This window comes from Phoenix dactylifera, chromosome 9, assembly GCF_009389715.1.
Source record: "Phoenix dactylifera cultivar Barhee BC4 chromosome 9, palm_55x_up_171113_PBpolish2nd_filt_p, whole genome shotgun sequence".
Classification (NCBI taxonomy): domain Eukaryota; kingdom Viridiplantae; phylum Streptophyta; class Magnoliopsida; order Arecales; family Arecaceae; genus Phoenix; species Phoenix dactylifera.
The window spans coordinates 2942227-3008498 of record NC_052400.1 but is presented as its reverse complement, the minus strand read 5'-3'; the positions used below and the strand labels follow the sequence as shown (position 1 = coordinate 3008498).

The 66272-nt window shown below is 41.5% G+C and overlaps 6 protein-coding genes across 9 annotated transcripts in view; 1 reads left to right on the top strand and 5 right to left on the bottom strand.

The window, feature by feature from the left end:
* Window positions 1-5831: 5831 nt before the first annotated feature.
* LOC103714100 (zinc finger CCCH domain-containing protein 40-like) lies at window positions 5832-15085 on the bottom strand. Its single transcript, XM_008801236.4, has 4 exons — window positions 14952-15085; window positions 13082-13351; window positions 7986-8209; window positions 5832-6819 (listed from the first exon to the last, which is right to left on the bottom strand). The coding sequence occupies exons 1-4, from the start codon at window positions 15054-15056 to the stop codon at window positions 5991-5993; spliced, it is 1428 nt and encodes a 475-aa protein (XP_008799458.2). The 5' UTR covers window positions 15057-15085; the 3' UTR covers window positions 5832-5990.
* Window positions 15086-20287: 5202 nt separating this feature from the next.
* LOC103699802 (7-deoxyloganetin glucosyltransferase-like) lies at window positions 20288-33573 on the bottom strand. Of its 3 annotated transcripts, none has more exons than XM_039129840.1 (2): window positions 33048-33573; window positions 20288-21492 (listed from the first exon to the last, which is right to left on the bottom strand). In XM_039129840.1, the coding sequence occupies exons 1-2, from the start codon at window positions 33541-33543 to the stop codon at window positions 20561-20563; spliced, it is 1428 nt and encodes a 475-aa protein (XP_038985768.1). In that variant the 5' UTR covers window positions 33544-33573; the 3' UTR covers window positions 20288-20560. The 3 variants fall into 3 exon arrangements, with proteins under 3 accessions (XP_038985768.1, XP_038985770.1, XP_038985769.1); XM_039129842.1 differs by lacking the exon at window positions 33048-33573 and adding an exon at window positions 21974-22693; XM_039129841.1 differs by lacking the exon at window positions 20288-21492 and adding an exon at window positions 31544-32687 and having other exon boundaries at window positions 33048-33572.
* Window positions 33574-34646: 1073 nt separating this feature from the next.
* Window positions 34647-36554, bottom strand: LOC103714101 (7-deoxyloganetin glucosyltransferase-like). The gene is made up of 2 exons (XM_017844497.3): window positions 35995-36554; window positions 34647-35732 (listed from the first exon to the last, which is right to left on the bottom strand). Exons 1-2 carry the CDS (start codon window positions 36488-36490, stop codon window positions 34801-34803), a joined length of 1428 nt encoding a protein of 475 aa, XP_017699986.2. The 5' UTR covers window positions 36491-36554; the 3' UTR covers window positions 34647-34800.
* A 3516-nt stretch (window positions 36555-40070) lies between these two features.
* Window positions 40071-41818, bottom strand: LOC103714102 (7-deoxyloganetin glucosyltransferase-like). The gene is made up of 2 exons (XM_008801238.4): window positions 41309-41818; window positions 40071-41043 (listed from the first exon to the last, which is right to left on the bottom strand). The coding sequence occupies exons 1-2, from the start codon at window positions 41802-41804 to the stop codon at window positions 40112-40114; spliced, it is 1428 nt and encodes a 475-aa protein (XP_008799460.2). The 5' UTR covers window positions 41805-41818; the 3' UTR covers window positions 40071-40111.
* Window positions 41819-51549: 9731 nt separating this feature from the next.
* On the top strand, window positions 51550-53279 carry LOC103714103 (60S ribosomal protein L7-4-like). The gene is made up of 7 exons (XM_008801239.3): window positions 51550-51640; window positions 51738-51944; window positions 52051-52148; window positions 52297-52354; window positions 52462-52541; window positions 52644-52746; window positions 52867-53279. The coding sequence occupies exons 2-7, from the start codon at window positions 51765-51767 to the stop codon at window positions 53080-53082; spliced, it is 735 nt and encodes a 244-aa protein (XP_008799461.2). The 5' UTR covers window positions 51550-51640; window positions 51738-51764; the 3' UTR covers window positions 53083-53279.
* A 6836-nt stretch (window positions 53280-60115) lies between these two features.
* LOC103714105 (metal tolerance protein C4) overlaps window positions 60116-66272 on the bottom strand; it is a 10237-nt gene continuing 4080 nt past the window's right edge. For both annotated transcript variants that reach the window (XM_008801241.3, XM_039129839.1), the window contains exons 9-13: window positions 65183-65284; window positions 65031-65103; window positions 63932-63999; window positions 60700-60760; window positions 60116-60614 (exon numbers count right to left, since the gene is read on the bottom strand). In XM_008801241.3, the coding sequence (XP_008799463.2) occupies window positions 60490-60614; window positions 60700-60760; window positions 63932-63999; window positions 65031-65103; window positions 65183-65284 (429 nt within the window). In that variant the 3' untranslated portion in view covers window positions 60116-60489. The remainder of the gene's footprint in view (window positions 60615-60699; window positions 60761-63931; window positions 64000-65030; window positions 65104-65182; window positions 65285-66272) is intronic.

Genomic DNA, 66272 nt, shown 5'->3' with positions numbered 1-66272 from the left:
ATGAGAAAAGAGCTATTTCCTAAAAAGTACATGATAGATACCTGCGCATGCTATATTAGCGCAACCCGCTTAGAACCCAGATCGGGCTATATTATATGTGTTGTTGATTTAATCTGAGCCATGGACCGAGGTTCAAGGTTAAGACCACCTTGGCTCCACAGATGTAATCAATTGTCACTAAATGAAGGTTCAAACCGAAAGGTACCTACACCTATTACATAATATAAGATATCCAGCATTTTATTTTGATTTTAAAATTATTAAAAAATAATAATTTTTGTGGGGGATTGATTGAAAAATTAAATGCTAACGCAACCATTCTCAGGCCGCATGCGCAATAGCAAGCGGGCGCCCGCTGCCATTTTTTTTTCTTTCTTCATTTGAATTTTGCGAAATCACAGTGGGCGCATCAATGGAAAGCGTGGACGCGTCCGCAAAAAGATACATTTGCCCCTGCACAATTACCCCTATAAATACCTCTTGATTTTATCTCTTTCGATATACGAGAAAATAGAAAACAATACTGAAAAAATTCTGGAGAAAAGTTCTTCCTTCTCTTAGCCACTTGTGATTTTTATTTTTGCGCTTTTATATTTTATCCTTTTTGCTTTTGTTCTTCGCTGGATCTGCAAGTTCGATTGGGTTCGTTTTGACTTCTTCCGATTAAGGCTGCAAATGGGTCGGGTCGACCCGAGACCCGACCCGACCCGACCCGACCCGTGTAGACCCGACCCGACCCGAATTTTAGGACCCGCGGGTCCGGGTCGGGTCCTAAAATTGGACCCGAATCATTTTCTGAGTCGGGTCTGGGTTTACCGAAGAGACCCGACCCGACCCGAATGGACCCGAAGAGAGAGAGAGAGAGAGAGAGAGAGAGAGAGAGGGGGAAGCAAAAGAGATTTTTTTTTTTTGTGTGTGTGTGTGTGTGTGTGTTTGTGGGTTGGGGGGGGGGGAGTAGGATTCAAGCGTGGAAGGATAGCAACAAGCATAAAATCCAAAGGAACCTCGGCCCGTTAGGATTCTATCTCCATCTATTACACTGTTGATACCTCTGGTGTCTCGGTAGCTGGCTTTTTTTTTTACTTTCTGTTTTCTGGTTTTTGTTTCTTTTAACTTTTGCAGAGAGGAAGTGAGGGAACACTGAACTGAACTGAATATGGGTCGCGCCAGTTTTCTGCAATGGAAGTGGATTTTGGAAGAAGGTCTGGGATTTTTTTTGTCCTCGTGAGAGGGGAGCTGGAAGACACCAAGTTCCGTCCAATCAGTCATATAGATAAAAAATAGTGTGATATGAAATTTGGCTTGTAGACCGACTTAGTTATAAGTCATGGGTCATCTGTTCTGACCGGAGGTCAATTGCAAGTCATGGGTCGCCCAGCATCTCATAATTATGATATGACCAAATTAGATTTGCCCAAATTTTTTTTCTAAAACACAAAAAAATGGATCCGATCGGACCCGAACCCGACCCGACTTGGACCCGAATCCGATCCGGACCCGACTCGGACCCGACCCAACCCGACCCAATTTTCAACCGGGTCGGGTCTGGGTCCAAAATTAGGACCCGAACAAAAAATCGGGTCGGATCGGGGTCACTTAGGACCCGATCCGACCCGACCCATTTGCACCCCTACTTCCGATACGTACCGAAGAAGAAGTTGTAGGGTCGTCGTATCTCAGAGGAGGATTGTCGGAAGACCCGTACATGGGGCAAACACTTCTTTGGGATAGCATCTACGCGCTTCGACCTGCCTTCAATCAGGCTATTTCCTCTAACTTATATTTTTAATTTAATATTAGTAGATATGTAGGATTTGCAATTTTGTGATTTAATTTTATTAAATGAATAGATTTATTTTGTGCTAGAATAGATTTATTTTGTGCTAGAATAGATTTATTTTGATGTCGAATAATATATATATATTATTCTCTATAAAGATTTTCCATTAATTGTAATTTTAGATTCATTTGTTTATTTAGATAATATATTGCTAACACGTATATACGTACGTATGTATGTATATGTATGTATGTATGGATATGTGTGTATATATGTGTGTATGTATGTGTGTGCATATATGTATGTATGTGTATGTATGTATCTATACATATGTATTGGTGTATGTATGTATCTATATGTGCACGCGGATACATACGTACATGCACTCGTGTTTAAATTGAAAGTCAATTGATATAAAGCCAATTAGATATGAGGCCATGTTATTACTAAGTATAATATATATATATATATATATATATATATATATATATATATATATATATATATATATATATATATATTATAGATCAACTGCAGTAACTAAAAAATATGCCAACTTGTATTAATAATTGGAGACTAAATCAAGCATTATGCGAACCTTTAAAAAGAAGAAAAAGAAGAAGAAGAAAAATCCTAATCCTGAGAGAGGTTATTACTTCAAACCTATGATGCACTAGGAGCAATCTCTTGTTATTCCTTACAATGTTAGATGTTGATAGCTTTACATGTGTCTAACATTGAGGCCCACATCAAGGGAAAGCCAATTTGCAGATCCAAGACTTTCATATTCTTTATCATCTGGCTAAGCCAACTCATCTCTTTCCATCTACCATTAATATTTCTCTTCTTGCATAGCATGTGGTGGTACGAAGACTCGTCAATTTGGAGGAGACATGCAACATGCAGAATACAACAGTCAAAGTACACGTGAGATAGAGATTTAGAGATCTGGTTAAAGATTATTGGATTAGACATTATTACATACACATGAATGGGAAACAGAGAAGAAGTTACCAAACAGCTGTATTATGTATGTATGTATGTATGTATATAATATGCGGAGTTAGAATCACTTGCCAGTGGAAGCAAAGTAAGGGTGTATATTTAGGCAACAAATCTAAAATGACAAGAGGTGCTCTCTCTCTCCTCTTTTTTTTTTTTTTCCCCTTCCGTGCTGCTGTTGAAGCGGATGTCTCGTATTAATCGGATATAAATACATCTAAAAAAAATCAAAAAATAACAAGTTTCGATGTGCACCGGATAATCTTCTCTCTTGTAGCTCTCTCCAGAAAGCTACATATAAGGCTATCCAATCTACTGCCTTGTTGGCTTTGCTATACAAATGCTTTACCTACGGATTGAGTGCTCTCACCTTTCAATATTCCTTTTCACACTAATGGGTCCAATCTAAGAACTACCCTAGTCTAACTTCATATAATTCAAGTTGTGTATCAAAAAAAAATATAATTCAAGTTGAATCACCGTCTGACAAAGTCTACAGAGTTGGAAATCTCATGCAATGACTCCGCAGTTATATTGTTGCATGCATATTTGTGCTTGGATCATTATAGTGGATTCCAAAATATGTAGGATAAGTGACCGGGGAGCAACTTGGATGGCTATCCTTGGAGTCCATGGAGAAGTGGGCGAAAAGGACGATGAGAACTAGTCTTGTAATTGTGCCCAGTGGAGTTGTACCAAACCTGTGGAATCCTAGCGAATAACACCTCACGGGGGCGTGGTTGGGAACTTGGTGGGGTGCGGCGTGGCATTTATTTATACCGCTGCCCTGCCTCCAGTGCCGTGGCGAGAAAAAACTTGCATCCCGGTCTAAACAGGATTTGATAAGACTGGGCTGAAAAACTACGGCAAAGGTCGTGTCTAGTAATTCTTTTTTTGAACGGAAACATAAAAATAAATAAAAATTATATTTAATTATTTTATTTTTATATTTTTTATTTTTATTATTTTTTAAAAAAAGAAAAGTTTTGCTTTTAGTTTTTTTAAAAAATATTTTTTCCAACCTTTTTTCCGTCTAATTTTATCCTCAACTCCGTTTGACTAAGCTATTTTTCCGCCGATGCCAAGCTATCTTTTGTCCCCAACCATGCCACCAATTCATCTTTATTTTTTTTTTGCTGCTTTCTTGACTGCTTTTTCGCTCCAAAAACTCTTATATGCTCGTCTACAACGCTTCATCTTTTCTCTTTTTTTCTCATTGTCGGCCACGCACCGGCCTTTACTGCAATAATAATAACAATAATAATAATAATAATAAAATGTAATTAGAGATATTTTCTATTGTCGGGAATTTGGAAAAGAAATTGTTTCAGTTATTTTTTTTAAAACAAAAAGCGACAGCAAAAAAATATGGTTGCTTGGTCATCATACGTATGCACAAATTTAGCTCTCAGAAAATAATCAGAATTTTTTGGAGGGCCAACAGTCCAGTAGATTTTATCAGAAATATAACAAAATCATAAAAGAATAGAAAGAGAGAAAAAAAAAAAAGTAGAAATAAGGGAGAGACAATGAGAAAATGGAGCCAGAAACATCATATTGCCGAGTCTGAGCTTAAAATCATAATTGAGCCCACAATTCACCAGTCCAACTTGGATAGCCAACAAAGCCTGGCCCACACAAGGGCTCTCCGAAAACAACTGTCAAATTTCAGAAAAAGGTCCACGCAAAGTTGTCTTCCAAGCAAAGCTTTACTATTAATTTCCATGCCTTGAAGGGGAAAAGGTCATCTTGATGATTTGTCAGCTAGTTGGCTTCTTAAAATATATACATACAAGCAGAATTTCAGAGCAGAACTATTTCTTCATTGAGATATTGAATTGTGGCTTTGCATTTCCTTTAACATCAATTAATTAATGATTAAAAATTTCAGGGAATTTGCATAAAAAACTGATACAACACAAGGTGTAGCTATAGGCAATATGATGAAATATACCATGCCAAAAGTTGAAGGAGCCACAAACGAAAACTGCAGCACACCATATTGATCTTCGAAGCATAACCTCATCGATTAAATCCCCCCTTCTTCATCCCCAGTGCACCAAAAACTACACTAATTTTTGCATTACTTGGAATTTCACAACTCAAATAATAAAAATTTCTTGCAAAACAACTTCAGTAGGAACATTGAGCCACTACTATTCTAGATCTGCTCATCAACCCTAGAACTATACGTATCTAATATCAATGGGGTATGCCACGTAACTTCATGAGAAAAACATCGATTCTACTTTATAATGTGGCTCCCCTAATGTGGCCATGCGTGAGATGCATCGCACCATCCATGCCGTGTGGCTGTTCACTGTAAGATCCAAAAATTAAGTCCTCCAATGAGATTTAGAGGCGGCACCGTACATCCATTCTGCCTCATCCCTAAAAGAGTCCTTGTGCTGTTGGTCTTTTCTCTCGTACCTGGATTTGAAGGTTTAGATTTGGGACTGAATTCGGTGAGGGGATTAGAGGGAACTAGCTGGCAAAGAGACTAGCTTTTGGAAAAGCTAGGCGCCTGCAATGCCGGTGTGACAAATTAGCATCCTACCAAATTCGTTCATTCCTTTTCATTCCCTTGTTTGTCTATAGTTTTGAGGATATTTGATTTGATTCACTATCTATTTGCTTGTTTCTTGATGATCAATGATTTTTATATCATTGTTCTCTAAAATTTTTTCTCCATTTCTCACTTTCAATTGGAAGAAACTGTGTTCCCAGTGGTATTGAGACCTGCTGTCGACATTCTCTGGACATAGCTGAAGATATCCTTCATGATTTTCATCGTGAATAACCTGGGTGACGGGAAACCAAGGATTTTAACGTATCAGAAACCTGGTATCTTGAAAATCCAACCACTGAAATCCACTGCAATTGGCTCAACCACCTCGGAATTGGACGGCAAGTACACCACGGTTCAGATGTATGCTCTTCAAGCTGACTGCACTTCTTCTACTCAAGCGTCTAATGCAGAGAGTTCCTTCAGTCTGGCTGGCAACAGTATATCTCTGGACAGCAAAGATAAACAGCATGCACCATTATCGATTGTAAACCATCCAAGTTCGATCATCTCATAGAGAATCGGCCAGAATTTAGATTTCATCATCCATATATTAACTGAATAATGCAGCAAGCCTGGTTCTATGGGGTAGCAAAGAGCACATGAATACAAGGAAAAGAAGAAATTTTGCCAAAAACGATCTCAGCTCTGAGAAGACGACCCAGGCGCACCTGAAGGGTACTGCTGCACTGCAGGAGGCGCAGGTGGAGGCGGGGGCGGAGCCATCATTGACTGGTAAGGAGGATACTGCTGCTGATAAGGTGGCGGTGCTGGGGCCATGTACCCATATGGTGCATAAAACTGTGGGTACTGGCCCTGAAGATGGGGCGGCATAACAGGGTAGGCTTGCCCTGAGCTATTTGGTGCCCGCAGCAGTGGCTGCTTGTCTGATCCCCCCTTGCTGTCGCTGGCTTCCTGAGACGGTACTAGAGCACCCATTCTCTGAGGATCCATTGAGGGGTAGAAGGTTCGCTCCGCTGGGGGCGGCGCTGGAATGTTAAAGTAGTGCAGTGGTGGCTGCTGCTGGTCCTGTGTGCCTGGTGGTTGAGGCTGCTGGTTGCTTTGCTGCTGGGATATAACAGCTCTTGGAAGCATCCCTCCGTGTGCCACGAGCCCTTGCCTTGCAGCCTCATCGTCTGGTACCTCCCCCTCTGGTTTGGAGGCCTGAGGCTTTCCCCACATCAGCTTCAGACGCATCCCTTTAATGACGAGTTTGTTGGCTAGGTCCTCTGCAGCCTTTTCTGCTCCTTCTCTTGTTGTGTATGTCACAAAGGCACATGCTCGTTGGAGCACCATCCTGATTGATTCAATCTCGCCATGGGCATAGAAGTGATCCCTCAGATCCTGCTCGGTGACTCGGGCATCAAGGCCCCCAACGTACAGTGTCCTTATGCCCTCATCTTCTGGGGGCGTCAGAGATGGCATCTCACCTGCCTTGCTTAACAGCTTCAGAGCGACTGGGTCATTCACCCTACAAACAAGGGATGCCATTATCATGAGAGAACAGCACTTCAATGAAAAAAAATCACAATAAAGAAAAAAAATTCACAAAGTATTCGCAACCAGACAATTAAGAATGATCAGAATGAAGACATGCACAAGACATGCAGATTGAAATGTATCAAAAATCTAGATTCAGATGCAAATGTTAGGTTTTTGTTGAGTCAGTGTTACCTCAACAATATCTAGCCCATTAGAACACTATCCATAAAACCAACTTGCTTTAAACCAAAAACCTAATAGTGGCAATGAGGGAATGACCAGCTAATTAGAGCTTCATCAATACTTATAGTTCATCAATGTCCCCCATGATCCAGATTTGTGCATGAACAGGTCAGGTACAAAATTGCCACTATTCCTAAGTCAGTTCTTTTATTGGGCTCAGGAGGTCCACTCGAAAATGGATTGCAGAAATTTAAGAACTGCTGGACTTGCACGATTTGGTCAATAAGCAACCGATATTCTGGCCAGATGAAACACTTCATATCATCACAGCAAAAGCAATCATCAGGGTAAAATGACTCTAAAAGCATAGCTAGCATCAATTGCGCTGCACTCAAGCTCATAGCAATTAAATTTGAGCTGTATCATTGGCAGGCATATATTGCTGGCTAGAAATATAATGTGAATGGAACATACAAGCAAGTACAGTATATGATCTCAAACAAAGATAAGGAACTCAGATTACAATATATTAATACAAATAATACATTCAAGGGGCTATTCCAGGGGTCGCGCCCAGTTTGCTCTCTCTTTTTTCCTTTTTTTCTGAGGAGGTGGTTGTAAGAGCCCTCCAATGCAAGAATTTGATTACAAGCAAATGCTCAAGTTTTGCATACCATCTTAAAACAGTATCCACTATTCATAGGATGTGAGTTAGCACAGCAGTTCTATTGAGCAAAATATAAACAATTCAACAGATACTAAAACATGGCAAATAACCTTAATGGTTTGTGCCAGCAGCTTAATGAAGATTCCAAGGCACCCATTGAAAGAATGCAACTAAGATCAAGCTACCAGCACAAGCCAGAAGGCTTATATGCATCCTATTGATTCCATGTATTTTTTTCTCCCTTCTGTGTACTGAAGTAAACCTACATCCCGAACAAAAAGGTGATGATCAGCTGTCATACATACCCATAATACCGATCTTTTATGTTCTGCTGGGATAACTCCCCAGTAACAGGCATCTCATGCCGATATGGACATTCAGCACCGCGTGTGCATTCACCACGCGCATAAAAGCTACAAACATGTGCCCGATTCCTTTTGTAATATGGTGTTGTCCTTTGAAGCTTTAAAATGGTGTCATTTGGACGCGCCTTTCCATATGAAGACTCATAATCAATGCCAGCTCTAGCCTGTAAAGGAGGTGATATGTCAATAGATGTACATTAGCTGCAGAAGAATGGAAAAGGAGAGATAACACTCTGACTGGATGCTTTAAAAACAAGCATATATGTATACTAGATGAGAGTATATTCTAAATATTAAATCTGTATATGGTACCAGTTAATGTGGTCAATTTTTATTTATTGCCTGGATAAGGTCATAGACGCCAGGTCAGTTATAAATTGAACTCAGGATATGTTCCGGCATTCTAGTAAGATCCAGCAGCCACATGGACACACCTCACATCTGCACAAGCTCAGCCCTAAAAACCGTTAGTCTCTCCACATGGAAAATTATATTAGATGTGGGAGGACATGCGGTGGCGTGATTGTTGAGTTGATCCGGGCAACTGGAAAATCTCAGTGTGATCATAAGTAGAGTATATTAAATGAAATCATTGTGCAAGGTATTGTGCCATCAGAATGTATCTCTGCTCCCAAATGGAGGAGCAACACAGACAGAGACTGTTGTCATTAGTGAATCAAATTGAGGTGCTTTTTGTCTTCGTATTCCTTCAAAAAGTAAAGAACTTATTCCTGAACTGCCAGCTATCCCCTAATCTCAAGTTTCCTTTACTTCATAAGCACTTCCCAACTTTTGGCATTGCATATGTGATATGCCTCATTGCAAGGCAGTGCAACAGCTAAAAAGTTTTGAAGTCCTGCCTTAAAATAATTGTTATGCATTGACTAGCATAGATAATGAAGAGGCTAGAAAGGAAAGATGCATCAGGAAGCCACCACAGGCAGGCTAATCATATCAAGAATGGTACAAATAGGTGACCAGAAAGTGGATGAAATTTGATTTTGAAACCATAAAAGTAACCTTAAGTGAGGTGGATAAGAAGAAACTATCTTACAGATAGCATTTCTAAAATATGAACAGTTGTACAAATTAAATCTTTGACTTGTGACCATACTTATTTTCAGTGGCGACTTCATCAATTCTTGGTGCGAACCTCAAGTAAAAAGTATGAATTTCCATGATATGGGTATTTAAGAAAAGGTGGCGTACGTTGGATTATAAGACAAGACAAATGGTGATGGAATATGAGATGAGACCTTAATAGCTCCCATATTTTCAATTGAGAAAGAGGGTCTTTTTCCCTGACAGATCCGAGTAATTAATTGATGCAGGAGCATCAACAATCAAGGCAAGTAATTGAAAAGACTGCAGTAGAACTAAATTCCAGGGTCAGATTCTCCATCCATCTGGCGCTGCCCTTTTTACTCCACCAACAAAAATACATATATCATTTGCCACTAAGTACAAGCATTCATCAAAGAAAGCAAGCTGACTGTCAATAAATCACAAGAAATATCTACTCCCAATTTAGAACCTAAGATTTTCTTGCTTCTCCAACGAAGTGCAAGATGAAAACAACATCAGAATCCACCAGCTAATCTACATGACCACAAGGGGGCCCCTTCCTCAGTTCTTTGGTGCCCAAAAAAAAATAAAAAAAAAACAACTTTGAAAAATGCCACAGCTACCATAGACAATGGTTATCAAGGCAAGCCCAACCAAGAAAATGGATTTTACTATGAGGAAAAAAACAGAGTCAAGGATAATTTGGGATGATGAATAATGTTCTAGTGTTATGGGTTATGTGCCTGTGGCAATTTTTTGGTTAAACATGGATTATAATGTTAGCATCTACTTGAGAGGGTAACAAGGATCAGCAACTTCCACTAGCAGTAGTGCTACAGGCAACTATCATTAATCTTTCATTCATACATGGCATTTTACCTAATTAGTGATCTTTAGGAATGACTGTAAACATAGATTCAGGAGCCGTCAAAATGGAATGGTGCCATCGGTAATGTACCATTCTGATGTAGAATCGATACCAATACTAGTATGTACTAGTATGTACCGGCTCTACCAGTCCATTCTCTATACCGAACATACTGGTTGGTACCAACAGTAGTTTTAATCTTTTTGATGTTTTCAGGTCCGGGACATACTATCGGTTGGTACTGTACTTATACTGTACCATTTTGATGGGAAAAAACATATAAGGTTCAATACTGGTATTTAAAACTTTGATCATAAAGACATAGTGAATTGTCACTAGATATCTTTCTATTAGTCCAAGATAAGACTTTTATGACTTGATTATAGACAAAATCACTAGAGATAAAGGTTTCAATGTGCCGTCTGGAGATTTACACCTATGCATCCCCATCCAAGCAACAACTTTCCTTCTTTAAAGCCTAAGAATATCCTTACCTTCAAAAGAATCATAACAAACTCCTAGGTTTAATATTCATCATGAATGTTCATAGTTTATAATGCACATTGTCCATAAAGATAACCACAGAACACAGGATTATGGTTCATAAAGATAACCACAAAAACCAGGATTTCCTCATATTTTGAATGCAAAATACAGGCGTTGAGGATATACAACACCCCAAATCATTATTCTTCAGTATTTTTCACATGAGTCCAGGATCAGTGAAGTAACCTCGAACAGTTCTCCATACAAGGGAAGCATGGTAGAGCTACCATCATATTACTTATAGCATTTGAAAACGCAAGCATTACTTGGACAAGAGGAATTATGGTTGAATAAGGAAAGCATTCACACTAGGCCAAGGAGTAACTTAATTTCACACCAAATAATATTGTAAGGTGAGAAGTTCTCGATAAAAGGGCCATTATAAATTACGATAAGGCATAACAAAAGGATAGTATGGTAATTGATTCATAGCAACCTTGAGGAATAAGAAAATGATAGATGTTATCATCAACAAGATGCAATACCCGATCCACTTATCAACAATTAGCATGCTTATAAGAAAAAAATCTATGTTAAACTTGGAGAAAAAGCCTATAACATCAGAACACTTATTAAGCTTTCCAGTGCTTTTAGTATCCCAATTAAAATCCCAATGACAAAAGTTGTGGTCAACATAATAACAAGTGTTGAAATAGTTATAAGTCCATCCCATCTCCCCCCACCCCTGCAAATTTTGTTTTTTAAAAAAAGTACAAAGAGCTGGAACATTTATCATGGTCTCATGCTAGTCTTAGGAAATGATTTAAGTGTTCGTACACAAGGTGTGCTGGCAAATGGCTGACATGACACGTGACTGGACATGCTGAAACAAATAAAAAGACTTAAAAAACACTTTAATTAAAATAATAAGAAAAACTAAAAGGTACCATGTCAACCTGTTTCAGGTGCCAGGACTGGCCCTGCAATGGCCAATTTTAAGTGGATACCAAATCAAATTTCACTATTTAGGTGTGGATTCAATTTTTCATAGGAAACTTGAAGGCGTTTGATAGACCTTTCAGAAAACCCTCAAACTTTCAATTCAAGAAAGCTAGGATTGGTTAGACTTACAATCAAGCAGTTCTGCCCCATTCTTACACGAAACTCTCTTTCGTAAAAGCTTTAGAACTTTAAACATAGAACTCTGACAACACCAACAGCAGTCAAATATCCCACATCAAAACCCTTCCCTTCGCTATCTACATTACATTTTCCTTCTATATTTTCCTTTCACCAGCTTTGGATGATCAATAAACATCTAAAATACATTAACACATGCTATGATACTCCAAAAAATTTCAGTGTTCATGCAATACTTATCGATAATCATAGGTTTACAATTTTAGAATTTCCTCGAACTAGGACTACAAGTAATGTGCTCTCAGACAAACCTTTCCTTAGCTAATTTTACACTTCAGATGCCACCTTGATTTTTTTTTTTAAAAAAAAAAAATCCTCAAGTATCATTTCTACCTACTATCCTCATACTTCAGCTCTTCTCAAAGTTACCTCAACATAAAGCATGATAGACAAAAGATTGTTTTTTAATCAGCACATAAAATAACTCTGAAGATGGTGATTGATTTTCAGGATCCTTTAGCACACTCCTGAGTTTTCTTGGCTTTTCTCAACAAATTGTGTATCAACAAAACTTTAGATGTAAATTAGCAGGTTTTGTAATGCTTTGATTCACTTCCATGGGAGGTGTAGATAAGCTTACTTTAAGCCAAACCCGCCAAAAGTATCTTTTCCCAATAATGTGTAGTATTCTAAAAGTTTCATCTTCTTAATCTTTTGGAAGAGAAAAATTTTAGACTCCATAGTCTATCATGTTTTCACGATCAATGAAATTACATATAGCACCATTGATCATAATGTGCTTTTCTGTAAAGAATATGGAGCAATTAATTGAGACTAGTGATGTTTGCATTGATTGAAAAAACTTTCATTATGCAATTATTCCCAAAGCACCAATTTGGAGTCACTAGAACTAAAAGCTGCTTGTCATGGAGCCCGTTAAGCTACAGACAAATTGCTCTATCAACTAATCCCATTAATGAACTAAAAAAAAAAACAATTGATCCCTCTTCTGTTTTAGAGAATATAACCCTTGAATCTAGAAAAGTAATTCTTAGTCTAGCACAGAAGATAGGGAAAAAATCTAAAATTCAATACAATAGTTAAGTCTTTTACAATGTACCTCAAGTACCAAAATTTTCATTTTAGCTTATTAAGTCCTACCTACAGACCTCAATCAATTTTTTTTGAAAAAAAAAGTCTAATTAAACTCTGTTGCATATCTGTGAAAAAACCTACCATGTTCAATACCTACTAGATCCTCTTGCAAGGCACTGATACAAGAAAAACAAATACACACAAAAAAAGCAACACTAAATACCCCAGCAAAACAAAGAGTAAGAAATGACCACAAATTAAAATTGACAAAAAAAGTACCTCTTTAACATTAAAATGCGGCACAAAAACGTGATACTAGTAAAAAATAAAGTTAAAAAGCAAGTTAAAATAGGAAATAAGTACAGGCTGTTCACCAACACACCCTGCGGTCATGCTCTTCTGCAAAGTACTCCCTATTCACGTCGCTCTTCGGGATTGCATCATTGGAATTGATAGACAAGGCAGTGTCCCGAACCTGAACAGGCAACCCATACTCAAGATCCAGGAGGCAGACCTGGCACACGTTTTTCAGCTTACAGCATGTCTGGCAGATCTCTGTCTTTTTGTATCTTGCATCGCGTCCCGGTCTCCACCTGAAGACTGTAAATGGTCGTGTGCAGATCTTACACTCCTTGTCATAATCTGCCCTTGACTGTGCAATCCAAGCAGAGATACCAGGAAAGTCATTGCCCACTTCCATAATGAAATTTTAATTCAGGATATGAAACAAAAGACCATGACACGAGAACATTGCATATGAAACAAAAGCCATTACCCACCCAAGAGTACAACATTCATATAGACCAAACCATGTGCATGCAATTTGCACATGCAGAAAACTACAATTAGAATTATCTCACTCAAGCTCAAACCAGTTTTGAACATTAAAAGAAGTCAAAGCTATGTTCGATTACTTGTCAAAGAATTGTATTCCTATGAAGAAAAATTTTCTAAAGGTTGAAATTTAACTGAAATAAAAGCGCAAACTGCTGAGTTTAATCAGACCAGAGTTTGTAGCCCAAAAAACAAATGCCTTTGCTATTTTAATTAATGAGAATCAACTCTCGACTCTCTTAGTCTTAAGAGAAAATATAAACCTAGGAAGAAATAAAACATTTCATTTGGTGAATGCAGAACTTAATAAGATAACTGCTTCTGTTAATTTGTATGACATTTAGGGCTTGCCTCTCTTTTTCCTGCCAAAAAAAGACAGCACAAGTACTAAACCCCTTTATCACCATTCCAATTGGAAAACTTTCCCAGAAAATTTGAACTTCGTATGAAGAAAGGAAAAAAAAATCAACTATATTTAGACGCTATGTTTGGTGAGACCTACTATTACCTAAATCCCTTTATCACCATTCCAATTGGAAAACTCTCCCAGAAAATTTGAACTTCATATAAAGAAAGAAAGAAAAAAAAAGATCAAATACACTTAGACACTACATTTGTCAAGACATGCAACTCAGATTCGAAAAGCCAATTTAGCCCCATACTACTCTGACTGACAAAATTCTGGAATGTTAAAAGGTAACCAAACTTATGCAGAAACTAGAACATTTTTTTTAAAAAGAAAGTAAAGTTTCGTATGATTAGCGTTTCAGGTAGTTTAACCTTTGCAGGCAAAGACAGTGGTAGAAAGATCTTCTATCGCAATCGGCAATCCTATTAAAAAACTGGAAGAGATTTCAGTCTTATCCAAGAAAAGAAACAAGACGAATTATACTCCATTGTACCCGACCTAGAATCGTAATCCAGGGAGCAAATCGTTCAAAACGTTCACTTTTCCGGTCCTAAGATCATTTCTGGGCGCCAAAAGAAAACCAAACCTAAGCACAAACAACTCTATCGGCATAAAAATCAAGAGAATAAATTTAAGGTTTCTGTTCCTTCGTCCGGAAAGTTCTAGGGTTTCCGCTGGTGTCCTTCTTGAAGAAACACAATCTCGATCACAAATCTAACAGATCAAAGAACTGATCTTTATTTCATAAAAGATATGAACAAAACTCGGTTTATTTCTTAATCCTCCGATGCCTCCTCGATACCTCATTAGAAACTTTCTATTACCTCCCTATAAGAACACCAAACCAAAGATGGAATCAATAAATTGGAAAATAAGACAGGCTGCTGCTCCTTTTGCATCTATGGCTAGGGTTTCTAACTATAAGCTCCTTCGAATCCTCTTTCGAACGAAGGAAGAGAGTTAGGGAGAATAAAGAAAAGAAGAGAAGAAGAGATGGAAGAAGGCGCACCATTCGAACATAGGGGTTGTCGCCAAGGCAGGATTCGCAGATGATGGGGAAGTCGGAGCGCTCCCATCCGTCGGCCTGCGCGTCTCTCAGCAGCCGATGCGCCATTCCCGACGACGAAAGAAAAGGAGAAAGAGGGCAAGCGTTCCACCCGTCGCCGCTTATATAATATCCTATTAGGGCCCCTCGGACGGCCTAACCGGCCTTGGGTCCAACACATGGGCCCTCATGTTCACAGGACTGGCCCATCATAATATGGGCTTCAGGTCCATGTGTTTTTTAGATTTGAATTCTCTCTCTCTCTCTCTCTCTCTCTCTCTCTCTCTCTCTCTCTCTCTCTCTCTCTCTCTCTCTCTCTCTCTCTGGGGTTAGTCTATTTTGCTTGTTTTGTTTCCTGCTTTCTCTCCGCTATAGTCCCAATATAGGAGTGCATGTTTTGCACAACATAGGACTATAAATTTCTGGATATCCGCCATATCATCCATATTGAAGATGGACGACAATTGCTTATTTTGGAGGATCTGAACAATCATTCTCGGTGCCAAACACAAAGAACTCCTGAGATAGTTTGATAGTTGTCCATCTTCAAGATGGATAACGTGGTGGCTATCTAGTTGTATAATTCTCTATGGTGCAAAACATATACTGCAGAGGATTGCGACTCTCAACTATAATAGACATGCTTAAATGTGAATATATATTGCTCTCTTATTGTACATTGATACACGTTATTTATCTATTTAGAAGCTCATTGTTGGACATCCATGCATATGTATAGGTTAAAAGTCACCTGCACAATGTTGGTTTTGAGGGGCCACTTGAAGAAATAGCCTATGAGGTCCAAACAATTGAGGTTGTATATGTGTGATTCATGGCATATGTGGATGGTTCCAATCTACATACACTCACCCGATAATTAATTATTTTAAAGAAAAGCATTTCACAAGAGTATTGAACTAGACGAATGCAGAACCTTTCATTTTTTTGCTATGGAGTTTTACAATAATTATGTATTCGATCGCTTGCATTCTTGTATGGTATCTATCTAGAATATGCATAAAAATGTCCTCCATGCTTGCATATGTTAAACGGACAAAGGCCGGCAGTCGAGAAAAATGATGTTTGGGATGCCGAGCTCCGCCGCTGCTTGCCGTCCGAAGCTCGATATGCCATCCCAAACTGCAAGACTAGCTCGCGAACTCGCCGGCAACAATGCACTCTTAAGCCTGATTATGAGATCATTGATGACAAGAGGCCATCAAAGATAATGTATTTCAGAGTGGACAAAGGTGATGAAGCAGCCCTTGGAATGAAGCATCTTGGCTAGTTGAGGGAGGGTTTTATGTGGTCATGAGCGAGGCAAATGGCATGAGGCCTCTTTGCTTGCCTAGGCTCCATCAGGTAGTAGAAGAGACTCCATGCAATTACCTGAAACTTATAACCGGTTCATGTAGAGTTCCTTTGCTCTTCTCCTCATGTAGCAGGGCAGAGGAGTGTATAACTAAGTATATGGTCTATATTTTGGGCACTTACTGGGAGAAACGTACGCGTTATTAGGTAATAGGTATTGATACACTCACGTGCGAACTGATTTGTGGCTAGGAGGCACGCTCGAGCCGAAGCCTTCTTGGCAGGCTCGGGTCGAAGGTTTTAAACCTACTTGATAAATCGGCCGGGCTCGGACTCAAAGATTTAAGTCCACCATCGACTGATTTTTTTAATTATTATTTATTTATTATATTCATATATTTAATTGATAATTGGCGTTGGACTTCATTGCTTGTCGTGCTCATATTAGAATTCTATTTTTTTCTTATCCTAGTTTTCTATTTCAATTTTAGTTGGAATATTTTGTTTTTAGTGCTAATCTATTTTAGTTAATTAGGTTGAACCTTTGGCATGATAAATTTGGGTTTGTTTATTTAAGTTGAGATCGGATAGTGATGTTTTTATCTTTTCGTGAGAGTGAGAGTGTGTGGTTTTTATTAAGAGAGTGAGAGAGTTTCGTAAAAAAAAATGGTTAGAAGAGAATTTTTTTCAGTAAAGCTTCTTTGTGAGGAGGGAGCCAAAATCATTATTTCATCTTTTATTTTTTAAAATAATTTATTTTTCTCTCTCTAATTTTCTTTTTCTACAATTATTGCTTAATTTAATTCGTATTTGTTTTGATTCTAAGACGACACGTTTGATCTACCCCAAGTAGTATGCCATTCTACAATGTGAACTTAATAGAATCATAGATATGTTATTATTGAAAATATTTAATTATTCATATTTAATGTTTTGTAAAATATTTTTAGTATATTTTAATATTTTGTAAAATTTAAAAAATAGTTATGAAACATAGGTCTAGCCTAAAGCTTGCAGCCTGAGTAAGGGCCAGACTTAGGTTTAGAAGATAGGCTTGAAGTCCAGGCTGAGCCTAAGCATGAATTAATTGTGTTAATCTTTGAACAAAGTTTGACTCGGATCCCATATGGCTTGGCCCATGAATAGGTCTAGTTGCATGCTTCATGTGAGTTTGAAACCATGGAGTAATGTCCAATGGATGCCATGCAATTCAACCCATAAAAGCTAGCATGTCTTTTTTTCTAACTTTTTTTTTTTTTTTTGGACAGGCGCGTGTTGGACGTAGTGATTAAATTGGCCACTTGTCAGATGTTGAAAGCCACCGAGAGCAAATTAGCTGTTAAGGTCAGGGTTTCGTTGAACTGCTTCTATAGTTTTGCAGGCGTGGATATAAAAGTAAGTAGGAGATAAGAAAGAAGAAGACTTCAAATTTTAAAAAGCAAAGATAATAATGGTGTCTTTTCCTCCCCATTTGAGCCACTGATGGGAAAGAGATGAGGCTGCGGTTTCGTGTTCCCTGCTGGATACGTAACTCGACCTTCTTCTTTTTTTTTTCTTTTTTTTTTCTTTTCAACGCAACAGAGTCTCAAACAAAGCATGCAGGTGCGAAGACACGTGCCGACGTGTTTTAGTCCCATATCAATTATTTATTGAGTAGATTTTGGATACTTATATAAAATCAAGAAATTCAAATAATACTTTCTGGCTAGTCATTTTAGGTGAAATACTGAATTGTTACAAATGGCATTAGAGCCGATCCAGCCCACAGCCTATATGAATTAGGGGACATTGCAACACGAATCTATTGGAACTGACCACGGACCGATCGTAGTGTTTATGAATAGATTTGAATGTATTTGAACTCTTAGCCCGACGAGGACGTCAGAACTTGAACGGAGGAAGTATGTGAGGATCCGTACGGGCGTGTGTTTAGTCCCACATCGGTTATTCACTCGGTAGATCTTGGGTACTTATACAGGATCAAGGAACTAGATAATATCTTTCGACTAACCATTTTGGATGAGGTTTTGGATTGTTACAGTAGGAGTACAGCTAACAAGAAATGCTATATTATTCCTTTTTTCCTTCAACGCTTCTACGAATCAATTCCACAAGCAATTGATAGCAAAATATGCAAAGTGTCTTAAGTTAGTGGATTCTTGAGAGATTTGGGTGCAAGATGGCCTGTGACAAGTCAAAGTAATATCATAACAATATAAAATAATGGAAGGATGGAGGACATGGAGGACTAGAAGAATTCTGTTCCCTCCCAGTGACCTTTGGTGTGGATAATTGGGAATAAAGATCATCTTTGGTTCTCATGGAATATGTATTAAAATTGCAAGATGACTCCTCCTAACTTTGCAGCTTGTGAGGGTTTGCAAGTATACAGTGAAGACAGAATATGGATTGATTCACTGTCTAATGGTGATCTCCTGAAACGCTCTTGGCATAATTAAGCCTTCCTATTTTTTGATATTTCCTCTAAAAATTTTAGAGCTTTTGGAAAGAAAGGTTTGTTGCATCTCAGAAAAAAAAAAAGAAAAGAAGAAGAAGAAGAAGAAGAAGAAATAACAGAAGTTTAGGAAAATGAGATCATCAACATTAATCTCCATATGGTACTTTGACTAATCGTGAAAAAGAAGTGGCGACATTACTAAATAAGCCCAAGTTGTTATCATTCCCATTTAGTGTTCATGGAAACATATTGAAATCCTCATCATATCTTTTTGCTTATGTATCGGTTTGTGATTCGCATATTCATAGTAGACTCGGTCAAGTAAGACAAGACACTACTCGAAAAATTTATAGAATATTATTAAAGTTACCATCATCCTCTTATCGCAACTTTTAAAATTCTTTTTGACAACCATGTGGTAGGCACTTCACAACAAAGCTGAAATTTTTTGCTTTGATCCAAAAAAAATCAAATAATTATGCATTATTTAAAATATGTTATAAGTTGTGTCCAAGGATGGTAAATGATCTAAATAGCTTGAGCTTGATTTTGAAAAAGCTCAATTCCAGTTCTAAATAAGGCTGCAAATGGGTCGGGCAGGTTGACCTGTGACCCAACTCGAGCCAACGTATTTTGAAGGACCCGTGGGGTCGGGCTGGGTCTTAAAATTGGACCCGTTCCTTTTTCCAGATCGGGTCTGAGTTTACTGAATTCAAACCCGACCCGATCCATTTGAAATTTGGATAATTTTGAGTTTTCAATCCTACCACTCGATCTAATCCGACCTGAATTCATAGAATTATTTGGGCCCATGGGCTGTAGCTCGCAAGGGTGCAAACATAAGTTCTGAAGCCAAGGATAGGTTGAAATCGGATCTGACTCAGACTCGAACCTGATCAGAATTTTTTGAGTTGGGTCCGGATTATACATAAATTCCACCCAACTACGCCCTCGATGTTTTAGATGCCAAATACAAGTTGGGATCCTCTCCTAAGTGGAACTAGAAAGGCCAAATTCAATAACTATGACTACCCATACGTAGAGAAATGGCAATCATCTCTCCCCATTTCTCTTGCCGACAATTTAAGATGAATGCAAGATGAATGGGTCCATAAAATTGATATAAATTAACTGGCATGGTGCACCGGCATGTGGTTCCGATGGTCGAGAATATACTTCCTCCAATGCGTGGCGCCATGGTCATAAAAATCTGGGCTCCGCATTGAGAAATTATATCCTATAAAATGTGCACCACCTGGTCGCGTACGCGGTCAACCACAGCTACTTATTTTAATTAGCGGTGGAACGCGATGATTGGGCCTATGGGTACCAATGGCTGTAATTGGCCGGGTGCAGGGCATGTGGTGCACGCCGTAGAAGATATCGTTTCTCCTGCACATCATTGATTACGTAACTAATGCACGATGTAGGGCCCAAACAATCATGTCATCCCCCGGTACACAGATTGTCAAGATTATATATTTATTTTTTGGTAGATTCCAATTCCACCACACAATAGGAATTAAGGATCTGAAAGCACCAAATACTAGCCAACCATCATGTAACGTGAGATTTAAACGGCATTGTAATGGTCTTGAGGTCCAGAAACCGAACACTCATGCACTCCGCTTGGCACAAGACAGACAAAAGCAAGCAAAGACATAAAAATCACTCCAATTTCTAAAATCCAAAGCAACATGCCAGGTAAAAATTAATCTTCAACAGCGGCTCCAACGCAGGTACATCGATCCAACTCCAAAGGACATGTAATTAGTCTTGAGACTGCAACCATGCTGATGATTGCTCATTGAAGTCCTGAGAATAAGCTATTAAGTAGTAGGTTCATGTTTGAGTAGGAGGTTCCGCCTTCTTTCACAGCCCTCTCCGCCATCTCCTTCAACTTCCCAGCTTTCTTTCTCATATCCTTTGCCTTGGCCCCATCCATCACCTCCTTAATAACGCCCTCTACCTCGTCCCTTTTGACATCGGCACCAATCTCCAGTCCAATACCCCATTTCTTACAAGCAAAGTAACAGTTGGTCGTCTGCTCCGCAAAGGCAGGATAACATAAAACCGGAACTCCGCCACATATGCTTTCCAATGTCGAATTCCACCCACAGTGTGTTAAAAACGCCCCAACCGAGGGGTGCAAGAGAACTTCCTCTTGCGGGCACCAGCTTGCCACCAAACACCTTTCTTTCGTCTCTCTCAGAAAATCTTGCGGCAAAATGGCCTTGGCGCCGGAGACGAGGTCGGATCGGATGACCCACAGGAAGAAATGATTACTATTTGCAAGCCCCCAAGCGAACTCCAGCAAGCGCTCCATCGACAAGTTTATGATGCTTCCAAAGTTCACATACACCACGGATTTGGGGTCCCTTCGATCCAACCACTCGATGCAACTCGCATCCTCTTTCCACAGATTTGATGGTAGAGACATGGACGAATTATTGGACATCTGTTTGCAAAGCATGGATATCGAACCGACAGTATAAATGGGAGGCAGCATCCGTCCCAAGGCATCTAGAACTTCATGCTCCAAGTCTTCGAAAGTATTGATCATGATTGCAGTGGCCTTGAAGGCATCTTGTGTCTCCCTTATCACGAAGTTAAACAATATATCGTCAGGGTCCGTCGTCCGAAAGAGTGCAGGAAGATCTCTTAGTCGAATGTCCCTCATGCCAGGGATCCAATCCACGGGAGTGTCAAGGAATCCATTGGTGAGATAACTCTCATCTGCACAGTGAAAAAACAAAAAAAACAGCAGGAACATAATATAGTAGTTTATGGAAACGCTTGCATGCAAAAACGCTTATGATGCTGTCCAAGTATGCTAAGGTTGATAAAAAGCCAGGAAAAAAAAATTTGGGCTTGGAAGCCATAGTTATTTGAGCTACAGAGTACATACAGCCAAGAAAAACACTGTTGAAATTAGAATTATCTGTCATCCAGCTTCTCAAGTTCCTTGGCATGATTGCGGAGGACAAATCCACTGTGGTTTATATTAGAGCTAAGAGAGAGGCTTTAGAGCAACTAATTAATGGGGTCAGTAAATACTATAGATTTCAGTTTTCAGATACCTGGTAATTAACTGTTAGGTATAGACTTCTTGTTATTATTAACTTTTTACACAAGCCTCGACCTGGCTTGTTACCACTAATCGTAGGAAATCGATCACCAGGGGAGCGGAGAGCATGCAAGAGAGAGATGATCAGACCTTTCAGTGGCGCCAAGCCCTTGCCAATGAGCTGCGGATAATGGAGGAGGCCCATCAAACCACTAGCACTAGCAGTCCAAAACATGATGTCGGAGATGCCGAGCTCTGCGGCGGCCTTCCGGCCGAAGCACATGAGGCCACCCCAGATGACAAGGCTAACTGGAGGCGCTGATGCAGTACTGTTAAGCCTGATTATGAGATCGCGAAAGGGGACCAACCCGTTCTTGGTGAGGGAATCGCACAGGGTGGGTATGTGCCGGTTGCCGTCGAGATCGGACGGCGGGAGGCCATCAGGGATGGTCTCGAACCGGAAGTCGCCGGAGCCCTTCACGGCATCCGGGCCGCCGGCTTTCATCAGGCGGGCATAGTCGAACTCGGTGTACACAAAGGTGATGAAGAAGCCCTTGGAGTGGAGGATCTTGGCTAGCTTGAGGAAGGGATTTATGTGGCCTTGAGTTGCCATTGGGAGGCAAACTGCATGAGGCCTGGCCGCCATTCTCCCACTCTATGGCTCCCAACTTCCTTCTCTGCAGGCCGTATTATTAACGACTCTGCGTACAGATTATGTAGAGTTATATTATTTTTCGCAGCAAAGAATTAGAAAAGAAAGTTAATAGTCAAAGGTGATGCCAGGTTGTGGAATAAAGCCCCTCCCCCTAAATCCTTGTCAAACATCCTGTATTCCTGTGGTGGCGGGAGGTACAAGATTTTTTTTTTACCAAACTTATGGATAGATAAAATGGACTGATTGTTATTTCTTTTAATTATCATTTTATCCCTATCCATCCTACAAATATTCAAAGAAGTAAGAAGGCAATTTGATCTTTATAACTTTATGACAAAATTTCAAATTACTGCTAAGTCCAACACATGTTAAACATATTTTTCCTTTTATTTATTTTTTGTGCTAGTTTTAACCAGAAAAAACCAAAATACCTTTTGAAATAGAAGAAATTATACCCAACACCATGTGCATCACTTTGGGCGGTGCACCACGCTAATCACTAGTAGAGGAAAAATTGATCCCAATCTCTCTCTCCCTCGAGAGTGTCTTGCCCATGATATGTAGTCGTGAAACTAAACACAAAAGTCACCTCAAGCTGCTTTTTCTCCCTTGTGAATTTTTGTGAGAAAGTGTTGGTGAAGTTATGATGGGATCCTCTAAATAAATTATAAAGGTTTGATTTAGGAGGATTATCAAACTTAATATGAATTACTTTGGCCACTATGAGTATTTAGAAGGATCGCTAGACTTGATGTACATCAATTTGGCCATTATGGATATTCAAATAGATCACTAGACTCAATATGGCTCATTTTGATAACTATAGATATTCAGAAGAATCACCAGACTTGATGTGGATTACTTTAACAACTACGAAGACTATGTAGATTACTTAGGCCACTATGGCTAGGGATAGATAGGGTCCAGGAGCAAGATCTATCATATTAGGAAGCCGAATCATGCACGAGACTTCCGAAGGCCATAACTAAGTCATACGATGCCCAATTGAGATGATTTTTTTTTCATATCAGGTTATTTTTCGAAATCTATAACTTCCTAGGAGGTTGAAATGGACCGAAATTTCTTTGGATCCCAAAATAGATTTGTCAAACCAATTTTTTTTCGCGAAAGACGTTGACCGGATGTTATTTTCCAAACCGACAATTATTAGGTAAAGCAACATAAGTCAAAGTTGATAAAAAGATTTGAGATCTATCTCTTATAGAATTTTACTTTTTTATGATTATTTTTATTAGTCTTAATTACTTTTAGAAATCTACTTCTATTCAAACTTGCAGAAGAATTCAAACTAAATTGTGCAAGAAAGGACCTCACTATTATTATAAATACGCACTATGTATCCCAATTTATGAGGTGTATAAAAATCAATGGAAAAAAAAGACTTAAGCCTACTTTCATGATTCTTCTATTTTCTTCTATTTTTTTGAGAAAGATTTGAGTTCAGCAGGTTGTAAGAATTCTTCCTTCTTTCCGATCAGATTAAGGCTCAATTTTGCACAGGTAGCCTTCCATGATTGGTATAGTGATAGTAATTGGATGATGCCAACATGATACATGAGGCTGGCCCTTCAATTGGCTTGATATCCGGCCAAGCCGGGTCCATGGACCAGCCCAACTCTGAGATGACGCAAACTCATATAAGAAGGGAAGAAATCTATAAAAACCCCTCCCCTATTCCCTCCTCCACATGCCCACACCACCGAACACCAGCACCCTTCCTCTCTTCTTCTCCCTTATGATTTTCGCCGCATTGGATTCATTGTGCAAGCCTTGAAACTTCGCCGGAGCTGAGGCATCATCGCGTCCCACCTCACCGACACCCTCTTTGCTCCGGTTCCTGCCTCCTGTAGCCATCGCCAACTGAGATCTTGCCTTCAATCGTTGGGATTCAACTGGATTCATCTTTCCCTATTTCTATCTTGCTTCCTTTTCTTTCTTTCTTCCGGTCATCGCCGCCCCTGCCATTCACTGTCAGGACCTCCATGTCAATAGGGCGCTGGAATCTCTGCCACCAATGATCAAGCTAAGTATTGAAAGCAGCTCCGAGTTAGGCAGTGAGTCACATGACGCAGGCTAAGGTAAGGTTGCTAAGAATTTCTTTCTTCCTTTCTTTTGGTTCTTGGGCCACCGTTTTTCTTGATTGGAACGAGCGAGCCGTCGAAATCTTAGCGAATAGATGCTCCCCTGTTCGGCTTGAATCCCATGTTTTCTCTCCTGTTTCTTCCATCGTCGACGATCACCGCGTATTGCCGCCCACGAGGTAATGGTCGCCGGCCGGTGAGCCGGTTATGAAAAAGACCACCATTCCCAGTGATGTCGCGGCTGAGAGTCGCCCTTGAGGGTTGCCACCTAGACTGGGCCGCCCTTGGCCGCTGCCACCTAAATGGAAACTCCCCTGCTTTCTTCAATTTTGAGAAGGAGAGAGCTTTCATAGCTTCCTTGTTTCTTGTCTCTTCTCTTTTTCTCTCTGCTCTCTCTACTTTTCTCTCTCTAGTTGATCCAAGGGCTCGTTTGGTTCGCAGGAAAAGGAGGGGGGAAAGTGTGGTCAACGGGAAAGTAATGAAATGCCTCTTGTTTGGTTGGAGTTTTCAAAGGAGAGAGATGGGAAAGTTATATTCCCATGGGAATATGATTCCCACATTTCATGGGAAAGTCTTTCCCATGAGAAACATGGGAAAGTTACTTTCCCATGAGGTGGGAATCACTCCTTTTTTATTTTTTCCCAAAAAGACCCTTCAGCATTAAAGAAGCATTAAAGAGGCATTAAAGACCTAATTTCTATTAAGGGCATAATAGGAATTATACATAACTTTCCTAGGAAAGTTGATGGTCAACCAAACATAAGCACTTTGGAAATTTGTCACTTTCCCATGGTTAACCAAACATGCCAAAAGTACTTTCCTAGGTATCCTCTTCCTAGGAATCTGATTCCCAGGAATCATATTCCTAGGAGGAAAAATACTTCCCGCGAACCAAACGAGCCCCAAGTGATTGGTAGAAGCAATTTGAAAGACCCGGTGATGGACTCCTAGTGGATACAACTAGAAGGTTTAGGTTGCTAATATTCATTATGTGATTTTCTTTTAGTGATTAGGTTTGATTCTGTAAGAGCGAAGTCGGCAGCGCAAGAAGAATTTGAGCAGGGTACATAACACCTTGCTTTGTAGATCGTAGTGTCAGATTATACTTACCATGTTGAGTCTGTCACCAGTAAAGATAAGAATCCTTATATATAATTACCATTATATGTTATTTATGAATTTTTATTGTCGGATTTGAATCGCTGGTTTTGTATCATTGAACTTGGATCAATGAATTTGGTTTACATGAGATAATATTGTTTTATATGATTTTCGATATGAGTCTATTTATGTGTATCATACATGGATATCAGCTATTGAAGATATGATTATATGAACTATGATTCTAGTTATCTTAAAATTATAAGAAATATACTGTTAAATTGAAATTGATATGTCAAAAATAATATATAATAATTAGATGGATAAGAAGTGGTTTGTACTAATTTCGTCATAGGGATAGCCTCCACAAGCTTATGCATGGGATAGCCTCCACGGGTGTGTACGTGGGATAGCTTCCGCAGGCTTACATATGAGAATTTTGTTTGAATCATGGACTGGGGCATGATTTTGGTTAATCTAAAGTCGGAAAATAAATTGTTATCAAACATGAAATTGAGATAATGAGAAATGAATGATATAACATATGAAATTGTTGTTGAATTAAATGATTAAATTGGTTGGGATGTGTGACATGTATTTTTTTTTATAAGATGGATATTGATAATATATGTATATGCTATATTGAATGAGTTTTTTGAATAATATTATGGTATTTATTTCTTCCAATATTATTTATTTCATTATCTTTTTCATTAATTTGTTTTATTTATATTGCTGCGATGGTTGGAGATTCTTACTGTGCTGGAAAGTTCATATCCATCTATTGCATTTTATTTAAAGATACAAGATGCATAGTTTCGGATAGGGTGGGTATGGACTTTAAGTATTAGAGATACTAGCTAGTTAGTTTATTTTCTGATACCAATGAACAGTTGAAATTTTGTAATTGAATAAGTTTAGTTATGCGATCATGGTGGATTATTTGACTATTAACTGTTGATTTAAATTTCTAGAGTTATTGAAAATTATTCATCTTGAGCTTTGTATGATCTTTAAGGTACCGCGCGAGGGTTCATATGGCAATATCATGTGGTCGACCCAGCTAGCAGTTTTAGGGCATAATAATTCATGCATGAAGTGGTGTGTTGTCATGACAATGAATCATTAGGTCCACCACCATCCAATAATTTTGCACTCTTAGTGGTCCTATTGTCTACTAGTCCCTAATATGTAATTGACATATCGTACGTAACTTCACAATTAATACTCAAATAGGAGAGAACCCATTGTACCTAGAAGTAACATCAGGGTGCTTCAATTATTGGTAGTTTTTAGAGGAATAAACTGTTAGACTATAATAGGTGAATGAGAAAATAGGCTGCAAAATGACTCACTTGAAATGGTGTTTCTTAGAAGAGGTGTGTCTCTTCAAAAGAGTTGCATCAAAAAAGATGCATCGATTTATTTGAATGGATGCATTTTTACATTGCATCTTTGTATGGATGCATCTTTTCATTTAAAAGACATGACTATTAGCATGAAAAACATGACTATTCACAAGGATGTGTCTATTCATTTGAATAGAAAAGACATGTCTCTTCACTTGGTTTATGTTCTGAAAAATCACCATGAACTCTATAAATAGAGCCTTCCTCCAACCATTCTAGACATCGAATCTTTCCAATTCATCTAGTTTTCTCATTGTAGAGTTATTAGAGAGCATTAGTGAGTTCATTCAAAGAGAGTACAAAAACTCAGTTTTTAGTTCGCCGAACAAACAAATTGGTGTGCCTTTTGTTTGTAAAGATCATTGTATCCTGGGAGGCAGACGCTCAAGAGATCCAAAGCACCTATGTGGAGGGCGAAATCTATCTTAAGGACATAGTGTCAAACACTAGCCTTGATCTTACATAGTTAAATCTTCATTTGAGATCAGATTTATTTATTCATCTATTTATTATTTAATTTATTTTACAAATTCACAATACACACATCCGACATAAACTAAGCATGAATATTAACAAAATCCCTTTACAACTTTCATAACCAATGTTGTAATATTATAATTATTATTGTTGTAACCTATCAAGTAATGCCTAAGTGGCTGGATACCATGCAACTCAACCCATGGATGCGAACCAAGAGCACCTTCGATCCAGCATCATGATAATTAATAGCCAGTCTAAATATGCAACACTTTTTTCACCCTTTTCTTTGTTGCATGTAGTGCTTGTTGGAAAGTGTTGCTGGAAATTGGACCCGGGGGCCGCCGTGAAGCCGGGGAAGGAGGAGCTCCGCTGCTGCAGGGGGCGGACGGCGGTGCGCCGACTGGCTGCGTCCTCCGCTGCGGGGGGGTGTGCAAGTCCTGCAAAGAAAACCGGTGGCCGGGCTCCCCGGCGCCGGCCCTCCGATGCCTAAGTCAGAGGGGGCAAGTATGTGGAGAAGAGCAGGGGAGAGAGTATGTGGAGAAGACAAAGAGAATCCCGTGTTCAATTGTGTCTGTGCTGTTTTCTTCCTTTTTCCCCCGGTCTAGGAGGGTTCTCTCCAGCTCCGGATTTTTTTCTGCTTTTTGGTCCTCTCTCCCTTTTCCCTCCAGGTTTCCTTTTATAGGAGGATTTTTGTTACCTGGGAGGTGACAGGAGGTTTGTCCTGTTTTGTAATAATTGGGCACGATTTGGCCCATTAATGGCGTAATGGAGAACGGGACCGGATCAGACCGGAATCAGGGAGTTGTCACGGTCGATCGGACCTGTTGGAGTGGTTGAACCGCCGGCTGTGGTGGGCCTGGGGTCCGTGGATGGTAAGTGCATTTATTATCGAATGAACCGGCGGTCAGGGAGAGCCATACGTTCTGATGGTTCAGTGATCCGGAGATCGTCTTGGGCCGTGTTCATTAAATGCCTGAGTGCATGGAGACTTGAGGGAGTCTCATGCATTAATGGCAGGTCGTGCCGAACGCCTGAGGAGATCTTATGCCTTGATGGCTTGGAGATAGTGGCAGGTCGCAAGCCGTAGGAGTTGTCAAGTCCCTTGGACTTTAGGCGGAGGTTGAACATTTGGTTAAGGCATCGGCTCGGCAAGGGTGCCGAGCCGAGCTGATCGCCCAATGGGGCGCCCTGTGGCGGGGCTGCTTTGAGTACTCCTGGTCGGCGCCCTTTAGGCGAGCACCTTCTAGCAGAGCGCCTCGGCGCTGTCTTTGGTCGGCACTTTCTAACCGGGCAGCTTATTTTGGTTGGGCACCTCTTGGCGCGCACTCTGGTCGGCGCCTTCTAGTCGAGCGCCTTCCTGGTCGGCATCCTTTGGCCGAGCAGCTTTCTGGTCGGCGATCTTTGGCCGAGCAGCTCTCCGTTCGGCACTCTTTGGCCGAGCAACTTTCCGGCTGGCGCTCTTCGGCCGAGCAGCTCCCTGGTCGGCACTCTCTGACCGAGCAGCTTTCCGGTCGGCGCTCTTTGGCTGAGCGCCTCCGTGGATGTATGACTTGGAGTTTTTCCCCCAACAGAAAGAGTGATCAAACAAACATATGACACATGTTTTAAGTAAGAAAAAGTTGTGTCATCCCTCCCAGACAACTAATTAAGTTGTTGGGTGTTGAAAGCCACCAAGTACAAATTAGCAGTTCAATTTACGGGTTTCATCACATGGCTTCGGTATATACTTTTGCAGGCACTTGCCTTCTACGTGGAACAAGCATGGATGGAAAAGTAGCGTAAATGAGTATTTAAGAGAAGGAACTCGAGGATATACAAGAAAGGAGAAGACTTCAAATCTTATAAGCAAAGATGAGAAGGATATTTTTGCCTCACCATTCTAGCCACTGATGGGATAGGGGTTAGGCTTCGGTTTGGTGTTTTCTGCGGAATACTTAACCAAAGCTTCTTAAGAAACATTCTTTTATTCCCTTTTTCATTCAACACTTTTTGCGAATCAATTCCCCGAGCTGTTGATAGCAAAGTATGCAAAGTGTCGAGTTAGTGGATTCTTGGGGCATTTGGGTGCAAGATAGTCTGGGACAAGTCAACGTAATCATAACAAAGAAGACCCTCCGTAACCATTGTTGTAGATAATTGGGAATAAAGATCATTTTTGGGTCTCATGGAATACGTATTACAAATTGCAAGGTGATTCCTGCAAATATTGCAGCTTGTGAGGGTTTGCAAGTATATATTAAAGATGTGGTCTAAATCAGAATATGGATTGATTCACTGTCCAATGGTGATCTCTTGGAGCGCATGTGGTATAATTTTTTTTTTTCTTTCTGTTTTTGTTTTCAAAAATCTTAGAAGAAAAATGAAGTAGACTTCGGAACATGTATAATTGAACCCTCCTATTTTTTGATATTTTCTCTAAAATTTTTAGAGCTTTTGGAAGCCGGGTTCGTTGCATTTCAGAAAAAGAAAAAAGAGAAAAAAAGAAGGAATAACAAAACTTTTACGAAAATGACGTCATCAACATTAATGTCCATGTTATACTTCACTAATTGGAGAAAAAAAATGATGAAATTATAGAATAAGCCCAAGTTGCTATGATTCCCATTTAGTGTTTATGGAAGCATATTGAAATCCCCATCATTCCTTTTTGCTTATGTATAGTTTCGTGACTCTCACATTCATAGTAGATACGGTCTAGTAGGAGAAAACACTGCTCGAAAAACCTATGGGATATTATTAAAATTACCATCATCCTCTTATTGCAAATTTTAAAATTTTTTTTAACACCAATATAGGGGAGACTTCACAACAAAACTAAAACTTTTTGCTTTGGCGTAAAAAAAAATCAATTAATTATTTGTGGATTACTAAGACATATCATATGTAGCATCCAAAGATAGTAAATGACCAGAATAACTTGAGCTTGGCTCAGAAAAAACACAATTTAAGCTTGGCTAGAAGCTAATGCACCAAGCTTGAACTAACAATCTATGCTTTGAGTTAATTTTTAGCTAGATGGATGGATGAAGGGATGGATGGACAGACATACAGACAGATAGACAAACGGATGGATAGATAGATAAATAGACAAACAGATAAATAGAGAGATAGACAGGCCGACACAAATACAATCTAATGATCCACCCTATTAAGATCATTTCAAAAAATTTAAATATTTAATCAATTTTAAAAATTACAAAATATTAATATAAAATTAAACCAAGCTTAAATGCAAGTATGAATTTATTTTTAGCTCAATTTAATATTTTCAAGCTAATCAATTGGGCATATGTTCAACTCCATCCGAAATCAAGTTCTAATAGAGCTTGAAATAATAGTAAATAAACCAAGTGTGATCTCAATTTCGCCTGAGCTTGAAATTAATTTTAAATCATGCTTGGTTAGATTTAGGCTCAATCAAGCTCGGTTAAATTACATCCCCGGTTGTATGGATGCCAAATACGTGTTGGGACCCTCTCCGAGATAGAACTAGAAAGGCTTAGCTCAATAATCATAGTTAAAAAAATCATGATTGTCTAGGCTCCACATCATTGATTCCCCATTTAATGTATCACATAGTGCCTATGCAATCATGTCATCCTACTGTAGACAGATAGGTTATGATAATTTAAATATCTGTCGCCTGCCCCACCGCATTATACATGAAATTATATCCTAAATCTTGCGTCGTTTCCATGGATTCCGTAGCATAATGCAGGGCTATGCCGGCGTGCATGGCGTAGGATATAATTTTTCCCTGGCGCCCCATGGCTGCAATCCAAAATATGCACAGAAAAATGCTTTTATACGACAAGGCAGCCTAATTATCTAACCAACTAAGAGTATCAGAAGCCTTTAATATGTGCCACCCGAGCAAGAAAACAAACAGATGAGAATCACTCCTCTATAATCCAAAACAACATGCCAGGTAAAAATTAATCCTCAACATCGGCTCCAACGCAGGTGCATCCAATTCGAAAGGACAAAACCGTCTGGCCTTTATTAGAAAAAAAAAAGTTTACATAATTTTTTTTTTTACTAAGATGGATAATTCATACAATACGTGTATGAATACACTCAATAGAAAACAGAATATCACAGAGCTTCCGAAGCAGCTTCCATCTCCTGCCCAAACATGAATTATTTATGTAATTAGTTTGAGACTGCAACGATGTTGATGAATACTCATTCAAGTCCTGAGAATAAGCTATTGAGTAGTAGGTTCATGTTTGAGTAGGAGGTTCCGCCTTCTTTCACAGCATTCTCTGCCATCTCCTTCAACTTCCCAGCCTTCTTTCTCATATCCTTTCCCTTAGCCCCATCCATCACCTCCTTAATAACACCCTCTACCTCATCCCTTTTGACATCGGCACCAATCTCCAGTCCAATACCCCATTTCTTACAAGCAAAGTAACAGTTTGTCGTCTGCTCCGCAAAGGCAGGATAACATAAAACCGGAACTCCGCCACATATGCTTTCCAATGTTGAATTCCACCCACAGTGTGTTAAAAACGCCCCAACAGAAGGGTGCAAGAGAGCTTCCTCTTGCGGGCACCAGCTTGCCACCAAACACCTTTCTTTCGTCTCTCTCAGAAAATCTTGCGGCAAAATGGCCTTGGCGCCGGAGACGAGGTCGGATCGGATGACCCACAGGAAGAAATGATTACTATTTGCAAGCCCCCAAGCGAACTCCAGCAAGCGCTCCATCGACAAGTTAATGACGCTTCCAAAGTTCACGTACACCACGGATTTGGGGTCCCTTCGATCCAACCACTCGATGCAACTCGCATCCTCTTTCCATAGATTCGATGGTAGAGACATGGATGAATTATTGGACATCTGTTTGCAAAGCATGGATATCGAACCGACAGTGTAAATGGGATGCAGCATCTGTCCCATTGCATCTAGAACTTCATGCTCCAAATCTTCGAAAGTATTGATCATGACTGCAGTGGCCTCGAAGGCTTCTTGTGTCTCCTTAGTCAGGAAGTTAAACAAGATATCGTGAGGGTCGGTCGTTCGAAGGAGTGCAGGAAGATCTCTTAGTCGAATGTCCCTCATGCCAGGGATCCAATCCACGGGAGTGTCAAGGAATCCATTGGTGAGATAACACTCATCTGCACAGTGGGGAAAAAAAAGAAAATAGCAGTAAACATAAAATGGGAGCTACAGAGTACATACAACCAAGAAAAATCAAGAAAAGCACTGTTGAAATTAGAATTATCTGTCATCCAGCGTCTCAAGTTCCTTGGCATGAATATAATCGAGAGGACAAGTCCACTGTGGTTTATATTAGAACCAAGAGAAAGGCTTTAGAGCAACTAATTAACGGGGTCGGTAAATATTATAGATTTCAGTTTTCAGATACTTCTTGTTATTATTAACTTTTTACACAAGCCTCGACCTGGCTTGTTACCATGCACTAATCGTAGAAAATTACTAGGGGGGAGGCGAGAGCAAGAGAGAGATGACCAGACCTTTCAGTGGCGCCAAGCCCTTGTCAATGAGCTGCGGATAATGGAGGAAGCCCATCAAACCACAAGCGCTAGCAGTCCAAAACATGATGTCGGAGATGCCGAGCTCTGCGGCGGCCTTCCGGCCGAAGCTCATGAGGGCACCCCAGATGACAAGGCTAACTGGAGGCGCTGAAGCAGTACTGTTAAGCCTAGTTATGAGATCGCGGAAGGGGACCAACCCGTTCTTGCTGAGGGAATCGCACAGGCTGGGCATGTGCCGGTTGCCGTCGAGATCGGACGGCGGGAGGCCATCAGGGATGGTCTCGAACCGGAAGTCGCCGGAGCCCTTCACGGCATCCAGGCCGCCGGCTTTCAACAGGCGGGCGTAGTCAAACTCGGTGTAGACAAAGGTGATGAAGCAGCCCTTGGAGTGGAGGATCTTGGCTAGCTTGAGGAAGGGATTTATGTGGCCTTGAGTTGCCATTGGGAGGCAAACTGCATGAGGCCTGGCCGCCATTCTCCCACTCCATGGCTTCAACTGCCTTCGAACCATTTAAAGGCGCACCTAGAAGTGACATCAGGGTGCTTCAATTATTGCTAGTGTTTAGAGGAATAAACTAAGCATGAATATTAACAAAATCCCTTAACAACTTTCATAGCCAATGCTGTAATATTATAATAACTATTGCTGTAAACTCTCGAAAAATGCCCAGGTGGCTTGATACCATGCAACTCAACCCATAGGAGCGGACCAAGAGCACCTTGGGTCCAACATCATGCTAATAGCACGTCTAAATATGCAACAGTTTGTTTTTCTCTTTTTTTTGTTGTATGTGCTTGCTAGAAAGAGTAATCAAACAAACATATGATATGTTTTTGTAAGTGGGTCCAGCCCACTTGAGGAGGCCCAATAGCCCATTAAGGCTTGATCTTTGTTCTTTTTTTTTTTTTTAAGGATCGCATGGGAGAGTGAATGATGAAATAGAAAAAGGGACGCGTGAACCTGGGGCTAGCAGCTGAGAAACAAAAGAAAAAGAAAGGGAGCCAAGGAGTGCTGTGACAAAAGGACAGAGGGCAACTTGCAGCAGCAGTGAATGAGATTTGCACGCCGAACGGAGAAGGAGAAAGGAACTCAAAACATGTTTTTTCTTTCTTTACCTTTTTTGGGTGTGGTTTTTCACACAGTGATTTAACAAATTGGGTTTCTATCTAAGAGTTGTATTTGATGCTATAGGAAGTTGTAGTATTCATTGTTAGGAATCTCATTACATTTTTGGGTTCATCACATTGTGGTGGTTTCGATGAGATCATTGTTACTCTTACAAAAATGATATTGCAGTTTTTCTAATTTATTATGAACTCAAGTTTTGGGTATAAACTTGAGAATTGTAAACTTTATATTTATTATAGTGGATTGATTGGATTTGCCCCATAGTTTTTTACCCTCTACACTGGAGGGTTTTCCATGTAAATTTGGTGTGCTTTCTTTTTGCTCTTCAGGTATTTGATATATTGCCTGTATGAATATTGCTTCTAGTTGGCTTTGGTTTTAGCTTAGTTTATTCCATAATATTCCTGTTTTGCCTGTGTGATATATTTATATGAGCCCACTGAAGGTGCTAATGCTAAGACAGATAAAAATTACTCTGATTTCTGAAATCCAAAACAACATGCCGGGTAAAAATTAATCCACAACAGCGGCTCCAACACAGGTACATCCAATTCCAAAGGACATGTAATAAGTTTTGAGACTCCAAACCATGCTGATGATTGCTCATTCAAGTCGTGAGAATAAGCTATGGAGTAGTAGGTTCATGTTTGAGTAGGAGGTTCCGCCTTCTTTGACAGCCCTCTCCGCCATCTCCTTGAACTTCCCAGCCTTCTTTCTCATATCCTTTCCCTTCGCTCCATCCATCACCTCCTTAATAACGCCCTCTACCTCGTCCCTTTTCAAATCGGCACCAATCTCCATTCCAATACCCCATTTCTTACAAGCAAAGTAACAGTTGGTCGGCTGCTCCGCAAAGGCAGGATAACATAAAACCGGCACTCCACCTCGTATGCTTTCTAATATGGAATTCCACCCACAGTGTGTCAAAAACGCCCCAACCGAAGGGTGCAAGAGAACTTCCTCTTGCGGGCACCAGCTTGCCACCAAACACCTTTCCTTCGTCTCTCTCAAAAAATCTTGCGGCAAAATGGCCTTTTCGCCGAAGACGAGGTCGGATCGGATGACCCACAAGAAGAAATGATTACTATTTGCAAGCCCCCAAGCGAACTCCAGCAAGCGCTCCATCGACAAGTTAATGACGCTACCAAAGTTCACGTACACCACGGATTTGGGGTCCCTTCGATCCAACCACTCGATGCAACTCGCATCCTCTTTCCATAGATTCGATTGCAGAGACATGGACGAATTATTGGATATCTGTTTGCAAAGCATGGATAGGGAACCGACGGTGTAAATGGGAGGCAGCATCCGTCCCAATGCATCTAGAACTTCATGCTCCAAGTCGTCCAAAGTATTGATCATGATTGCAGTGGCGTTGAAGGCATCTTGTGTCTCCTTTATCGCGAAGTTAAACAAGATATCGCGAGGGTCTGTCGTTCGAAGGAGTTCAGGAAGATCTCTTAGTCGAATGTCCCTCATGCCAGGGATCCAATCCACGGGAGTGTCAAGGAATCCATTGGTGAGATAACTCTCATCTGCACAGTGAAAAAAAAATAGCAGCAGTAAACATAAAATGGGAGCTATAAAGTACAAACAACCAAGAAAAATCAAGAAAAACACTGTTGAAATTAGAATTATCTGTCATCCAGCTTCTCAAGTTCCTTGGCATGATTGGAGAGGACAAATCCACTGTGGTTTATATTAGAACCAAGAGAGCCTCAACCTAGCTTGTTACCATGCACTAATCGTAGAAAATTACTAGGGGAAGGCGAGAGAAAGCTAGAGAGACAACCAGACCTTTCAGTGGCGCCAAGCCCTTGTCAATGAGCTGCGGATAATGGAGGAAGCCCATCAAACCACTAGCACTAGCAGTCCAAAACATGATGTTGGAGATGCCGAGCTCTGCGGCGGCCTTCCGGCCGAAGGTCATGATGCCATCCCAGATGACAAGGCTAACTGGAGGCGCTGCAGCAGTATTGTTAAGCCTGGCTAAGAGATCGCGAAAGGGGACCAACCCGTTCTTGCTGAGGGAATCGCACAGGCTGGGTATGTGCCGGTTGCCGTCGAGATCGGACGGCGGGAGGAAATCAGGGATGGTCTCGAACCGGAAGTCGCCGGAGCCCTTCACGGCATCCAGGCCGCCGGCTTTCAACAGGCGGGCGTAGTCAAACTCGGTGTAGACAAAGGTGACGAAGAAGCCCTTGGCGTGGAGGATCTTGGCTAGCTTGAGGAAGGGATTTATGTGGCCTTGAGCTGCCATTGGGAGGCAAACTGCATGAGCCCTGGCCGCCATTCTCCCACTCTCTATGGCTCCCAACCGCCTTTTGTGTACTCGACGCTCGCCAACACTTATCTTCAGTCCAAGTTTCAATTGGGACTGAAGATAAGTTTTGGATTGGAGTATCATTCAATTGTCACCATTCAATGTTTATCCTTTTTAGTATAATAAATAATTTTTTTTAAAAATGTATTTATTTATTTTCAAGCAGAAAAAAAAAAAAAGACAAGCCAACTTGCTTTCATTACAACTGCACGTATAAATAATTTTTTGAAATAATTAATTAAAGATTCAAAGATATTGTCGATGCATAGATATGGAATTATTTGACTTTAGAATATTATTTTTTTATTCAAAATCAAGAAATATCCAAAAATATCTATTCAAAATTAAGAAAACAGCTTGGCAGGATAAAAACCTTAGTTACAAGTAAAGTTTTAGATGGTTTACATACATTATCAACAATACATAACTTTAATAATTTCATAATTAAATATTTTCAGAAACTCCTCCAGCCGCTCTCTATCTTGCATGTGTTTCTAATAAAATGAAAATTTTTTGACATGCATTTAGCATGGTTTTACGTTTTCAAAACAAATAATTTTATCAAATTCAACCATTTATCTGTATATTTTACGAGAAGTTCTTAAGACATGGATTGCAGCAGATTTAGATACTAATGTCAGAATTTGTGTTCCACGTGTGAGGAAAGTAAGGATTGCGGTTTCAGACAGGCTCTGAAGTAGAGCTGATCAAAACTCGGGCTGGGCCGGGCTCGGGCCGAGCTCTACAGCAGAAATTAGGCCCGATGGCTATGCCCAGGCCCGGTCCAGCCCGACTGTCAGGCTTAAATTTTTGTCCAGGCCTGATCCTACTTCATAAATCTGGTTCTAGGCCTGTCTAGCCCGGCCCGACCCGATAGGCCCGACCCGACAGGTCCGATTTTTTTTATGTTTGAAATCTGGAAATGGGCCAGAATGGCCCGATCAGGCCCAGCTTGATTTTTTTTGGTCAGGCCGCTTTTCTTGCCCAGGCCCGACCCATGGGCCTTTTTTTAATGCCCAAGCCCGAAAAATTTCGGGCCGGGCTGGGCGGGCCAGAAGGCCCGTGATCAGCTCTACTATGAAGGGATACAAACGTATTATTATTAATTAAAGAAAACTTGTGGAGCATCAACACGTAGATGACTAATTTTGTCCCATCTTGGAAATCTCCCATGACAACTACACACTTGACACATTGCCAAATTCGTTACTCCCTCTAATCGAGCATCACGGCATTCCATGTAGTTTATCAGAAGTTGCCACAATAGCCATTTCAAATAGTAGACCAATCAAATTTATCATCGCAATGATGTGGGAGGCAAACTGCATGGGGCCTGCCCTCCATTCTCCCCCTCTATGGCTCCCAACCGCCTTCGAACCATTTAAAGCCGCATCGAGAAGTAACATCAGGGTGCTTCAATTATTGCTAGTGTTTAGAGGAATAAACTAAGCATGGATATTAACAAAATCCCTTTAACAACTTTTATAACCAATGCTGTAATATTATAATTACTATTGCTGTAAACTCTCGAATAATTTCTAAGTAGCTTTATACCATGCAACTCAACCCATAGGAGCGGACCAAGAGCACCTTGGGTCCAACATCATGCTAATAGCACGTCTAAATTAATATGCAACACTTTGTTTTTCTCTTTTTTTGTTGTATGAGAAAGAGTGATCAAACAAACATATGACATATTTTTGTAAGTGGGTCCAGCCCACTTGAGGAGGCCCAATAGCCCATTAGGGCTTGATCTTTGTTTTTTTTAGGATCGCATGGGAGAGCGCATGATGAGATAGAAAAAGGGATGCGTGAACCTGGGGCTGGCAGCTGAGAAACAAAAGAAAAAAAGAGGGAGCCAAGGGGTGCTGTGACAAAAGGACAGAGGGCAACTTGCAGCAGCAGTGAATGAGATTTGCACACCGAACGGAGAAGGAGAAAGGAACTCAAGACAGTTTTTCTTTCTTTGCCTTTCTTGGGTGTGGTTTTTCACACAGTGATTTAACAAATTGGATTTCTATCTAAGAGTTGTATTGGATGCTATAGGAAGTTGCAGTATTCATTGTTAGGGATCTCATTACATTCTTGGATTTATCACATTGTGATGGTTTGGATGAGATCATTATTACTCTTAGAAAGGTGATATTGCAGTTTTTCCAATTTGTTGTGAACTCAAGTTTTGGGCATAAACTTGAGAATTGTAAACTCTATATTTATTATAATGAATTGATTGTATTTGCCCCGTGGTTTTTTTCCTCTACACTGGAGGGTTTTCCATGTAAATTTGGTGTGCTTTCTTTCTGCTCTTCAGGTATTTAATATATTGCCGGTATGAATATTGCTTCTAGTTAGCTTTGGTTTTGGCTTAGTTTATTCCATAATATTCCTGTTTTGCCTATGTGATATATTTATATGAGCCCATTGAAGGTGCTAATGCTAAGACAGATAAAAATTACACCGATTTTTGAAATCCAAAACATCATGCCTGATAAAAATTAATCCACAACAGCGGCTCCAACGCAGGTACATCCAGAGCCGGCCCGAGCCTTAGGCGATCGAGGCGGTTGCTTAAGGCCTCGGGCCAATGGAAGGCCTCCGGGAGGCGAAGGGAGCAAAGAGATTGAGAGAGAGGGAAGTTTTTACGTCGTGACCAAAAGGAAGCAAAGGCCCCATATAAAACGGGAACAAGAGCTGGCTACGAGTCTTCCCCTTGATGGGAGGGAGGTGGAGAGTTTCCTGGCCTGCAGAGGGACAATTTGGGAAGTTGGGGACAGTAGTTTTGTTTTGGGTAGAGAGAGGAAGGATTTGGTTGGCTTGATACACGCGTGAAGCCACTCTTATCTTTCATCCCTTCTCTTTTTTGGTTTTCATCTTGGTTTTCCTTCCCTCACATTACTCCTGACCCAGCTGGGCCATCAGGAAGAAAGGGGATTGGAAATGGACTTCTTGGAGGGTGGAGATTCTTTTAATTTTCTCCTATCGGTTTCTTCTCCCCTCTTGGGTGGTACAGAGAGAAAAGGAGGGAGGGGGTTCAATGGCTGCTGTGTGATGTTGCAGTTGCTGCTTGGGTACTCACTTGAAGGGGAGATGGTGGGATGGGACTTTTATTAATTAGATAGAGTGAATTTCCCATAATGCCCCTATTTTTCCCTTATAGGAGGCTTCTTTTTTGACAAATTCTTTTCTTTACCTTGGCTATCAAGTGCCATGGGATGACCCTTTCCTATTCTGCTCTTACTCGACGGGGTAAACAGTCTTGTCAAGCATTATCTCAGTTATTTAATCAGTTTCATGGCCCTTCTTTTAGAGTAATTACTTTTCTGTGCTCCCATTCAAGAATTATATTAAATTAAAAAGGTTTTTTTGCCTATTTTTGTTAGATACATGTATCTTGAAATAATGTACTTAATAGCTATCTATTTTCATATCATTTTTTAAGTATTTTATATTTATTAAAAATTTTATTATTAAAAAAAATCTCATTTATTGGATTCGTCTTAGGGCCCCAAATGTATTGGGCCGCCTCTGGTACATCCAATTCCAAAGGACATGTAATAAGTTTTGATGACTGCAAAACATGCTGATGATTGCTCATTCAAGTCCTGAGAATAAGCTATTGAGTAGTAGGTTCATGTTTGAGTAGGAGGTTCCGCCTTCTTTGACAGCCCTCTCCGCCATCTCCTTAAACTTCCCTGCCTTCTTTCTCATATCCCTTCCCTTCGCTCCATCCATCACCTCCTTAATAACGCCCTCTACCTCGTCCCTTTTCAAATCGGCACCAATCTCCATTCCAATACCCCATTTCTTGCAAGCAAAGTAACAGTTGGTCGGCTGCTCCGCAAAGGCAGGATAACATAAAACCGGCACTCCACCTCGTATGCTTTCTAATATGGAATTCCACCCACAGTGTGTCAAAAACGCCCCAACCGAAGGGTGCAAGAGAACTTCCTCTTGCGGGCACCAGCTTGCCACCAAACACCTTTCCTTCGTCTCTCTCAAAAAATCTTGCGGCAAAATGGCCTTGGCGCCGGAGACGAGGTCGGATCGGATGACCCACAAGAAGAAATGATTACTATTTGCAAGCCCCCAAGCGAACTCCAGCAAGCGCTCCACCGACAAGTTAATGACGCTACCAAAGTTCACGTACACCACGGATTTGGGGTCCCTTCGATCCAACCACTCGATGCAACTCGCATCCTCTTTCCATAGATTCGATTGCAGAGACATGGACGAATTATTGGATATCTGTTTGCAAAGCATGGATAGGGAACCGACGGTGTAAATGGGAGGCAGCATCCGTCCCAATGCATCTAGAACTTCATGCTCCAAGTCGTCCAAAGTATTGATCATGATTGCAGTGGCGTTGAAGGCATCTTGTGTCTCCTTTATCGCGAAGTTAAACAAGATATCGTGAGGGTCTGTCGTTCGAAAGAGTTCAGGAAGATCTCTTAGTCGAATGTCCCTCATGCCAGGGATCCAATCCACGGGAGTGTTAAGGAATCCATTGGTGAGATAACTCTCATCTGCACAGTGAAAGAAAAAATAGCAGCAGTAAACATAAAATGGGGCTATAAAGTACAAACAACCAAGAAAAATCAAGAAAAACACCCTTGAAATTAGAATATTTATCTGCCATCCAGCTTTTCGAGTTCCTTGGCATGATTGCAGAGGACAAATCGACTGTGGTTTGTATTAGGACCAAGAGAGCCTCAACCTAGCTTGTTACCATGCACTAATCGTAGAAAATTACTAGGGGGAAGCGAGAGCAAGCTAGAGAGACAACCAGACCTTTCAGTGGCGCCAAGCCCTTGTCAATGAGCTGCGGATAATGGAGGAAGCCCATCAAACCACAAGCGCTAGCAGTCCAAAACATGATGTCGGAGATGCCGAGCTCTGCGGCGGCCTTCCGGCCGAAGCTCATGATGCCATCCCAGATGACAAGGCTAACTGGAGGCGCTGCAGCACTACTGTTAAGCCTGGTTATGAGATCGCGAAAAGGGATCAGCCCTTTCTTGCTGAGGGAATCGCACAGGGTGGGTATGTGCCGGTTGCCGTCGAGATCGGACGGCGGGAGGCCATCAGGGATGGTCTCGAACCGGAAGTCGCCGGAGCCCTTCACGGCATCCGGGCCGCCGGCTTTCAACAGGCGGGCGTAGTCAAACTCGGTGTAGACAAAGGTGACGAAGAAGCCCTTGGCGTGGAGGATCTTGGCTAGCTTGAGGAAGGGATTTATGTGGCCTTGAGCTGCCATTGGGAGGCAAACTGCATGAGCCCTGGCCGCCATTCTCCCACTCTATGGCTCCCAACTGCCTTCTCTGCAGGCCGTATTATTAACGACTCTGTGTACAGATTTTGTAGGGTTAAGAAAACAACTTGGCAGGATAAAAACCTTAGTAACAAGTAAAGCTTTAGATGGTTTATATACATTATCAACAATACATAACTTTAATAATTTCGTAATTAAATATTTTAAGAAACTCCTCCAGCCGCTCTCTATTTTGCATGTGTTTCTAATAAAATGAAAATTTTTTGACATGCATTAAGCATGGTTTTACGTTTTCGAAACAAATAATTTTATCAAATTTAACCATTTATCTGTATATTTTACGAGAAGTTCTTAAGACATGGATTGTAGCAGATTTAGACACTAATGTCAGAGTTTGCGTTCTACGTGTGAGGAAAGTAAGGATTGCGGTCTCAAACAGGCTCTGAAGTGATACAAACGTATTATTATTAATTAAAGAAAACTTGTGGAGCATCAACATGTAGATGACTAATTTTGTCCCATCCTGGAAATCTCCCATTGACAAGCACACACTTGACACACTGACCAAATTCGTTACTACCTCTAATCTAGATTGCTTTAGCATCACGGCATTCCATGTAGTTTCTCAGAAGTTGCCACAATAGCCATTTCAAATTGAAGAGTTTCACATTTGAAACATCTGGCACAAGTGAACAATAATTAGCACGGTGAAGTGTTGGTTACAATAATAGGAAAACAGAGAGGAAGATGAAGATAGAATGAAGGTGAAGATTGCAGAGATTTTTATTCACTGTATTGAGTTGTGATACAGGGTATTTATAGAGGAGAATTGAAGCTTCCAGAATGCAGTTAATAAGCTGTTAGAACACAGCTGCATTAGTTACAAGAAACTGATTCTGGTAGTCAGTTTTAGGGAAGAATGACGTGGCATTCTAACACCCCCCATCAAGCTGAAGGAGGTGTCTGAAGCTTCAGCTTGGAGCAAAGATGACGATGTCTTGGAATGGAGGCCGGTTTGGTGAACAGGTCTGCTGGTTGATCCTGAGTGGCTATATGAGCTAAGTGAATTTTGTCGGAACGGACCTTTTTTCCAGACGAAGTGGTAATCCACTTCGATGTGCTTGGTCCGGGCATGAAAGACTGGATTGTTGGCCAGAGCAATGGCGGATATGTTGTCACAATGTAGAACCGTGGGTGCTAAAGGCAAAACCTGAAATTTGGAGAGAAGTCTTCGAAGCTAGATGAGTTCGGATGCTATGATTGTGAGGTATTGAAGAGAACCGGCTAAGCTCCGATACAGTTCTGGTTTGGAAAACATACCAGATGCATGCTTTGGGACCTCACGCTTGGTGGGTAATGGTGAGGAAACCGGTTTGCAGCCATGTAGTCCAGCCCTCTGAAGAAGTTTGAGAGCATAGTGTTGTTGGCTGAGTGAAACACCATTGCCGGAGAAAGTGGCCTGAAGCCCAAGAAATTGAGAGATATTGCCTAGATCTTTTATATGAAATCTACTCTGTAGCTGTGAGAAAAGAAGGGACATAGCTTGCGAATTGTTCCCGGTGAGTAGTATATCATCCACATGGATGAAAATGTAGAGAACAACTCCATCTTTCTAAAAAATGAACAAAGAGGGATCTGCTGTACTTGACTTGAAACCATGATCCACTAAGAAACTTGAGAAGGTTGCAAACCACTCTCTGGGGGCTTGCTTCAACCCATAAATGGCCTTTTTGAGATGGCAAACATGATTGGGATAGGGAGGATTGATGAACCCCCGTGGTTGTTCCATGAACACAGAGTCCTCCAAACGAACATGGAGAAATGCGTTGGAGACATCAAGCTGTCGAATGCTCCATTTTGAGGTAAGGGCAAGAGCAAGGATAATCTGAATAGTGGGGAATTTAGCTACAGGGCTGAGTGTTTCAGTACAATCTATGCCATATTCTTGCTTGAATCCTTATGCCACAAACCTGGCCTTGTACCGAGCTAGAGAGCCATCAGAGTGATGTTTAAGTCGGTATATCCATCTGCAGCCAAGGACGTGCTGAGAAGGAGGACGAGGGACCAGTTCCGAGGTGTTTTGGACCATCAGGGCGTCAAATTCATGAGACATAGCCCTTCTCCAATTGGAATCTTTAACGGCCGAGGTGTAGCAGGAAGGCTCGGCTGGATCCTCAGTAGTGTGATGCAGAGAAAAAATGCGCTTAGGCCGTAGAGAGCCAGTCTGTAATCTGGTGATCATGTGGTGATGGGGAACAGACGAAGTAGACAAAACGGGTGAAGAAAGAGAGAGCGGGAGTGAAAATTGAGGTGTGAGAGTAGCCGTAGCAGAGGAATGAGCGGATGCATGAGGATCTGTATTGAAATGCAAAGGTAGTGAGGAGGTAGATGATGAAGACGGGAGCATAGATGGTGATGACACATGGTAGTTAGGATCCATTCGGAACCAACAATATTGTGCCGTGTGCCCCCTTTTGTAGCAAATTTGACATTCAACAGGTGATCGTTGATCCCTGCTCCAGGCAGATGGAGTCCAACTCCCTAATCGAGAGAAACCTCTGCCTCTGTTGATATAGGGAAAGCATCCTCGGCCTCTTCCTCTGGTGGCCAGCAGGGCAAAAGCTGAATCACCTGCGGTAGCCTGCTTGTCCTTAACAGCAAGAATAACTTCTTCACTGCATAACAGAGCATAGAGCTCATCTAGAGTAATGGAGGATGAGCGTGTCCGAATAGATGTAGCAAATGAGTCATATGCAGGTGGAAGCCAGTTGAGAATATAAAGGATGATGTCTTCAACATTCGGAATCGAGCCAGCTACAGTCAGAGCATCTACTTTCTCACGAACACCATGGAGATATTGTTGCATGGAAAGTTCATTTTTCCTAATATTATGAAGTTCATTTTTGAGCTGAAGTACATGGGATTTGGTGGTAGAATTCAGACGAACCTCCAAAGTAGACCAGATTTGGTCACAATGATCAAGGTTGATCACAAACGGTAAAACAGTGGAAGTGATGGTACAGTTTAGTGCTGTGGCTAGGAACTGGTCAGTGAAGGACCAAGCTTCAAATTCAATGGATGTGGATTGGGAAGAAGGTTTTGCAGTTCCATCAAGGAAACCAAAAAAGCCACTAGCCTTGAAAATCCTGGTAATCTGAGATTTCCAGGTTAGATAGTTATCCGAAGTGAGATGATTAGATACTAGGGATTGTATTCGTGCGACCAAAAATTTTAGATTGGGAGATACAGCTAAAGTGGAAGAGCTCCTGGCAGCTTCGTCGGACCTGTTGACAGAACCAGGAGATGCCATTGTTTGGCTTCTGAGGGAGGGCAGAACTACTTCGAGGTTGAAGCAATCAGACATAAACTCATACAAAGCTGTAAACCATAGTTCTTATCTCAGCTAAGCAGCATTTGGATCGTGCATGAGATGAAGCGCTAGATCCCTGCTCTGATACCATGAAGAGTTTCACATCTGAAACATCTGGCACAAGTGAACAGTAATCAGCACGGTGAAGTGTTAGTTACAATAATAGGAAAACAGAGAGGAAGATGAAGATAGAATGAAAGTGAAGATTGTAGAGATTTTTATTCACCGTATTGAGTTGTGATACAGGGTATTTATAGAGAGGAATTGAAGCTTCCAGAATGCAGTTAATAAGCTGTTAGAACACAGCTGCATTAGTTGCAAGAAACTGATTCTGGTAGTCAGTTTTAGGGAAGAATGACGCGGCATTCTAACACAAATGGTAGACCAATCAAATTTATTATAGCAACGATTTTTTTTTTTCATACCTTATGTTTCAAAAAAACACTCATATAATTATATAATTTTATTATAAATATTTTAGTTTACAAAAATTATATAGCTAAAATAGTTTTTCCAAAAAGTATTTTTCCAAATAAGCTCTATTTTAGAGCTTTCCAAAATAGACATTATTAGTTTTCTAGCAAAATAAAAACAACTTTTATTTTTTTTTACTAAATACTATTATAAATATCTAAAATATTTTTGAAGGGTTAGAAGTACTTTCCGTCGCGAGCGGGCCCGTGCCCACTCGGCCCCTGTCGCGAGCGGGTCCGCGCTCCCTGGAGCGATCGGGTCCGCGCCCTCCGTCGCGAGCGGGCCCATGCCCACCGCGGCCCCTGTCGCGAGCGGATCTGCGCCCTCCGTCGCGAGCGGGCCCGTGCCCCCCGCGCGCCCTGTCGCGAGCGGGCCCGATGGAGGGGCTGCGGCCTGTGATTGGGGCGCGGGAGCCTCAGCTGTGCAGGGCCCGCCGGCCCATCCTGCAGTGGGGCCGCAGGCCCTGATGCTTCCGGGCCAGGGGGCAGGCCCGCGGGCCCGTGCACCCCAGGCCCAGGCTGGTGGGGGGTCTCAGGACATGACGTGCAGTCCGTGCGCCCAACGAGTCTCTGGCCCAGGGGACAGGCATGAGCCGGATCCTCTGGCCCAGGAGGAGCCGACCTGGGATGGAGGCCCTATGACAGGCCCTTTTCGGTATAGCCCACCCTGTCAGGAGTTGGCGGCTGGTTTGGGGTTCCCTCAGGTCGGAGGTCAGGATCCCCCCACAGTGGGTATGCCGAGTGGGTCTCGGCTATGGGATGCTCATGGGGGTTCCGGGAGCGGGCCGGAGGGGGTTTTTCGCTTTGGCCCTCCTGTCCTGACTGCAGGTGTGTTGGAGGATGCTACCCCAGGTAGGTGTTTGGTGGGGGGCCACCCCTCCCCACACTTGGAGGGGAGCATGGCCGCTGCACTGACATCAGGAGTGGGGATGGACCACTCTACCGCTGCCCAGCGGGTCAGGGCAGTTGTTATGGGGCTCGGAGCCGTACCTGGTGGAGTGGAGGAGGAGCGCGGCCACCTGGGCGCCGAGCCTGAGGATGACCACGCGACTCTAGGAGAGGATGAGTCTGAGGCCGACTATGTGGACTGTGATCCATGATGATTCTTTCTTGGAATTGTAGGGGGGCGGCCAAGCCGTCCTTCATGTCTTCGTTTAAACGATTGGTGCAGATCCACTGTCCGGATATCTGTTTCCTTTGTGAGACCCGATTATCTGGTGAGGGGCTTAGCCGATTGAGGCGGCGTATGGAGAGGGATTGGGAGACCTATGCAGTTGACTCCCAGGGGTTGTCGGGAGGGATTTTGGTTCTGTGGAGGCGGGGTGTGGCGACGATCGATGTCTTCCACAACTGCTCTCAACAAGTAATCATGGTCATGTCTAGACCCGACGCTGCTCCATGGGTACTCTGCGGTGTATACGCGAGCACGGACCACCGGGTTAGGAGAGTCCTTTGGCAGGAGATCACCAGTCTGATCGCCCAGGGCATCCCGACGGTAGTGATTGGTGACTTCAACTGTATTCTGAGTGAGGATGAGAAGCGAGGGGGCGCTGCTTTTACGGATCGAGTGGACAGGAGGGAGTTCCATGACTTTGTGTCGCGGAACAGCCTGGTAGACTTAGGCTTTGCCGGTCCACGTTTTACCTGGTGTAATAATCAGCTGGGCGGTGCTAGGGTTTGGGAACGATTGGACAGGGCTTTTGCATCCCCTGATTGGATCATCCGATTTCCCTCTGGTCGGGTCAGCCACCTGCCTCGTATCGCCTCGGACCATTGCCCCTTGCTACTCTCCACCTCATCGGGTCTTACGCATCACAGCCCCTTCCGCTTTGAGAAGATTTGGCTGTCATACCCCCAGTCTTGGGATATTGTCCGCGATGCATGGCGGGTCCCGGTGCATGGCGATGCCATGCAACGGGTCTCACGAAAACTTGAGTTGACTAAAAGGCGTCTTCGCCGGTGGAACCGTGAGGTTGTGGGTAATATTTTTCGGCGATTGGAGGGCGTAGAGGCCTCGATCGTTGAGTTGCAAAGGAAGGAAGACCTAGGGGGTATGCTCCCAGAGGATGATCTGGCGGATCTCCGGGGACTGCTTGCGACTCACCACTCGTTGTTACGTCAGCATGAGATTTTCTGGCGTCAGAAATCCCGGGTGCAGTGGGTAAGCGAGGGGGATCGTAATACTAGGTTCTTCCATCGGACTACGGTTATACGGAGACGGAGGAGCATGATTCACACACTGCGAGATGGGTCCGGACATCGAGTGGAGAGCAAGCCTGCCGTCCGTCAGGTCTTACTCGACTTTTTCCGTACTAGATGGACGGAGGATGAGGAGACCAGTGATGGGGACCGCCCTCTCAGGGTGGATGTGGGTATTCGTGACACTGAGCGTGTATCCTTGATCCGGCCGGTGTCGGCTCTGGAGGTACAGGAGGCAGTCTGGGCCTTGACTCCGGACAAGGCCCCTGGACCTGATGGTTTTCCTCCTTTTTTCTTTCGGCAGTACTGGAGTATTATCCGACCAGCGGTGGTGGAGGCCATCCAGTGCTTCTTTACCCAGGCAGCCATGCCTGTGGCCTGGAAGGCTACCTTCATCACGCTTATTCCTAAGCGTCAGGACACGACCGAGCCCAGTCATTTTCGTCCTATCAGTTTGTGTACAACCTTATATAAGGTTGTGGCAAGAATTATGGTGGGCAGGATGAAGCCCCTCTTACCTGACATCATTAGCCAGGAGCAGGGGGCTTTTGTGGCTGGCAGAAATATTTCTCACAATGTTATGTTGGCCCAGAAAATGATGTGGGATCTTCAGCGGGCTTCGAAGCGGCACAGCCTGATGGCAGTCAAGCTGGATATGGAGCGGGCTTATGACAGGATGAGGTGGCAGTTTCTTCAGCGGGCTTTGGAGGCTTACGGCTTCCCGAGGCAGTGGATTGACTGGGTGATGGGGTGTGTCCGTGGGCCAATATTTTCTATCTTGGTCAACGGCACACAGTCATCCTTCTTTGAGTCCACCTTAGGATTACGACAGGGATGTCCCTTATCCCCTTACTTGTTTATTATCTGTGCTGATATCTTGTCTCGGTCTTTGGAGAGGGTGTGCGCTAGCCGGGAGCTGGAGGCCTATATCCCAGCCCCGGGGGCTCGACCTATCTCCCATTTACTTTTTGCTGATGACTGTCTTCTTTTGACCAGGGCTCGGACTTCAGACGCTCGGGTCCTCCGCAGGGTGGTGGCAGACTATTGCGCAGCATCCGGCCAGAGAGTGAATTTGCTTAAGTCTACCATTTCTTTCAGCCCCAGCACGGTGAGCAGAGTCAGACAGGAGATCAGAGGGATACTGCAGATACCAGAGCAGGAGGGGGCGCTCACCTACCTAGGTGTTCCTATTACTGGCCGGAGACTACGGGTGGCGGAGTGCTCGGGTTTGGTGCAGCGTGTCCAGAGCAGGTTGGAGGGATGGAGGGCATCCTCCCTATCCATGATGGGGAGAGTGACATTGGTTAGAGCGGTGCTAGGATCCATACCGGTGTATCTCATGGCCAACACAGTGGTTCCGAAGACGATTCTGTTGAGGATCGAGCGCCTTCTTCGGAGCTTCTTGTGGGGGTCATACGATGGAGGTCACGGAGTGCACCTGGTGGCATGGGAGCATGTGTGCCTTCCTACCGGCGAGGGTGGCTTGGGGGTGCAGTCCCTCATAGTAAGGCGCGAGGCGCTCATTGCTCGGCACGCGGCCCGGTTCTTGTTAGAGCCACATGGCCTCTGGAGTCAGGTGATGGCAGCTAGATATGGTCGGGGGGGGGGGGGCGTCGAGTCTCCTTCATGTGGCGTGAGATCAGGAGGTACATGCCATCTGTATTGGCGCATACCAGGTATTTGATTGGAGACGGCCAGACTATTGATGTGACCGGCGATTCATGGGTGGACTCCCTTCCCCTGAGTTGCTGGCCGACTATGGTTGACACCGCGGCAGTGGAGGGGCTACGGGTGTGTGACCTCCTAGCCCCAGGAGGGGCAGAGTGGGATGAGGCCAGACTCAGGTTGGTGTTTGGGGCGCACCTAGTTGCGAGGATCCGGTCCCTTCCGTTACCCGGTTGTGGGGGGCCGGACGTCAGGGTGTGGGGCACCTCGAGCCGGGCCAGTGTCAGATTAGGAGATCTCTCCCGCATTATTCAGACGGAGCACGAGCCGGGGCCGGACTGTATCTGGACTTGGAGGTCGGGCCTTCACCCGAGGGTAGCTCTCTTCCTATGGAAGATATGCTGGGACCGCCTTCCGACGAGAGCAGAGCTGAGCAGGCGTGGCTGGGCGGTCCCAGCAGAGTGCGAGACGTGTGGAGCTGAGGAGTCAGTGGACCATGTGCTCTTCCAGTGTACATGGGCGAGGGCGACATGGCAGTGGACTGGGATCCCGCAGGGAGCGCGGAGTGCGCGACTACAGTTTCTCAGGGTGATGCGTCAGTGGTTAGCCAGTTCACAGACTCGCGATGAGGGTATCAGAGCGACTTGCACAGCATATCAGATTTGGTTGGCTAGGAACGCCCGTACTCTTGGCGAGCGCAGGATGTCACCGAGGTTTGTGGCAGAGCTTGCGCGGGCACAGGCCACAGAGATTAGGCCTACCCTACCTACAGATAGACCTTTGATAGCTTGGGACACCTGGGGTTCCCCTCTTGCTTCGGCAGCTCCTCGGATGGTGTTTTTCACCTGGGAGCCCCCACCCCCGAGTTTCCTCAAGGTTAACTTTGATGGGTCGGTTTGGGATGACGGCATGCGTGGCGGTGCAGGTTTTGTCATACGAGACTTGTATGCGAGGGCGGTAGCCGCAGGTGGCTGCCAGTTGTTTGATACATCGGTCCCCGGAGCAGAGCTGCGGGCAGCCTGGGCAGGCCTTCGTCATGCACGGATGGTGTTGCGGGCCAGCTCGATTATATTGGAGGGTGACTCGGCCACTGTCATCGGGTGGATTCAGAGGGGATTAAGGGGTGAGGGCACAGACCACCCCTTGATCCGTGATATCATGGTGATGATGAGAGATGGGATGGCCATCCAGGCCAAGCATGTATTCAGGGAGGCCAACGGGGCGGCGGATTGGGTAGCTGCCTACGTGGCCCACCATTTGGGGTATGCTCTTTGGTCGGGTGAGGGGGAGTTGCCATTGGCACTCCGTGAGTTACTGTATTTTGATCTTATTGGGTGTATTCATACACGTACTGTTTGATGCACCTGTTTTAAGCAAAAAAAAAAAAGCTTAGCCAAATAGGACCAAATCACTGTTGATGGATTTTGAGTAGATTTATTTTATCCTAGATCGACGGTGGACCTGACCCACTTAATAATTTTTGATACAACTATGATCCCAATGTTAGTTACCTCAGCTGCCTCCGCGCATGTGCAGGAATAAGAGTTTTCAAGTTTCAGCTTTGAGATTCCTACACGGCAGACGATCGCACCAACAATTAACCTGCATCATCTGTGGCTTGTGAATCTCAAGGCCGACCAACCGTGGATGTCGTCCCACTCATCTCAGAGCATGAATCATGGCAGATGGACGACCCAATAAGCCATCAAATCTAAACATGCTAGGCCAAGCGGAGCTTTGTTAGGCAACAGTAACCAGGGCCTGGCCCAAAATTATAGGCCCAGAAAACCTTAAGCTGTAACAAGGCCTGGCCCGAAATACTGGCCCAGGACAACCCGGGCTCCGGTACTGTGCTGGGATGCTGTCGTAAGATAGCACGTTGTGATCTTGCACGAGTATTAGCATATTCGGACGGCCAGGATCTGGAGATGGAATCATGGAAGCCGTTGAATACGTTAGCTTATCTGTGTTCCTACGAACACCGCAAACAAATATGGTTCTACGGTCCAGATCTTGTTTGACACCCATGCGGTATCACGACCGTCGGAATCCCTGGGTCTTCGCTCCCAGAAATCCTTAAAACCTCGTCCATCTGCCCCCGCGCCCCTCCTCCCTCGAACCCCGTCGCCATTTCCGATCCAAAGAAGGTAAACGTCCGGATCCGGATCTAGGGTTTTTTTTTTTTTTTTTTTTTTCTCCAAGATCTTGCCCCAATTTGATTCTACGATTCCCTTTCTCTGCTAGGGATTCCGCGGAGGGACGAAGAGGGAGATGGCGGAGGGAGAGGCGAAGGCGGTGATACCGGAGTCGGTGCTGAAGAAGAGAAAGAGGGAGGAGGAGTGGGCGCTGGCGAAGAAGACGGCGCTCGAGGCCAGTAAGAAGAAGGACCGCGAAAACCGCAAGGTTATCTTCCCCAGAGCGCAGCAATACGCCAAGGATTACGAATCCCAGGTGCTGCAACGCCAAATACTTTTCTTTCTCTTTTATCTCTCAAGCTTCGATTTTTTTTTTGTTTGTTTTTTTGACTGATTGGTGAGAAATGGGTATTGTTTATTAGGAGAAGGAGCTCATCCGCCTGAAACGCGAGGCGAGGTTGAAGGGAGGGTTCTACGTCAGCCCCGAACCCAAGCTTCTCTTTATCATCCGAATCCGTGGGTAAGTCCAAAATTCGATTTTCTCCCTTTTTTCTCTAGTATTTTGGACCCTTAAGTTGCTACTCATCTGTGGTATTTGATCGCTTGGTTGTTTATTTGTTCTTAATTGGATTTTTTACTCTCTGTTTGCTTTTGATCTTATTATGTAGTATCAATGCCATGCACCCGAAAACCCGAAAGATTTTGCAGCTCTTGAGGCTTAGGCAGGCAAGCATGCATTCTATCAATCGTTTCGTTGTTATTTTGTTTAAAGCTTACATTTTGTTTGGCTTTGTTCTGCTTGGTTAATGAAGTGTTGCCCAATTTGTTTGTAGATATTTAACGGTGTGTTCTTGAAAGTTAACAAGGCCACGATAAACATGTTGCGTCGGGTCGAGCCATATGTGACATATGGGTACTAAATCTTGTCATGGTTTTCCACTTAGTTTTTCACTATAAGGATTTGATCATGCATGCGGTAGTGTGCTAAAAACTGGGGAAAATATGATGTTTTTAGGTACCCTAATTTGAAGAGTGTCAGGGAGTTGATATACAAGAGGGGATATGGGAAGTTGAACAAGCAGAGGATTCCTCTGACAGATAACTCAATCATAGAACAGGTATTGTGCTGTTGGAGATTCTTATCTTTTTTTTTTTGGATGCAAGTGATGTTAATTGTTCAGCTTATGTGCTTTTAGGCTCTTGTTTGTCATTAGTAATTTGTTATTGTTGAATTGCAGGGCCTAGGGAAGTATGGGATTATCTGCATTGAGGATCTCGTTCATGAAATCATGACTGTGGGGCCACACTTCAAGGAAGCAAACAACTTCTTGTGGCCATTCAAGCTTAAGGCACCATTGAGTGGCCTGAAGAAGAAGAGGAAGCACTATGTTGAAGGAGGGGATGCAGGAAACCGCGAGGACTACATTAATGAGCTCATCAGAAGGATGAATTAGACTTTTCACTTCAGAGGTTTTACTGTTGTCTGTTTTTGTTGAAGGCAGGTAACTTAACTTTAGATCCATCTTTTTCATAATTGAAGAAGGCATTTACTTGTAGTGGAGGAATCATGACACTGGTATTTCGGTTTTTTGAAGGATTGAATTTATATTTGACACTTCTCGTCTGCGATTTTATGTTCATTTTGTGATTACACCTGCTGCAAGGTTTCTATTAAATACTACTTGCTGAGTTGGGTGGAATAGCTTGTTGCGGTAGATAATATTTCTTGATCTAAATGTTGTGAACTAGGTGATACCAAGAGGTATGAGGTTCAGGTCTCAGGGTGGTGCATGTCAAAGTACCTGGACCTAGTAATCAAAGACACCTGGTAGTTTTCCCTCCCTGGAAACAAAGGGTGCTTTTAGATGTTGTGATCTCCCCCAGGATAACGGTCACCAATCACAAATGCAATATAGTTTCTTGGAGTAGCATTACCTTATGAGGAACATGTAGTGTGTGGGATAACATGAGGGCTAACATTTTAAAACCAATCAAAAAAGAAAAAAAAAACAATCTGCAGGATGAGGACATTATTGCTCACAACACTAACATTGTAGATCAATGTTTCTAGGCGGTCTAATCCATTCTTTAGTGAGGTAGAATTTAGACATTTCTTCTTGTTGAACATGTTTCGCTTGTTTCTTTGCATGTATGTTTAGATTTGCTTTCCAAGTTTTTGAATGGTCTGTTTTTGTTGAAGGGTTTCAATTATTGATAATCTGGCATAGATGTATTCTCTTTTCCCGTAGATAAAGCATCTATGGCCAGCTTTATAACTTTGTGTTGAACAGGAATTAAAATTGATTAGTTTTGAACAACCTGGTTGGAATCAAGTTTAATGCTATTTAGTTATTTCAAATGCTGTCTTAAGATATATATAGCTTGAATCCAGGGAAAAGGATGGAAAAAATAGAAGTTAATGAATAAGTATTCTTAAATGGTCTTTACTCTTGATGTGAGATCAAAGATCAATTGTGGTTATCCTAACTTCATATAAACTAACCTCTCTTTTCATGGCGACCAATTTGATATGTTACGCCAAGTGTTTATCTTTGTATCATCAATTAGTCTTTTTCATCTATTCTAGTATATAATGCCAACTCTCCTCATGTGATTGTGCATGGGGTTTATCGTTTCCTAGTGGCTCGAGGGATTGACGTGGTAGGGTGGATAGAGTTTGCTATATTGCTTAGAGCAAACTCTAGGCTAATATGAAGTGCATGGATAGAAGTTGTACCTCCCGTTGAGGCATTGGACGACCATAGTCAATGTTGAGGCCCGTGAGGGACTTCGGGTCTACGGTCTTCTTCATCCCAATGGGGCAGGGTGGGATACCATCTGGCTTTGCCAGCTGGTTGGTGATCAGCTCGAGGAGAGGATCCGATCGTTGCCAGTCCCGGGATGTGCCAGTCCACATGTCAGGGTGTGGAGTACGACATGCAGATCCAGGGTCAGGGTGGGTGATGTCTACATCATCCTCTAGAGCGAGCAGCATCTGGGACCGGATTGTAGATCGATTTGGCGGTTCGGCTAGCACTCGAGGTGGCCTTATTCCTCTAGAAGGTCTTGCTTGGAGCTTTCTCCTGATGAGACTTGTGCTGTGTGAGAGGGGATTGGGCAATCACCCACAGTGTCCCGAGTGCCAGTGGATAAGTCTGTGGACCACGCCCTGTTCTAGTGCCAGCATGCGAAGAGGGTTTGGAGGCTTGCTATGATTCCTCTCGAAGTTTGGTGCCATGTGGTGTCTTTCATGCAGGTGCCTAGACAGTGAGAGGAGGTGATGGCTTTATTATTAGAGGTCCGGACTTTAGGATGGTTGCGGCTACGGCCTACTAGATCTTCGACACCTCGGTTCCGAGGGCTAAGCTGAGGGCGGCTTGGGCCGACTTGGGTTATGCTCGGCGGGCACTGCAAGCTAGAACTATCCTGCTTGAGGGTGATTCAGCGATGGTTATTGGGTGGATACAGCAGAGCTCGGGCGGTGTGGGCGACTACCACTTGCTGCTTAGAAACATTCGAGCTATGGTTTGTAACGAATTAGTCTTTCAGACGAGACATGTATACAGAGAAGTCAATAAGGCTGCAGATTGGGTGGCATCATACGTGGCCAACTACTCTAGGAATATCTTTTGGGTGGAGGAGAGAGAGTCGCCTAGTGCGTTTCAGTATATGTTATTTTTCGCCTTTTTTAGTTGTTTCTATACCCGTACTAGATGATACATCCGGTTTAGCCAAAAAAAAAAACAGAAAAAGACCAGAGGTAATCAGTCGTCCACCCTCAGTCCAACGGTTGCATGGTTGCTTCATCAAACTATCTCAAAGGGCTCGCCGGCATCCAAAGGAAGGGAGCAAGAGGGTGGCCGGAAGGAGGAGGTGGATTGCAATCTCGAATGATTTTGGAGCTTGGAAAAGAATATGTTAATATGTAATTAGGGACTTCGATAAAAAAGCCATTGATCAATGATGGTGCGTATTGTTTTTGTTGCAAAACTCAAGCGGTACTGGTGCAAGGGTTGTAACTAGTGAATCAACTAGGATGACCTCACCAAGAGATTTGGCTTGTTTAAGGGTGATAAACAGAGAGAGAGAGAGAGAGGGAGAGAGGGAGAGATAGAGCGAGGAACTTCATGGTGTTCAGAAGATTTATCTCAAAACGTCAAACACTAAATTCGTGATTCCGTTGAATTTTTGGAGAAGCCAGTTGGATGGGTTAGCAAGGCATGATAAAAGATCAGGATGGAATGTATATTTAAGCCAATTGGATGGGTTAGTAGAATCACGTAATTGTCCCAAGAAGCATTTAACAAAAAAAAAAAAAACCGAGATAGCAAACGTTGTTTCACAGATGCTAACAGGGGACCATAAGAAATTCCTCTGATGATTAGTTCATGCTCGTCCGAAACCAGCATGGACCACTTCCTACGAGTATTTATATCGAAATGACACAAGGGACAGAGAGAGAGAGAGAGAGAGAGAGAGTACTCTTTTTTTTTTGGCACATTAGAGAGAGTACTTTAAAGTCGCAAAATAAAAAGATATCAAGACAAAAAAAAAAAGCAACAGCTTTTCGTTGTCAGTTGCAAGCGCACGTACAACCAGCACATCAAATTCAAGACTTTTTTTTCTTCTTTTGGGTAAAAATTCAAGACTCTCTTCGCCATTCAACAGGATCAACTCACACTAATTGCCTTACGAAAAACGGCATTGTAACGTACCTTAAAGCATTTTTCTTTCTTACTTTTTTATTTTCTAGTTTGTACATAATTATTCTACAAAGATGAAAAATATCGAAATATTTGATGAGACTACTAAAGATGAGCGCTGCTGCAAGTCTAATATGATCCAGCTATGGAATGGGTTCCCCCGTGTATTAGGAAGCCTGCAGCTTAACAACATGCTGCAAGTTGAGGTGCATGGCCATTGATCATGAGACCAGTTGCAGAGGCAGGAGCTCCATATTCTTCATGTTTCCTTTAACTCGTCCATGATACCATCTCCGAGCACCAGAGATGGCAATGGATCGGACATAGACCGGATAGATCATTATCTATACCTGTCCTATATTTATCTTGGAGTAGGACGGGATGAATAGAGTACAGAACAAGTAAAGTTACACTATTTTTTCATTTACATTATACAAATTATTATTATTATTATTTTTATCTTGGGAAGGATATTTGGATTTCAGCTTGGGCTGCAGTGCAGCTCTACCACCAACGAGAAATAAACGCTCCCTCCTGCTATCAATTTAGCTCGGACATTTAACCCCTAGGCAGCAGTATAGCCTGTGATTTGACCATGATTTCACTAGTAGAATCACGTAATTGTCCGAAGAAGCATTTAAAAAAAAAAACGAGATAGCTAACGTTGTTTACAGATGCTAACAGGGGACCATAAGAAATTCCTCTGATGATTGATTACTTCATGCTCATCCGAAACCAGCATGGACCACTTCCTATGAGTTTTTATGTCGAATAATGACACAAGGGACAGAGACAGAGAGAGAGAGAGCACCTTTTCTTTTTGGCACATTAGAGAGGGTACTTTAAAGGCACAAAATAAAAAGATATCAAGACAAAAAAAAAAAAAAAAAAAAAGCAACAGCTTTTCGTTGTCAGTTGCGAGCGCACGTACAACCAACACATCAAATTCAAGACTCTCTTCGCCATTCAACAAGATCAACTCAAACTAAAAACAAAACAGAGAAATCAATTAATCTAACTATCAGAGATCTCATACCTTTCATTCCTTTTTCTGATGTGAATAAAAATATATAACCGGCTTCAATTCCCTCAATTCATCTTCATATACGGGTAAAGAGAAACCAAAGAACACTCTTTTGAGAGAGAAAAAGAGAGAGGAAGAGTTTCCAGAGCCCTCTCCTTGTCGAAACCTTTTTCAGTTTTCTTTTTTTCCCTTCCCTCCGTCATCCAAACAAATCGAAGAACACCAAAATCAAAACCAAATATATATATATATATGTATATATAAACTCATCATGACATAACCATCATACGTTACGACCAACCCAACGAACCAACGGGAAGGTATCCCATCCTCCATGCTCATAACTGAGATGGTGATTCTTCTTGGAATCATCATCTATCTATCAATCTGAAGCTTCCAGTGCTCCTATAGATTATAGAATCCCAAGGATAGGAGACAGACGTCGATCGCAGAGAGTGCAGTGGAACTTCCTCTTGACCTTGAAGCAGAGGGAAAGGAAGCAGAACCTACACTCGCTCTCGACGTCGGTGGCCGTCACCTTCCCCCCGCAGTAGGGGCAGCTCCCCGGCGCCTGCTGGCTCCCCAACACCCTCTCCTCCTCCTTGCACCCGAACACCAACCACATTCCTCTTTCCCCCTCCTTCCTTTCCTCTTCGCAGCGGTGAGCCCGCGCGGGCCCGGGGCTCATATACGGCGACGGGGAAGCTTCCGGAGTCCTATGGTCCCCATCGGGTTAATTTGGTGCCTTTAAAAAAAAGGGAAAAAAAAAAAGAAAGGGGAAGCTTCCGCGGCCCTGAGGTCCCAAAACCGCCGTAGTTTTGTCCTTTACTACACTTTTCGTGACGACGTGGGCCGAGAGCGGTGGCGCTCTGGTGTTGTCGGCTTCTTATTTTAATTCATTATTTGATCTTGTAATGAATTTTCTCTCTCTGTCCTGAATACGTCATCGGTTTGTGGATTTCGTGTGAGATTTTTGTCGGGTTTTGTCCCGGTTTTGGGATATCTTGTGAAAGCGACCGGGACCGTTTGAAATTATTTTAGATTTTTTTTACATAAATATTCTCCTAAATACCAATTTTTCAATGAATATTTTTTAAAAATTAATATCTGCATATACTTTTATAAATTTTTTTACCATTTATTATTTTTTAATTCTTATTTTTACATATGTATCCATACTATCTAATGCTATTAAAAAATTAACAGTTTTAAGCTAAAATGAGTAGATGTGAAAAAAATATTTATAAGCCAATCGTGATGGAGAACAAAAAAAATAATTTCAAAAAATTATTTTATTTTTAAATAAAATAAATATGATTTTTATTAACGATATTAGAAGAATCGTTATATGGGCATTTGTGCAAAAATAATATTTTATGAGGGTACAAAAATCATTATAAATTTTAAAAAAGTATTCACACAAATTTAAATTTTAAAAAGATATTTATTTAAATTTTTTTTTATTGATCATTTTCAACTAGAACGAGTCGGTTGCCATAGGGGTTTAAGACGTGGATGCTTGCAACCACTTTACTGAGTTTTTTGGACGTTCCATGTACATGTTATATATGACCTGAGAAATACTGTCGTTCTCAGCAGGGAGAAATGTTGTTGATTTCAATATCAAATTAAAAAATAAAAATTACTAAATTAGATACATAAATTACTAAAAAAACGCCTTACATATATATATATATATATATATATATATATATATATATATATATATATATATATATATATATATATATATATATATATATGATGATGATGATGATGATGATTTCCATGGTAACTACTTATGTATTGATATTTTTTAAAAAAAATATTAAGACTCGATAATCTATAATTTTGTGGAATCATTTATTAAAATTATCATGCATTTCTGATGGCACATAACCTGCTGGTACATAAATTTAATCAGTGCCCACGGATTTCACTCATTCTTTATTATGATTTATTATGACCGAGCCACTTTTGACCGACAACATTTTTAGATAGAAAAGAATGACTTTTTCCGGTTAGCTCTAGGCTCTAATCCAGAAGAATCTAGCGTTTGGAAGAAGAAACCCATGGCATTAGTCATCCATTGTGGCGGCCGCCGCCAGGGTTATCCGGCCGCCGGATCCGGCGGCGAGTAGGGAGGAGGTCAATGAAGATATATAAGCCTGGCGGCGGCCGCCACGATGGATGACGAATGCCATGGCTTCCTTCTACGTGCGTGAAGCAAAAGCCGAGGGAGGAGAGACACTTGGGATGGAGAGACGCAGTGGGTGGGCTTCCCTCACGTTTCCTTCTGAAATAAATTCAAAAAAATAGCGAGAAACAGGGGGAAAGTTAAAAGAACAACGTCATTGAAGATATATAAGCACACTATTATGTGATGTAGATTGCAATTTTCTATAAATATTCGATGAGTCTATGTTGGTTGGACTTTTAAAACTTAACGAACTAAAACATCTGATTGGACTTTTCAAACTTAACGATCTAAAACATCTAAGTATAAAGAAAGGAAAATCAACCGAGACCCTCCCCATGAAGATAAAAAAAAAATGTAATGTAGTTTATTGAAGAATAAGTATTTAATGGAGATGATAGAAAAACTTGCTATGCATTAGTCTGTACATACAGATGATAAATTGTTTAGGTACATCTAAGTTTAGACAGTTTCGATAATGATAGAGTGCAGATTCTTTTTTATTTGGAAGGTGCATCATATATTAGCCATGAAGTAGAATTTAGACGTGAAGCAGATGAATAGAAAAAAGAAAAACATGCAAATGATATCAACCTATATTTCTGATGAAATAATTGGTAAACAGACAGGACATCCAAGTTTGTTTGGTAAAGTATGTTGAGTAAATACATCTCCTCCATGACTCTGAGCTGCTTTATTGCTTGAACTGACTCTGCAATGGCTCCCAAATCCCAAGTACTATTTTCTTTTGTAAATGAACATAGCTTTGTGTGCTCTGCAAAGAACAGTTTTCCTCTGTGATATTCAGCAACCAATGTATCAACATATGGCTCCATAGAAATGAAATTGAAGCCTCTTGAACACGACTTCTGAATAATTTGGCGAACAATCAATCAGATGGAAATGGTCAGTCTACGTGAGCCACACAAACTGGAAACTATATTGACATTCCTTCTGGATTGTGCGCTTCAATATCAACATGCCGGATCCCTGGGACAATCTTCTGAATCTCACTTTCAAGCCGATCCACCTCACTGCCAAGAGCTTCGACAACATCCTCACCTTTCATAAATAAAATATTTATAATCCATATTAGAAAAGCTGCAAAAAAAACCATACAAGCAAAGCATACTCATGTTACACTTACCATAACAAGCCATGACCTTGAGGAGTGCAGAATCATCTTCACTTTTTGCAGCCTCCCGAAACTGATAGTATCAGCGAGTGTAAGTAATTAGTGTACCATTCTCAGTATATCTGTATACTGAATTGAAACTCTTCAAACTCTTCCCAGTGAATGCTCAAGAGATGAATAATGTCTTTCTCAATAATTGTAGCAATGCCAGGTGTTTTGTTTCATGATCTAGCAAAACTAAAATTAAGATGTGCCTGAAAAAGAATTGCATACAATGCATGAAGCAAAAAAATGGTTGGCAAACACTGGTAGTGGCTGTGCCTGGAAGGTCTTTAGCCTGTGAACTGGTAGAGGGATATTCAATTATTCATAGAAGAAACTAGTTGAGTTTCATCCCCCCATAAGTAAAAGTAACTCGATTTACAGATTGTACCGGCAGAATTGAATGCTTAATAACAAGATTCCCAGGAAAATAGAAGAAACAGAAGGAAAGAAATGGTTTTCACATTACATGGATTCATGGTCGTAAGAGTGAAGGATCCAGGTTCAAGCAACAAGTTCAAGAATGAGATGTGATAAGAAAAACGACATGCCAGGAAATCTAGAAGCAAGGCAGCATATTAATAATTAAATGCTGGACAGTTGCCTACTATTTTGTATATCTATGCATTTTCACTCTCTGCTTGGAATAAGGTTCAAAATCTTGGTTTTTTTTTCATTCCAGCAAGATTACAGTCCAGTCTGGTTTTGTTTCACATCGAAAGTTATAGTTTCTGAAAGAAAAATAAATAAACTTAACAAATATATATTCAGATAACAAAAGATCAGCATAGGAAATATATGGTCACAATAGAAGTGTGTCGACAACACTTTTGGTTGTCCTTTCTTGCAATATATTCATAACAAATGAAGAAGATCTTTTTGTATGGGAACAGTCTGCATCGTCTTGCCAAACAACATGCATTTTTGACTATTTTATTCAGATAAAAGCAAACAAATTACCATGTATTTGCTTAAAGTCAAGCCAGCATGAGATCCGATTGGAAATTGCTACCTCAAGCAGACTTTTTGCCCCTTTGGCATTATTCTAATAGGGTTTTCCTTAAAAAAATCACACAGACACATAGGGAGAGAATCTTGCCTCTCCCACATATAAATAGGTAAAATTTTAAAAGAACATATGTTTCAATCAACCACAATCTTCGAATAGACTGTTCTGAAATGCGGGTGTATAAGGCTGCATATGCAGCCACCTATGCATATGTATTCCCTTAAAGTGCACCGTATAACCTATCGGTGGCTATCATATGCGGTCGAGCCGCATATGGATGGAAAAGTTTGTTTGACGCTTTGCATATGCATATACAAGAAGATTAGCATTGTGCCGCCGCATATACAACTTGCTCATCAGCATGCAACTATACACATGGCCTTTTCAGCATTGTGTGACCACATATATCATGCAGGCTCATGTAAACAAGGCAGGTTTAAGCTAATGGTTGGGTTGGATGTGGGCTTCTAGTTGGTCACTGCATGTATATCAACAATGTCAATATGTTAATTATTGCTATTAAGAATCAAGTACTAAATAATAAACACTAGTTGCTAAATGTAATTATTATTGATATCAATGTTATTTATAAAAACTAATTAAATATATTTTATTTATTTAAATATTTAAAATACTAACAGCATATATCCCCACATATGCGGCCGCACAACATATATGCACTGTGCTGTCCCTTGACCTCCTGCATACTGCAGCCACCTTTTAAAACATTGCTTGAATATGACATACAGTCGGACTCTCAGTTGGACTCAGATCCATATAGGTTTGCTCCATAATTGATGATGGTTCCTTGGTTTCATCCATGATAGGTGTTTACGATTAGGCCACTCAACTACAATTGGAGATAGAGATAGAGAGAGAGAGAGAACAGCATTTATATCAGAGCAACATGGCCATGCAAAAAAAAAAGAAATATAGAGGGAGGGATCACTTATAATATAACCTTAGAGAAATTTAGATATGTTAAATTAAAATAGAAGTTAGTCATAATGAAGATAAGTGCCAAATATATTTTCATATACAGATTTTAAGACCTAATTTATCTAACATGCTAACAAATGTAACTTAAAAGCACCTAGACACATTACTTAAAAGAGAGTGCAGCTATAGTTAGTTGCTGCGAATCTGAGCATTGTTGAACAACCATGTGCTAGTACAGACAAAAGAGGCACATGGGTTTGGTATTGTCATCATTACTAGAAAATAAAACCAGATCTTAGATGACATATAGCTCCTAAAATAATGAAATCATAACTGCTGCAAAGCACCATCCCACCTATTTGCAGTCAACCTCAGAATTCCTTAACATTCACAACTTCCAAGTCTATGCAACATTTTACTGTCTCATATGTCATGAGTTATTTTCAGATTATTGTAGGTTATCCCCTCCTCTTCATAACTCTTTTATAGGGCCGTGTGACCCTCTCCTTGACATGCCTGCTATCCTTCTACATGTCCATGTTATAATGGTTCTCTGCCATTTCATCTTGGTGGAACATCAAGGACTCCAGCACATCATCTATTTCATCTCACTGATATTGCAATATTGGAACATTTAGTACATCAATGAATTTTAAATGTACAAGCACTTCATAATGATTTATTCCTTTCACTATCTTCTTTAGCCGCCACTCAACTAGATGAATAGCTTGTACTTCCACTCCGTAGAACTGACCCAGATTCATATGGGACCATGCAGGCAAATGGGTTTGTAGGAAATGTGCTCTGTTATCTTTTCTATATTGCTACAGTTAGCAGTTAATCATCAAGCTCTTCATGCCTTCCAGCCAAGAAGAAATGGGCCTTCTGTATCCCCTGCTACCCCTGATAGTTATGACCACACAGCCAGTTGCATTCTAAAGCATGTGCATCCTATGAGCTTATTATAGTCCAACACTCTATTCCATACAACTCTGAAGACCTCAACATTGTCCTGTAGAAATTCTACTCGAGTCTAAAAGCATGCAGCATGCACAAAACAACCAAAGCCACCCCACTATTGTTATTTTCCTTGCTGCAGTTCTATCATCCAAGGGTTTTACACTTTATGAACCAAAAGATACTAAAACCAGCTCAAATAAATACTGAAAGTAAATCAGCATACTAGCACAAAACCTAGGTACACTATGCAAACTAGAAAAAATGCAGCAATAGTCAACTACAATTATAACATGCCTGTTTTGACCATTCTCCACGTCCAGTTCTTTCCAAATAATTTTGCACCACCATTACACCATTGAAATCTGTTACAATCAAAATCACAAATTAGGTTGACATTCAAGTTCTAAGAAATAAAAAATATTGATGGAAATTAATTGCTAGAATTTTTGGCAAAAAGAGTTTAGAACTGCGTCACTAACAGGACAAAAGTCCAGAAAAAAGGGAATGCCTCTCTTTCAAAGGGGAATTGAACATAAAGCAGGCGCCTCATCCAAACTACAGCAAAAGATGCCTCCAAAGAGTTATACACAAGCAGCTTTATTTTTATTGAAAAATATGAACCCTAAGCTGTGTTTGGTTGCAGGATAAACTGGTATAAGTAACTATGCTCCTTTATTACTAGGAAGCAAAACAGGAGTTGAAAACAAAAATTAACAATTGGGTATTTATCTCTCACAACATGGATAAAATATTCTACCAAAAAGGCAAAACATTTTGCTCTACTTCAACCATCCATTTTTACATCATGTTCTTGCTCATGCCCCCATTAACTCAGACAACTATTCCAACCACATGGGGCCTAAGTTTTGCCATTCATTTGAAAATCCATTCACGTCCCTCCCTCCGTACCCCTTCTCTATTTTCATCTCCTCCAAATATTACAAGAATGAGTTCTGACATGGTTTTGTAGGCACTAAAATAGCCTACGCATCCAATGACTATTAATGAAGGTCCAAAATCTCCTCCAAGCTTACCATCAAAATATGCAAAAAAACACAAAGCTGGTGAACCCTCACTACCTTCAATTTCATGAGAATTTCAGATGCTGTGATCTTACCAGAAAACAAGTTGTGTAAACTCTTCAACCCATTGAATTAAGGGCTTCCAGATCACACTATGAACATAAAAGCATATAACACTATCTAAGGTGTAGAACTTTATAGAAATTATCCATCATTTACCAGCTCCCGGTTTCATGTATCCACTTAAAAGATACATCAGTTGTGGATTTAGACATACAATGATAGTAATCTGGTCTTAGAAAATACCTACAACCTTATCCTTTTAAAATAACACTGTATTACACACAAATTATAAGGGTTGAGAAGATTACCTATTTCTGATTTAAATCTGAAAAATCCAGGCCCAATTACCTCACTTTTGCAATCATACAAAGCATCTACAACCTGTGGCAAATTAACATATAGATTTACAAAGCCCAAAAATGTAAGGAATTATCTAAGACTATTGTAGTATTATCTTCACCGGATCAGATTTCAAAAACTGAAGTACTCTTTCCATGTCATGATCATCAATTGCCCTACCAATTAAAGCATGCCTATTCCTCTGAATGAGAAATATTGCAACCTGCAATAGGAAAATATAACTGTAGTTGCACTACCATGAGGCATGTACTTCAAAGGAATATCAAAATAACTACAACAGATGATAAAAATGATGAAAATCTGTTTTTGTTTAACTAGCACTGTAAAAAAAGCGTCTGCATAGCAATTGATTTGATGCCACTTATCAAAGCTTCTCCATTACATTTACCATTTTAATCTGATTTTCAAGTGTTTATATCACTTTTAAAACAAAATGTTGGCAGTTCATACTTCACATATTATTCCATCAAAATCATACCTTATGCAGCTTAAAATTATATGTTATTCGATAAAAATGGCAAAAAAGTCATGAGTTATATTCAATTTTATTCTTAAGTTTGCTAATACTATCTCGGATCTCCTTTTATCAAACTCTTCATTTATTTTTTTAGCCCCTCCAACCCTCTAATATTTCCCTGACTGACTTCCAGTTACTTATTGGTTTTTCAACCTCATTACTGTATCGTGATATTGCAACTATGCATTACAAGATGTGTTACCTCAGCATACAAAGCATCTGTCAGAGCTCCACCTATAGCCAGCATATCTACCAACTCACTTTGTGAATAAAGAAAGATAATTTGGTAAAGCAAGTTTAATTCCCAACGTAGGAAGCATCAATTAGGTTTTTCTTTTCTTCCTTTTGAGGAGGGGAGTGAGAGATGCACATTAATCCATTTATACTTGCCCATAGCTGTCGTGTTCCTTACAGTTTTACAAGTGCTACCTCTTTAACCATGTCAGTTTTCCTCATAGAGTTAGAAAGGGGAAGGGGGGAATGGAATAAGTTTTATACTAATCCATATTGGCTATTTCAGTACAATTATATCATCCCACCAAATGCAGTTCGGACCTTGAACCAGTTAAAGATCTATGGTTAGTGAATTAGTGGTGATAATTTTCTCAAGGTTTTAAACCTGTAGGATGGGGCAGCCCCTGCTTGCCCACAGAGCAGAATATGCCGCCATCCT

What these genes read in the sequence shown, in the direction of transcription:
- LOC103714102 (XM_008801238.4), bottom strand. Translation starts at nt 41,804, where the DNA reads ATGGCGGCCAGGGCTCATGCAGTTTGCCTCCCAATGGCAGCTCAAGGC. An exon ending in GGGCTTGGCGCCACTGAAAG is followed by an intron (nt 41,044 to 41,308) that starts GTCTGGTTGTCT and finishes TTCACTGTGCAG; the next exon opens with ATGAGAGTTATCTCACCAAT.
- LOC103714103 (XM_008801239.3), top strand. Translation starts at nt 51,765, where the DNA reads ATGGCGGAGGGAGAGGCGAAGGCGGTGATACCGGAGTCGGTGCTGAAG. An exon ending in AGCTCTTGAGGCTTAGGCAG is followed by an intron (nt 52,355 to 52,461) that starts GCAAGCATGCAT and finishes ATTTGTTTGTAG; the next exon opens with ATATTTAACGGTGTGTTCTT. An exon ending in GAGCCATATGTGACATATGG is followed by an intron (nt 52,542 to 52,643) that starts GTACTAAATCTT and finishes TGATGTTTTTAG; the next exon opens with GTACCCTAATTTGAAGAGTG.
- LOC103714100 (XM_008801236.4), bottom strand. Translation starts at nt 15,056, where the DNA reads ATGGCGCATCGGCTGCTGAGAGACGCGCAGGCCGACGGATGGGAGCGC. An exon ending in CAGAAGAGCATGACCGCAGG is followed by an intron (nt 8,210 to 13,081) that starts GTGTGTTGGTGA and finishes CCTCCTTTACAG; the next exon opens with GCTAGAGCTGGCATTGATTA. An exon ending in ATAAAAGATCGGTATTATGG is followed by an intron (nt 6,820 to 7,985) that starts GTATGTATGACA and finishes CCTTGTTTGTAG; the next exon opens with GGTGAATGACCCAGTCGCTC.
- LOC103699802 (XM_039129840.1), bottom strand. Translation starts at nt 33,543, where the DNA reads ATGGCGGCCAGGCCTCATGCAGTTTGCCTCCCAATGGCAACTCAAGGC. An exon ending in GGGCTTGGCGCCACTGAAAG is followed by an intron (nt 21,493 to 33,047) that starts GTCTGGTCATCT and finishes TTCACTGTGCAG; the next exon opens with ATGAGAGTTATCTCACCAAT.
- LOC103714101 (XM_017844497.3), bottom strand. Translation starts at nt 36,490, where the DNA reads ATGGCGGCCAGGGCTCATGCAGTTTGCCTCCCAATGGCAGCTCAAGGC. An exon ending in GGGCTTGGCGCCACTGAAAG is followed by an intron (nt 35,733 to 35,994) that starts GTCTGGTTGTCT and finishes TTCACTGTGCAG; the next exon opens with ATGAGAGTTATCTCACCAAT.